Here is a 72,089-nt window from a genome sequence, read left to right as displayed (position 1 = left end):
AGTGGCAAACATCACAGTTCACACACCATCGACTGTATTCTCTCGACCCATCTCTACGACTGCGGCTACTACCTGGTCTTTCCCGGGAAGAAGATACAGTGTTGTGCCGTCTGCGTCTGGGTGTAGCGTTCACCAACGCCTAGTCATTTAAGATAGAGATGGCCGACAACGCCGAGTGCAACGACTGTGCCGTTGAGGAAACGATTGAGCACCTTCTGTGTTACTGCCCGACATACGCAACCGAGAGGCTTCACCTCAGCACTGCACTAAATCAAATGGACGGAAGCGCTTTCACCGTCGCGAAAATATTGGGACCATGGGGCTGCCCATCACAGTTCCGAAAGGCAACGAAAGCGCTGTTGCGTTTTCTCAAGGACACCGGACTGATTCGCCGTTTGTGATGTCAAACGCAGAACTCTTACGCCGGCTGAAAGAGTGACTTTTCTCAACTCCTCTCTATCTTTCCTTCCCCCTCCCCCCTTCCCCAGTGCAGGGTAGCCTACCGGGCTCAGCCCTGGTTAACCTCCCCGCCTTTCTTTTATTCTTATTCTCTCCCTTGAGACGCGCACGACAAAGGGGCCCTTTTCTGTACCCACTCGTGATGAGGAAGAAAAAAAACGAACACCGCGCACACCTTGCATCAGACTCCCCCGTGTGGCAGGAAACGCAGGGGGTCAATCCACGCTCCGCAGTTTAAAAGAAAAAAAAAATATCTAAGAGCATCTGATTCACGCCATCTTGATTAGTAAACTCCGGAGTGTAAATGTTCCTGAGTATACTTGCATGGATACAAAATTTTCTAAGTGGACGCACATTTTATCGCTCGCAGAACGGGTTATCTTCTCAAAAATACAAATAAACAAGGGGAGTTCCTCAAGGGTCAGTTCACTCGCCCATTTTATTCAATATATTACTAAGTTCGATTCCTTCGCGCAACGACGTGCACGTGTATGTATACGCGGATGACATTGCATTCTTTGCATCTTCCAGTGATATACATTCGCTGTACAGCATTCTACAGTCATATTTGAATGAGATTGAAATATGGCTTATTGACCTGAATTTGTCTCTGAATGTTAACAAAAGTGCTCTTCTTGCTTTTCCATTGACTTTTCCCGTGCATATCGCACTTATGTACGGCCAGGCCTTTATTCCACAGGTCGATTCATTAAAATATTTGGGTATAAGATACACGCCTAATCTTAATTGGAGCTCGCACATTGAGTACATTGCAGCTAAAGGTTTACGTGCAACTGGATTATTAAGACGAATCAGCAGCACTTGTTTTGGAATGCGTAGAAAAACATTGTTAATGATCTATTGCATGTATGTCCGCCCAATATGAGAGTTGGGATGCATTTTGTTCTGTGGGGGACCTGCTTATACATTACGCCCTCTTCTAACTATAGAACGTGAGGCGTTACGTTTATATCTCGGACTTCCAAAATTTGTAGCTAATAAGTTACTTTACCATGAAAAAAACCTGCCATGTCTTCAAACTAGGTTTACAATTTTAACAGTTCAAACATTTCTAAACATATATGCCTCCCAACACAGACGCTCCCAATATGTATTTCTTAGAGAGCCGTCCACATTTTTTGAAAGTGAATGGTCTCGACTACACCTCCCTCAAATAATTTTCGTGCAAAAGCTCCTGGAGCCATTACAAGTGCCATTTAGTGAGATAATCTACCCAAACGCACTCAAACACACAGCAGTAATAGAATGTGACGACATATTTCCAAAAAATGCTAAGTTATTGCCCATTAGATATTTAAATGGGTTGTTGGAAGACCACCTTAAAAACGTACGGATAAACTTAGTAATAGCCACAGATGCTTCTGTTACTGATGAGAAGGCAGGGGTGGGAATTTATTCAGCAGCACTAAATTGGTCATTTTCCCTTCGTTTGCCTGACTTCACACCAATATTCCAGGCAGAATTATTCGCAATTATTCTTGCTTTGCGGAAACTCCCAGCACATATCTCTTCAGCAGTTATATAACAGATTCCTTGTCTGTGTGTACGGTATTAGCAGTGCCACAGCCGTCGAGCTGCCACATTACTTTACTCATATATGCCCAATCACGTACGGCACGTCCGGTTCGTTTGGGTACCAGGCCACACAGGACTGATATTAAATGAAGCGGCGGACACTCTGGCGGCAGCATCCCTTAAAGGACCGGTCATAAATGTTCTGAGGCCGTCCTCTAATAACACGATCGCACGATTCCGAAATTTTTGTCTGCAAGAGGAACGTACTAAATCTTCTGTCCTAAACAATACATATTTTCAGCACCTTAGGTTTGCGTGGGATAGCACATGGTGTAATACAAGGCAATTGGAAGTAACGTTAACTAGACTGCGATGTAGAATACCGTCACTAAATTTTTATTTGCACAGGCCTGGTTTCGCTCCTTCCCCTAACTGTAATGATTGTAATCAAGCAGAAACAATATAGCACTACTTCACAGAATGTCGAAAATACCAAGATTTCTAAAACCTCCTTTTCAAAAACTTGGCCTTGAGCTTTCCACGTCGGCATTACTCTCCCTGGGGGCGTCGGCACTAGGGCAATGCCACAGGGGCGTATATGATGCCATATTCATTTATATTAAAGAAACAAAGGGACTGCCATGTTAATATTATAAGTAGAAATATATCATTTCATTCCCTTACTTCAATTTTTGTAATTGCTTATTTATTTATTTCTATTTTTTAACAATCGTTTAATTAACATTTCATTAAAAAAAAAGAAAAAACACCAAATTGCCCAAACATTTTTTCTTTACTATAAATTATCTTTTTCGCATATTCCTTTTACTTTATTTTTTCACAAAGTCTACTACCGCACGCTTCGTGGCCGATCCCCCGTAGTGGGTTGAGCTATTCCCCTAAGGAACCAACCAACCAACCAATCCATTGTTGACACTTGCAGCGCTTTGCTCCAGCACAAAGACGTAACAACTGCGACAGTTGTTAGTTCACGCTTGCCCAGTGCATGCCTGTGCGTTCTTTTCGGGCGTCCTTCTTTGCGCTTCAGCGGCGCGCTGCAAGTATTGAGCTGCTTCTCGTTCTTCGTGTGAGATTCCAATTTCTTGCTATCGCATTCATTGCTTCGCCCTTGCATCGAAACTGTGACTTTTTTTTTTTTTTCGAAAGAGTTTCAAGCACTGGCGTGGCGTTGTGAACACTGTCTTGCCGCGGAGAAGACCTCGGTTTGATTCCTACTTGAACCCAAGTTCTTTTATTTATTTATTTATTTATTTATTTATTTATTTATTTATTTATTTATTTATTTGCATCTATCTCGACTTTTCGCACACGGACAACGCTGACTTTTCGCTCACAACCAACGACGCCGACGCCGAAATTTCTGCGGAACGATCCTTTTAACGCCATCGCGTTAAAAGGATCGTTAAAAGGATCGTATACTGTTTTAACGCCATCGCGTTAAAACAGTATACGTCTGCATGCTCCTGTCCTTGCAGCCGTGCACGATCTGACGCCAGGTGAAACAGCGCAGTGCCAAACCGCGCCCAACGTTGGCGGCGAACAGTTTATAATATAGCGTCACAATGTTGGCTGACGTCGGAGGATATACATATAGCCCCATATAGTAACAAAAAAATTGAGCTGCGGTTTGGCTCCACTAAGCAATTGCGTTGCTTGGTGGAGCAACCCAGTTGCCGTATTGTGAGAAAGCGCACTCCAGAGCCGCTCTGCATGAGCCGGAACGCGATCTCTTCATTCTCTTTACACTGGAGCTGTTTAGGCTGCCAATAAGTTGTGCTCCGTCATGCAAACCTCGTCAGGTGGGTACGCGCCACAGGAATGGGTCAAGCGCCACTACCGAGTGCAGCAGGTGCGAGCGTTAAACGAAAACTCTTCTCGGCGAAGTGGAGCACGTGAAACTCGTTAAAGAAAGAAAGAAAGAAAGAAAGAAAGAAAGAAAGAAAGAAAGAAAGAAAGAAAGAAAGAAAGAAAGAAAGAAAGAAAGAAAGAAAGAAAGAAAGAAAGAAAGAAAGAAAGAAAGAAAGAAAGAAAGAAAGAAAGAGAAAATAGTGAGACAGAAAGAGCGCGAGAGAAACAAAGAGAAAAGAAAAAAAATGGCGAAGCTTGCACTAAGTCGCACAAGGCTTGAAACAGCGAAGTTGGATGATTATGAAGTCTAACAAAACAGCCAGTACCCAAGATACAACCTAACAACCACTAGCTAAAGCCCAGCAAAGACCTAGAAGCAACCTAGAAAACAACATAGCTAAGAGCCTGGCAGCTACCTAGAAGCAAGCTAACATCACCTAGCTAAAAGCCTAGCAACTACCTAGAAACAACCTAGTATCCTCTAGCTAAAGCCTCAAACAGCCTAGAAGTAGCCTAGAAACAACCTAGCATCGACTGTAGCTAAAGCCTGCAAAAAACCTCGCATCCCCTAGCTACAGATTAGCAACAACCTACAGGCCACTTAGAAACAACTTAGCATCCCCTAGCTAAAGTCTAGCAACAACTTAAAAGCAACCTAGAAACAACCTAGCATCACCTAGCTAAAGCCTGGCAACAGCCTAGAAGCAACCTATAAACAACCTAGCATCACCTATATAGGTACAGCAAAAGGAAATGCGAAATAAACTGGAAACTTGAAACTTGAAACTTGAAACCTAGCTAAAGCCTCGCAACAGCCTAGAAGCAAGCTATAAACAATCTAACATCACCTAGCTAAAGCCTAGAAGCAACCTAGAAACAACCTAGCATCACCTAGCTAAAGCCTGGCAACAACCTAGAAGCAACCTAGAAATAACCTAGCACCGCCTAGCTAAAGCCTAGCAACAGCCTAGAAGCAACCTATAAACAACCTAGCATCACCTATATAGGTACAGCAAAAGGAAATGCGAAATAAACTGGAAACTTGAAACTTGAAACTTGAAACCTAGCTAAAGCCTCGCAACAGCCTAGAAGCAAGCTATAAACAATCTAACATCACCTAGCTAAAGCCTAGAAGCAACCTAGAAACAACCTAGCATCACCTAGCTAAAGCCTGGCAACAGCCTAGAAGCAACCTAGAAATAACCTAGCACCGCCTAGCTAAAGCCTAGCAACAGCCTAGAAGCAACCTATAAACAACCTAGCATCACCTATATAGGTACAGCAAAAGGAAATGCGAAATAAACTGGAAACTTGAAACTTGAAACTTGAAACCTAACTAAAGCCTCGCAACAGCCTAGAAGCAAGCTATAAACAATCTAACATCACCTAGCTAAAGCCTAGAAGCAACCTAGAAACAACCTAGCATCACCTAGCTAAAGCCTGGCAACAGCCTAGAAGCAACCTAGAAATAACCTAGCACCGCCTAGCTAAAGCCTAGCAACAGCCTAGAAGCAACCTATAAACAACCTAGCATCACCTATATAGGTACAGCAAAAGGAAATGCGAAATAAACTGGAAACTTGAAACTTGAAACTTGAAACTTGAAACCTAGCTAAAGCCTCGCAACAGCCTAGAAGCAAGCTATAAACAATCTAACATCACCTAGCTAAAGCCTAGAAGCAACCTAGAAACAACCTAGCATCACCTAGCTAAAGCCTGGCAACAGCCTAGAAGCAACCTAGAAATAACCTAGCACCGCCTAGCTAAAGCCTAGCAACAGCCTAGAAGCAACCTATAAACAACCTAGCATCACCTATATAGGTACAGCAAAAGGAAATGCGAAATAAACTGGAAACTTGAAACTTGAAACCTAACTAAAGCCTCGCAACAGCCTAGAAGCAAGCTATAAACAATCTAACATCACCTAGCTAAAGCCTAGAAGCAACCTAGAAACAACCTAGCATCACCTAGCTAAAGCCTGGCAACAGCCTAGAAGCAACCTAGAAATAACCTAGCACCGCCTAGCTAAAGCCTAGCAACAGCCTAGAAGCAACCTATAAACAACCTAGCATCACCTATATTGGTACAGCAAAAGGAAATGCGAAATAAACTTGAAACTTGAAACTTGAAACCTAGCTAAAGCCTCGCAACAGCCTAGAAGCAAGCTATAAACAATCTAACATCACCTATGCCTATATGCCTATATGGTTAGGTAGCGCACTTTCGACGGGGACAAAAGAAACAGAAAGGACACGACACTCGCTACTCTCGCAACTGAATTTATTTCAGGAAAAATACTTCAATATATATGCACCCAAGCACCCCCGAGTGACACAGAAATGAACCACCCCTCAATATCACCTGATTAAAGACAAAATTTTGCACGCTCCTGTGACGCTCCTTTGGTGTACGGAACAACCTGCGTTTTCTTACTTCAGATAAGGAGGGTTGTTTAGTTGTCATACCGGAAGGACTCTTTCAAGAAAAGGCTTTGGTAGCAGTAGAAAATAATTTTGTCCGTATTGACGTTAACGAAAATAAGGTTAAGCAAAAAGCTGTCGCTTTACTAGAGAACAACAATTTTGACCGTCTTGCATCAGCAGTAAAACGCGCAGGCAGCTTGCATCTTGAGTTATTCTTTTCCGCTAAGAGACATAAGATTGGTGTTCCATTCCGGGCCATAGTATCCGAAAGAGATTCGTGGCAGTTATGTGTGTCATCGTACCTTCAGAGTCACCTTAAGATATTAAAAGTGTCAGATCCGTTCGTTCTTCAAAACTCAGAGGCGTTAGTTGCGTATTTAAGCACTCATAACCCGGGTAAATGAAGTTTCTTCAGTATTGATGTGCAGGATATGTATTACAACATTCCGCATGGTCCCCTATTGTCAAGTGTAAGACACTGTATAACAGATGAAAACGATGAGTTAGAGTTCGTGAATAAGTGTGGTGTGTCGGTTGATGCTTTTCTTGAATTGTTATCCTTTTACCTGAGGTCGACATTTCTAATGTGGAACAATAGTTTGTACCGTCAAAAATCGGGCATTACTATAGGCTCGAAAGTAGCCCCGGTTCTGAGCACAATTTATTTAGCTAGCCTAGACAAGACAATAGATTTGAACCTCAACGGACTTGCACTCAGGGTGTTCCGCTTTGTCGATGATTTTTTTGGTATTTGTTAAACCGGGTGGTTTCGAAAATAGAGTAGCAGAAGTGTTAGAAATATTTAGGAACAATAGTCAAGGGCTGGAATTCACGGTTGAGTTACCAAATAGTGACAAGCTGCAGTTTTTGGATGTTGAAATAGCTGCCGCAGCTGGACATGTATGCTGGTCGTACAATCCACGAACGGAAAAACCGTTACTTTGCTATAGTTCGGCTCATTCTAAGGTCGTAAAGAGTGGCATAGCATTTTCATGTCTGAGAGCAGCACTGACGAAGTCGTGCCCAGAAAAGATTAGCGAAAGCTTCAGTCAACAAATTAGCAGGTTAAAAAATGCAGGGTATGAAAAACACGTGCTGTGTAGATCAGCAAACAAGCTGATTAGTTACCTACGAGATAACTCCAGGAACAAAATGACAACAAAAAATGAAAACAGGAAAAAGATGGTGTCTATACCATATGCGCACAAAATTGCACATAACTTAAAAAATGTAGGCAATAGGTTTGACCAAGAAGTAGTGTTCTCGGCGCCCAACAAGCTTGGTAAAATATGTGCAAGATTAGACCGCAAGCTTTCCTCAGCAGAAAAGACTAACAACAACAGATGCACGATAAATCACAAAAGTAGGTTTGTTAGATGTAAATTGTCCGTTGTATATTGTTTACCCCTATCTTGTGGAAAAGTATACATCGGGCAAACGGGTAGGTGTTTGAACACCAGTCTGTCAGGGCATAAGAGGGCCTTGGAAAAAAATGATCATTCCCACATAAAGGGACACTGTTCTCAATGTGGCTGTCTGCCACTGTTTGATGGCACCTCCGTCGTTTTCCATCATGTAAACCAACTAACCAGGGAAATAGTTGAAGCGTTTCTCATTAACAAGCGAAAAGACTGCTGCATTAGTCAACCATCAGTTTCATTAAGTCATCGGGAAGTCACGTTCCTGGAAGGGCCTTAAATTGTAGGATTGCTTCTGTTGCGCCCTCATTCTTGCTCCTATTTCCGTTTTAAGCGAGTGTTGATTTCTTGTTGAAACGTCTTGCAATAACCCTAGATTGTGCATGGCTTTTTATAGTGTACAAGCTGCTCGTGTTTCGTTAACTTTTAGTTTTTGTATCGCTTGAGTGTGCGCAGATAGTTTGGTCCTAGATAGGAATACATTGACTGTCGGTTTATCTTCACACGTGCATAACTTATCCTTTCACAGGAGCGTGCAAAATTTTGTCTTTAATCAGGTGATATTGAGGGTTGGTTCATTTTTGTGTCACTCGGGGGTGCTTGGGTGCATATATATTGAAGTATTTTTCCTGAAATAAATTCAATTGCGAGAGTAGCGAGTGTCGTGTCCTTTCTGTTTCTTTTGTCCCCGTCGAAAGTGCGCTACCTAACCATATAGGCATAATGATCAGTCACCAACTAGCCCAGCTCTCAACCTTATTTAACATCACCTAGCTAAAGCGTAGCAACAGCCTAGAAGCAACCTAGAAATAACCTAGCATCACCTAGCTAAAGCCTAGCAACAGCCTAGAAACAACCTAGAAACAACCTAGCAACAGCCTAGAAGCAACCTAGAAATAACCTAGCATCACCTAGCTACAGCCTAGCAAGAGCCTCGAAGCAACCTAGAAACATCCTAACATCACCTAGCTAAAGCCTAGCAACAGCCTAGAAGCAACCATGAAACAACCTAACATCACCTAGCTAAAGCCTAGCAACAGCCTAGCAACAGCCTAGAAGCAACCTAGAAACAACCTAACATCACCTAGCTAAAGCCTAGCGACAGCCTAGAAGCAACCTAGAAACAACCTAACATCACCTAGCTAAAGCCTAGCAACAGCCTAGAAGCAACCTATAAACAACCTAGCATCACCTAGCTAAAGCCTAGCAACAACCTACAAGAAACCACATTACATTTCAAAATAGTCCAGATTCGCTGTTTCAAGCCTTGCGTGACTAAATGCAAGCGTCGCCATTTTTTAAATTGATTTTCAAATTGCCTTTTTAGAGACATTCCCTTAAGTAATTTCGGCTTGTGTTTGGCGTCACTCACGTCTTTTCTATTTGGCCCACATATTAACGTAATCTGTGGCAACACTCAGGAAAAATTTTAAAATCTGACTGTTATAGACGGCGAGAAAAAAATTCTGAAGTTCGATCACTGTTGAGCAGTGTGGTACATTTCGGTTTTTAAATGCGGAGCATTTTTTAGTCGCACGTGCGGCGTCGGCCGCCGTCCACACCCCCACTGCGCATGCTCGGCTCGTCTCGGGCCGGCAGCAAGCCTCTCCTCTCGCTCCCTCCCTCCCTCCCTCCCTCCCTCCCTCCCTCCCTCCTCTCGATAGAACGCGGGCGGTGTGTATATCAGCGGCGGAGCGCGCGTTCGGAATTCCGTCAAGGGCGTCTTTACTTGGCTTTCGCTTGACTTGACGCTTTGCTTGACTCCAGTAGATGCGATGGAAGCAACAGTACCTTCAATCAGCGCCCCACCATTCGTTGAAGGCAACGTTACCCCACCATCACCGTCGTCGGCGTCAACAGCAGCAAGCAACGCAGAAGACAAGGCTGCGAAGAGACGAGCATACGACGCTGAACGCAAGCGTTTGAAGCGAGCTGCGGACCCGGACCTTCGTGCACGAGAAGCTGCTGCGAGACGGCAACGACGGGCTGCAGATCCTTCACTTGGGGAACGAGAAGCAGCTGCGAAACGGCAACGACGGGCTGTGGATCCTGAACATCGTGCTCGAGAAGCAGCAACCGTTCGGGAACGTCGAGCAGCGAATTCATCACTCGGGCAGCGTGACGCTTCTGCGAAACCCAATTACGCAACATTACGCATTTACTCGAGTTCCCCCCGTGGGAAGATGCGGGCGAAATTTTTCTTAATAATATGGCTCCAAAACTGCAAGTTAACAATATTTTGTAAACGCACGCCATACATAGTGTATACCGCCACCGAGAATCATAAAGCCAATACGGTCGCCATTACTGCTTATTTCTGTTCTTCCTCTCCCTCCCAGAACTGTACCCTGGCGTCTTCTTTTCCGTCTTCTTCCTTACATCCCCCCCCCCTTTTCTTTTCGCCCCTCCTGGGGTGATACCGAAGAACGTTGCTTGTAGCTGCGAATTCTAGTTGTCCATCATTGAGGTAGCCTATGGCCTTTAGCAAATCTTGCTGTACCAATATTTTCACGACTTTGAACCAAGAATTCTTGTGTCGCTACCCGGTAGAACCTTCTGCACAAGCACTAGATCATTCAGTCCAATATCCGGCCTGGTTACTTGGTGCCGCTTGTCGAATTGGAGCCTCATCGCCTTTCGGTACCTGCTTTGTTCCTGCTTGGTTTTCCGGTTTTAAAACAGTTGCAGTTTGTCAATAATCGTAAATTCTTTGTAAACTGGCAATATCGGCACTTCGCCATAAGCAGCAAAATGTGGGCTGCAGCCAAGACTCCTAGTGTTGTTCTGTTGTGGTGAGCCGCAGCCGCGAATTGGTGCGCAACGGCGTAGCGTAATACCACGCCCGTCTGCCCACTGCTGAAGTTTCTTGCTTAAGAATGCGGGTCCCTTGTGTGATACCACAACTTTTAGCTGCGAAAACATTGCTCGGTCAAGGACAGCCGTAATGTTGTTAGCGTCTTCTTGTACAGGACGCGCCGCTACCGTTCTGGTGCACTGATCTATTGTAACCAGGAAAGCCTGTGTCTTGCGAACTCCAGGACTCTTATTTATCAATTCCGCAAAATCCACGTGCACAACCTCAAAGTGTTTGTCTGAGTGATTTTGCAAAACGAGCTCGTCGGGTCGAGGACGGTATTTGGCTTTGTTCCCTTGACACAAGTGGCACGACTCGACATAGCCTTCGATGTCTTTTTTTCATGTTTTTCCATGTGAGTCGTTTGAGAAGCTTGTCATGCGTTCGCCAGAAACCATCATGACCACCCGATTGCGGACTGTCGTGGTACAAGCGAAGCACTTTTAGAATCAGTGTGTCTGGACAACGAACTTGCCATCCTTGAAGTGCAGACTTTCATAACCTTCCCATAATCTCGTCAAGTTTACGGTTCCATGCGGGACCTCGAATGCCAATGGAGACAGGGCAGCAGCACCTGTGAAACGACTACCTGCACGATGGAAGACGTCAAAGTCGTACTGCTGCAGTTCATTGACCCATCCGGCCAATTTCCCTCTAGGCTCTGACATATTCAAAAGGTGCATTAGTGCTTGATGGTCCGTGTACAATGCAAACTTTCTTCCGACGATGTATGATCGGAAGTAGTGGACATCCATTAAAACGACGAGAGCCTCCTTCTCAGTTGTTGAATAATGCTGAGTGTGGTTGGAGGTGTAGGAGTGGTATCCTATCACCCTCAGCTGCTGAGCGGGAGGTAAACAGACTCCTCTTTGGTACAAAACAGCACCCGTGCCGTAATTGGAGGCGTCCGTATTCATCTAAAAAATTACACCATCTCCCGCTAAAGGGGACCATGAGGCGATGCGAAGCCGGAGCACTTGCACGATCGCGTTCCGTTGGCGTTCGTTGCGCATGCTACCGACCTCGGTCAGATTGTTATCGAACGAAAGTCGGTCGCACGCGTTGCAGCTATGCCGAAGCTCCGGTCGAGGAATTCGCGCTGGAACCGGGCGTCGGCACCGTCGAAGCCCGGGCGTTGAAGTTGTCTAGCGAGGCGTTATGAACGGGCGTTGGAATCGCGTCGTCTGTCCGCAGCCGACGCGTTGGCTCGACGCTGACGCTTGGCTTCGTCGTCGGCGTTGCGTACGGCAGGGTTTGCTTGCCGACGCTGCCGTTGCGTTTCGGGATGTCGAGCCCGCGTTTCATCCGTAGCAGTTTCCCGCCGACGTTGCCGTTTGCGCTGGGCTTCCCTAGCCCGGAGCTCGGAGTCCGCTTGCCGATGTTTACGTTGCAGTTCGGCGCGTCGAGCCTTCCGCTGCTCCGCGATCTCGGCAGGCGTTAAGTGTAGAGCGGGAGTGGAGAGGGGGTGTGTGGAGAGGGTCACGAGGAGAGGAGGTGTAGAGAGGAGGAGTGTGCAGAGGGTTTGCGCATACGCAGTAAGGGTGGTCATGCCGCACACCACCACTACAGTGTACTACCACCACCACCGGATTGAACTCCGCCATAAGCTGCTTCGCATCTAAAAGGTAGATCTGCATGGCAAGGTAAGAACAGGGTCCGATGAAATGCGTTGTACAAGTTCTTGATAAGCCCTTTCGCATTCTTTGGTTCAAACAAAAGGCACTTCTTCGTAGTTCTGTCCAGCACTTCGTCATCTTAGAGAAATCTTTAATGAAACCTCCGAATTGGCCTGCGAGTCCTAGAAAAACTCGGAGTGAGTGAACGTCATATGTCTTGGTAAGCTTCGTGATCCTTTGGACACACTCCTGCTTTGTACTCTTGGTAGTTCCGTCGAACACTCTTCCTAGGAAAACAACTTTTGACCTAAAGAATTCACTCTTCTTCTAATTTATCTTGAGGTCCGTGTCACTAAGGGCTTGTAACACTTTTCCGAGGCGTTCCGAGTGCTCCTCTTCTGACCGTGAGTACACGAGGATGTCGTCAGTGTAAACGTTACAGAAGATTCCCAAATGTGGCTTCAAAACACTGTTCATCATCTTCTGAAACCAGGCTGGAGAATTTTTCAGGGCAAATGGGAGCTGATTGTGCTCATACACGCCAAACTGCGTAATGAACGTGGATAACTTCTTTGTTTCTTCTTGCAGAGGCACTTGCCAGAAGCCTGTGCAAAGGTCAAGACGAGAAGTAATGAACATGAGGTAGAACCTCATGTTCATTACTTTATCCCGATCATGTTGCCAAAACTTCCGACCTCACGCGTATTCATAGAAGTCAAGCCAGGCCTGAGCACTCATTGATGATGATCCATCGTAGATCTCTGTCTTAATTAATTATATTGGTGCTTTCAGAGATCTGTCAAGGCCTGTCTGCATTATAATCTCCAACATAAGTTGTTGCCGCTTGCTGTTCTCTTCCTGTAACTTGATTATATCTTGCCAGAATAAAGTATTATTATTAAAGTATTATTATTATTAAAATAACGTTCCTTCTTGAAGCGCTGTTTGTCTCAGTGAAGGCTCTCTCCTCTTTTTTGAGTCTGGCTATGCAGCCCTCTTTCCTATGCAGTATACGCGATGGCTGCTTTAAGTTCGTGGTCACTCATTGCTTTCTTCGAGAATGGGCGATGTTTCGCCGAACAGTCAAAGCTCGCGTGAACAGGTCGACTTGCCACCATAGATGCAGCATGCAATGCTAACCATCTTGACATCGTCCACACGGCTTGCAGCGAAGTCGACGCACATGGTTGTCGCGAAATCGGAGCTGTTCAGGCGCGTAGCACAGGATCCTGCAGTAGACTGCGACAAAATTGTAATGACACCGAGAATCATAAAGACAATGCGGTAGCCATTACTGTTTATTTCAGTTCTTCCTCCTCTCCCTCTCAGAACTGCACCGTGGCGTCTTCTGTTCCGCCTTCTTCCTTACACATAGTAGGTCAATAAAATTTTCAGTCCCAAAGCTGTCATAGTGTTTATTAGAAGAACTTGTTGTTGGGCGAGTTGGTGCATCTTACCGCAAAAAGAAAAACTGCGTAACTTGACAAACAGCTAGAACCAGACAACATGAAGCGCAGCGTTCTTCTAAACTATACAGCTGCGCTTCGTGTTGTCTGCTTCTACGTGTGTGTCAAGTTGCGCAGTTTTGCTTTTTGTGGAATAGTGTTGTTGTTGTTTTTTCGGAGGGGGGGAGGTATTTATTCCAAATCCCATTTTCGCGCAATTCGCGCAACACGATTCTGACTCTTTCGAGACTTGCGAATTTTTTGGTATGTATATAAACAAGCTTTCTTTTTTTTTTGAAATTAAGATGGATGTCGTAGTCCTCGGGACTCGGAGGCATAGGTCGGCAAACTCACTCATGAGTCGACTCACTCAGACTCACTGAGACTCAGATAGGGCCGTGAGTCTGAGTGAGTCCCAGGTGAGTAATATTTTGGTGAGTTTGAGTCCGAGTGAGCCTGGTTGAGGAAAATTTTAGTGAGTGTGAGTACAAATGAGTCCAGTTGTGGAAAATATTGGTGAGTGTGAGTCCGAGTGAGCCCTAAGCGCAAAATATATTTCTTGAGTGAGTCCGAGTGAGCTCCACCTATTCTAGCCGACTTATGGCCCTATCCACTCATCTTCAGCATTACTATCTGTCTTATATCGGCTTACGTTCATACTCAAGTCCATTTACACATATCTCAACACAGTAGTATTCATGCGCCACCTCAATATTTATTGATCAGGGGCGTGAGTTAGGGGAAGGGGTGCCATGACCTACCCCCAAAAACTCTTTCAATTGAAGTTCTTGATAAAAATATCTCGTTTGAGTCGCGTATTTCATAAAAATATCCTCACTGGATCGATATATGATAATGATGATATATGATATGTGATGATAACTCGTATTTGAAGGTACAATATCGAAAGGCGTATCGTATAGCAGTGATTATGTCAGATATTAGCGTTAAAGAGGACTGACACCATATTCGAAAAAGCTGATTTTACGCCAACGGACTCACGAGTCGACTCGCTCAGGCTCACTCAGACTCAGGTGAAGCCGCGAGTCCGAGTCTGAGTGAGTCCGGCTGAGTAATATGTTGGTGAGTTTGAGTCTGAGTAAGTCCGGCTGAGAAAAAGTTTAGTGAGTCTGAGTCCGAGTGAGTCCGGTTGAGGAAAAGTTTGGTGAGTCTGAGTCCGAGTGAGCCCTCAGCGTAAAATGTATTTCTTGAGTGAGGCTGAGTGAGCTCCAATTTTTTTGCCGACCTATGCTCGGAGGACAAGATATATATTTTTAGAGCAATTAAACGGGATCGCCGGACATGCACTGGCTTCTTAACTGAACATATCAAGTAGTAGTAGTAGTAGTAGTAGTAGTAGTAGTAGTAGTAGTAGTAGTAGTAGTAGTAGCAGTAGTAGTAGTTGTTGTTGTTTTTGTTGTTGTTGTTGTTGTTGTTGTTGTTGTTGTTGTTGTTGTAATAGACCAGATGGGTCATTTAGTGACGATAACCAGTAGAGAGCGTGGTGATCGGTCACGACATCAAATGAGCGGCGATATAGGTAAGGTCGAAATTTTGTGATTGCTAGACATTCCTTTCTGGTACCGAATGATCACCTTCAGCTCTGGTGAGAGTGCGGCAGGCGTAAGAAACGACGTACTCGTCGAAGTCAGACCTGCGTTGAGCAAGAACAGCGCCAGGGCCGACTCCACTAGCATCCGTGTGTATTTCAGTATGGGCATCTGGGTTAAAATGACGGAAGGTTGGTGGTGATGTCAGTAGATGACGTAATTTCGTGAATACATCGTCGCAAGCGGAAGGCCACGCCGAAATGCCTAGGCTGTCAGCAAGTAGGCGTGTTAAAGGGGCCATTACGGATACGAAGTTACGGATGAATTGACGAGAATATGAACATAGTCATATGGAGCTCCGGAGTTCCTTCAGCGTTGACGGCTTGGGAAGCTCGGCAACGGCACGGAGCTTTGAAGGGTCGGGTAGAATGCCGTCCTTGCTGACAACATGCCCCTAGATGGTGAGCTTCCAGGCGGCCAAGTGACCCTTCTTCAAATTCAGTTGTAGCCCAGCATGTGTGGGTCATTCCAGGACACTTGTGAGGCGCAGAAGATGAGTATCGAAGTCCTTTGAAAAAACGACCACGTCGCCGAGATAGCAAAGGCACGTCTTCCACTTGAGACATCGGAGTATGTTTTACGTAAGACGCTCGAAGGTGGCAGGGGCGTTGCAAAGGCCGAAGGGCATCACGTTGACCTCGTACAAGCCGTCGGGAGTCACGAACGCAATTTTGGGACGATCAGCTTCATCCATAGGTACCTGCCAGCATAGGCGTGCGCAGAGGCGGGCAGGGGGGCGACCGCCCCCCACAGTCACCTAAGAAGAGTGGGGCGCAGAGTCTGCCCCATAAATTGACTTAATAGGGAGGGTGGGCGCCGCAAGGAACCTCCCCCCCCCCCTCCTTGAAGGGGAACCCTGCGCACGCCTATGCCTGCCAGTACCTCGATCGAAGATCCAGCGAAGAAAAGAACTCCACCCCGTGCAAACAGTCGATAGCGTCGTCTATTCTGGGGAGCGGATAAACATCTTTGCGTGTGATCTTGTTAGGGCGCCTATAATCAACACAGAATCGGATGCTACCGTCCTTCTTTTTTAAAGAGTACCACCTGGGAGGCCCAAGGGCTGTGGGGCGACTGTATGACGCCACGATTAAGTATATCACTCTCCTGGTCGTCAATAACTCGGCTTTCAGCGTGAGACCTGATAAGGACGCTGGCGCAGGGGTGCATGGGTGCCGGTGTCAATATGATTGACGATTGCAGATGTTCGGCCCAAACTGGTTTGCTTGCAGTCGAAAGACGTCCGAAAGCGGTCGAGAAGCTCCAAGAGTTGGTCCGTTGAGCAACAGAAACTTCCGAATCAGTTGATGGAGGGAAGGCGTCTAGGGAGGATGTGTTGGACGTGGTGCCAGGATTAACACTGGCGACGAGGCTTGTCGTGCGATGGCGCAGTTGACTGGCGCAAACAAAATCAACGTCAGCCTATGCATTGTCCGCGGAATAATGTGGCTGGGACCGAAATCAGATTCGTGACATAAAAAAGTTGGCCGCGTATCTGCATGCTTCGCTGCAAATGTCGTCTAAAGACGATAGAAGAGGCGCTGCGTTAGATATGGACGCCATCTGGCAATACGTCGAGTAACATGAGTGCTGTGTTGCGGGCTGGTAGTCCCGGCGCAGCGGCAGGCGAAGACCGGCGGTGACCAACGCGACCGGTGGGGACGCCGGCCAGCCCGAACACGCTGTTTGGCGCGATGCGCCGAAGAAGAAACGCCCGCACTCAACGAGTACTCTCCACAAACTCTCTTACTTACACGTCGCCTGGGTAAAACAGGAATGCCAGAGCGGCGCCCCCTGTCACTCGTACAATGCAATACTGAACCGAAACCGAAACACAACATAAGCTTGTGCAGAGGGCACGGAGGAAGACAAGTTTCAGCGCAGTCGTATTTTCAGCGCACCTTAAGAAACTAGGGTTGTAACATTGTAGGGCGAGTAGGGCCAGAAGGACCGTCACGACGAAAACCTGCCACCTCAGTCGTATTCGCCTGGAACGTTGGTGTGGCTTCGCGTTCCCTCCTCCGCTCCTGGCCTTTCCACAAAGCTACTGCCTAAGTACGAAGGCCCCAGCGCGTCCTACGTCAAGCATCCCCAGTTAACTATATGATTGAGCCTGTTCAATCATCTACGGACCGCCGTCGTCGCGGCCGCGAGGCTGTTCACGTCGATCGACCGAAGCCGCATTATGACCCACCAGTTGTACCTGTTCCTTAGGTCGCCAGGATGGCTCCTTTTCCGCGGGGGAGTGATTTGTAACATGGTAGGGCGCAGACAAGAACGCCTGCGAAAGAAGAAGACGAAGACGGTTGTCGTTGGTGCTCGCGCTTGCTCGGCTTGGACCGCTGATCGCTTCAGCTGTGGCAATCTTTTAATAAACGCGTTACTGTCTCAACGTTAAACGCATACCATCAAGGTCTTTAAAATTGCGTATCTATGTATTTTCTATTGAAGGAACACACCACCTAATACTTACCAAATGGTGTTACGCCTCAGATATGCGTAATATTTACTTTTTGATCGACAACGTTCACAAGTATGAACAGCCGTACCAGTTCAAGATGGGTGGGCGGTAAGCAAGTGGTTCAACTTTGGCCGGTTGGCTGAATCGGGTGACGTGCCGACAAACAGAAAGACAGACAGACAGAAAGACAGACCAAAATTTCTGCGTTTAAGTTCCCCAAGAAAGACTATCGTCTTTAATAGTTGCGCAAGAGTTGACGATCGTGAGGAGAGCAAAGGGAAGACTGCTGATGGCGTGAACATGGCGAAGAGAGCATAGCCGCTGGAGATCGGCACAAGAACAGAAGACAAAAGTGGGATGTACACGGCGACGACAACACTACTACTACTACTGCTACTACTACTACTACTACAACTACTACTACTACAACTACTACTACTGCTGCTGCTCCTAGTAGTAGTCGTAGTAGTAGTAGTAGTAGCAGTAGTTGTAGTAGTAGTAGTAGTAGTAGTAGTAGTAGTAGTGGCAGTAGTGGTATTGGTAGCAGCAGCAGCAGTAGTAGTAGTAGTAGTAGTAGTAGTAGTAGTAGAAGTAGTAGTAGTAGTAGTGGTAGTAGTAGTAGTAGTAGTAGTAGTGGTAATGGCAGCAGCAGCAGCAGCAGTAGTAGTAGTAGTAGTAGTAGTAGCAGTAGTAGTATTAGTAGTAGTAATAGTAGTAGTAGTAGTAGTAGTAGTAGTAGTAGTAGTAGTAGTAGTAGTAGTATTGGTATCGGTAGCAGCAGCAGCTGTAGTAGTGGTGGTAGCAGTAGTAGTATTAGTAGCAGTAGCAGCGCAGTAGTTGTAGTAGTAGTAGTAGTAGTAGTAGTAGTAGTAGTAGTAGTAGTAGTAGTAGTAGTAGCAGTAGTAGCAGCAGCAGTAGTATTAGTAGCAGTATTCATTTCCCGAAGACCATGCGTGCCGTTGTTCATACATTTCGTTTTTTATTTATACATGAAAACACGGGGAGGTAGGCTGCGCTAGAGCCTACTATTCCAACATCATCAAATTGAAAAACACACAAAAACAAAAAAGCAAGAAACATTCAAAAAATCAGTAAGGAAAGAAAAGATAATCAGAAGCACTGTGTACACATACGACCTCTGGCGTGTAAAGAGTACGTCTAGGGGTGTGTGAACGGTGAAATTTCATCTCGAATCGAATTCGAATCGAACAGTGCCGAATAGTGGCCAAAAATATCGAATATCGACTCGAACATCGAATACAAAAGATATTGTTAATAATTGAAAGAGAGAACGAAGAAATGAAATCTGCTCATGTCCTTGAGCACATAACGCGGTGTGTTACTGCTACGGGAAGACTACAAACTGTCGTGCAGAAACACAAATTGCTGCACATGACCTGGCATCAGGCTCTCTCGCCGTGATGTTACGGTGTTTCCTCCAGTTGAAAACATGCACTCATTGGGCACCTCAGTAGGAGGGATGGGAAAGTATCTCAAAGCAATTTTGGCGATTCCTGAATAAAATGCATCCCTATGTTCTTTCCAGAATTCAAAAAGATCGTCCTTTATTGAGATCAGGGGCTCATTGAAGTATTTTTGAACCTCTTGAGTAAAGGTCTGAGCTCAGTGTGCTGGTTATTTTTTTTACGCTAGCAGTTCGACAGTCTCCCTGGCCTTGTTTACTGGTGCCATGACGTGCGAAAATGACGTAATCTTTAAAATACACATGCGATCGCTTTTGAACGAGGACACCGAGAAAAGTTTTAACGGAAAGCCCACTGTAACGACGTTAATAGTTTTAGCCACCCCACCCTAATCAAGTTGCACAATTGGCCTTTGTCGTGGTTTAGATATTCGTCCTGTCGAATTATACGAAATATCGAATACTAGCTATACGAAAGTCGAATCGAATTATTCGATTACGTAATATTCCATTCGAATTCGAATATTCGCACACCGCTAAATACGTCTAAAGCCTGTTTCACATGACAGCCCAAAACCAGTTTCTAGAGCGTCCAAACGTCGCTGCGATCTTCTTCTCTACAGTTGGAAAAATTCGCTCGCGTCAGAGCGTCTGCCCAAGGTCAACCAATAGGGGAGCAGTGACGTGGGGAGCACGTGACTGCAGGGGTGGAGTCGAGGAGCGGGCGCGCGCCGGGAGAAACTCGCTTTCCTAGCTGACGACATCCGCTGCAACGAGCGGGCAGTGTAGAAGCGCCCTTCTTTTCCTTTTGTTTTTCTCAACGGCACTTCCATCAAAGCAGACAAGTTGTTTGCGCGTCTTTTTTTTTCTTTCGCATATTTATCGAATTGTGGCACCAACATAGGCGCGGACAGGGGGACCCTACGACACTCCACATATGTAGTTCGCAGCGCATGTTGCTGTTTTTTCTTGTTCACTACTCTCAGCGAGTTCGAACAGTTTGCCGTTTTCTTCCTTTGAATGGTCACGTACCCCGATGACAACAAATGCCGCCGCCTCTTTAGTGGAATGCCCATAGGCAAAAAGAGACGAGCTCCTTCACAAACCCACAATGTCGTCGACTGGGTCGCTTGCATGCGGTTGCCGGCCCAGACGGCGCACTAGCGCCTTGCGGCATTCGAGAGCAAAAGCCACCGAAAGTCCTGCGAAAGCTTAAAATCACAAACGAAAACTCTTTCTTTTGCTTTTCCATGGCCACGCGTATCAGCGCGCAACAAGACTTACGTGGTGAAAAGAAAGCTGGAACACAAATAAACGTGACTATTGAAGCTGTGTAATTGCACTCTGATACACATCATTCAAGCTTTATACGCGTGAAAATCGAGCACTGAAGTAGAAGGCTGGTGAAACTCACAACCGAAGCGCACTAAAACAAGCGAACTCGGAGAAAGGAAACCCGCGAGCGGGCGCTTTCGACAACCATCGCGGTGCATCGCTGAGGCACTCGCCGCGCAGAAGTGGTGCATGTGACACGAAGCGGCATCCGCGCGTCCTGCAGGACGCGCGGATGCCGATAGAGCGGCACCATGGTGCCGCTCTATCGCCGCGGGCCCCTCTGCTCACTCGCTCGCATGTGAAACAAGCTTAAGAGCAGTCTCCAATATTTCGTGTTCATCGAAAATAAAATTTTGTCGAATGATTGAATGAACAACTTTATTTGTTCCTGTTTGAAGGGAACGGGGCAATAGGACAGAGGGGGGAACTACTTGAAGTGGGCCTCCTCTACCCTCTCAGCCGACTCCAGGATGGCCTCCTGAATGGTGCACCACGTGATGTCGAAGGTCAGCGCTGGTCTTTGCCTTACTGTGCGTCCTTTGTGTGTACACATCGTCTAGTTCGGTATGTGTCAATGAAAATAAAGAAAATCATCGGGCGTAAGACTGCATGCGGCTGTTGTTCTTAATATTCAATGTGTATAAACTTCTGCAAAGCGTATGATCTTTATGTTTAGCTTGAAGAAGTTGTCCCATTGCACTCTGAACTTCGGGACCTCCTTATGCATATTAACATGCTGTAGTCTTTTCAATGATCACAATAAAATTGATTCTGATTTTGATCCTGGTAGGCTGAATGCGCAAGTGAGTTCCCACTGCGCATCTTTCTCGCTTACTGAAGCGAGCGTCAGTTATACAGAGCGAAGCCTGCGCTGCACCGAAGTGTTCGAGCGCGGCCGCTGGTAATTCCCAAGGCCGTGAAAGCGGCCGGCTCTCGCCGAAATAAAACACAAGGGGGAAAAAGTCCGTCGAGGTGAGGGTGCGTCCACAAAGACGGGTAGCGGCGGTGCCGCGTATCGCGTCGTCCTTTTCGAAAGGCGGCTTTCCACGCGTGTCGACCCAGATGTGTCTGGGACGATGCTCACGACTGCTGGCTGCTGCCATCGAAAAGGCGTGCCTGAGTGCGCGTGGTTAGGCTTTCTTTCTTTCTTTCTTTCTTTCTTTCTTTCTTTCTTTCTTTCTTTCTTTCTTTCTTTCTTTCTTTCTTTCTTTCTTTCTTTCTTTGTCGCATGTAAGCATAGGTGTGCGCACGGGGGAGGGGGGCGACAGGCCACCCCTCTAGTCATCTAAAGGGGGGCGCGAATTCTGCCCAATACCTTCACTCAATCGGACCTTTCACGCAGCGTTATGGCTACGCATGTCTTTTATATACTCTAATGGCGACCAAGTACCAGTGATGTTGCATTCAGAGAACTGCAGCAAAAGGGAGAGTTGGTTTGGGTTCATTTTGAAAGAACTGATTACCTCCCCCCTCTGCCGCCGAAAAGCCAGGGGCAAATGGCAGGCCGCTGTGGGAAGCCACGGCCGGACTCGACTCCTCCTCCGCTCTATCAGCAGAGGAGGAGTCGAGTCCGGCCGTGGGGAGGCATAGGCGTGCGCAGGGTTCCCCTTCAGAGGGGGGGGGGGGGAGAGGTTGATCGCGGCGCCCGCGATTCCTATTACTAAGTCAATGTATGGGGGCAGACTTTGCCTCAGTATTCACACGAGGGAGAAATCCCCGGGGGGATACGGAGGGATTGCGGATCACGTGGCCACGACGTCACGGATTAGTGAGTGGGCGCGACACCCTCCCCCCCTCCCCCCGGCTTCTCGGAGGACACGGGGACCTTTTCCCCGACAGGACAAACGATCCCCCGGCGGTGGGGGATATGGCGGAATTTCGGGCTCTTGTTTGGCCGCATTGTTGCACTTGCTCCTGCAGAGAGCGGCAGTGGGTGTCCAGTCTTTAGTACAAGCCACCAGAGTAGTCTGCGATGAAAAAATCCATTAACAGGGGGTGGGTGCTGGAGCCGACGTTTCGACAAGTGGACTTGTCTTCTTCAAGGCTGGAACTGATTTCCTTAGCTCTCGTGTGTATATGCTTCGTGCCCTCTCCACCACAAGGGAGAAGGGGAGGGCAACTGCCAAAGCGGGGGTGGGAGAGAGGCCACCGTGACAAATTGGGTGAGTCACAAGGGAGGGAAAGAAAGGGAACAAAAAACGGGGGGCGGGGGGAGGCTATTCGTTTCGCTGAATGATTGTCAGTGGAAGCACGCGGCACTTAACAGTGGTAGGTTAGAAATTCCTAGAAGAGCTTAACTCTTATTGGTTTTCGTTGTGTATGTACCATACCGAATGGATTCAAGAGCCCCCTTAGAAACGTTAATACCTGCTGGCCGGAGTGTATTGACCTCGTGAATGAAGTATGACTGTATATTTTCTGTCTCTTGGGGACCGGAAGTCTAACTGAAGTATGTAAAGTTTGAGATAGTCGAAGTTGTGACCTGCTACATTAAAATGATGTGCCACTGCTTTGGGTAACTTTTTCGCTGTGTCCGCGCGATGCCCGTTTAATCTAACATTAACAGGCTGTCCCGTTTCGCCAATGAAATCAGTTCCAGCCTTGGAAAGACAAGTCCACTTGTCGAAACGTCGGCTCGAGCACCCATCCTCTGTTTACGGATTTTTTCATCGCAAGCTTCCATCTTCCCCTTCCTGCCGTTTTTCAGAGTAGTCTGGTAACACTGGTAACACTGGTCTCCCCCTGCCTTCGCCTCGTCCGTGTGAGTGGGGGACATTTGTGCGGAATTCTCCTCGCGAGCTGACGTCAGTAGATCCGCCATTATCCCCCGGGGATTTTCCCTTGAGTGAATACCGCTTTAGGTTACTAGGGGTAGTGGCCGCTCCCCTGCCCCGCCTATAGTGGGAAGCACGTCGTCGCTTTATTTTCATTTTTGCATCCATTCCGGAGCTTGTTTCCTTTCGGACTCGACCAGCTGCGATGAAGCTTTGCCCCAGTGGGGGACCCTGTGCACGCCTATGGCTGGGCTCTTCCTTCCTTCCTTCCTTCCTTTCTTTCTTTCCTTGTCACACGTAAGGGCTCTTCGCTGAGTGGGGCATACACAGTTTGTCTCGTGTGAGGCAGACAAATGCGCACGCTTTTTAATTGGGCGAGAAACTTGGCACCGCTTCCCGGTAGTCTTTCGGCTGGCCGTGCGATCGTCGTAATTAACGAGACGACTGCGGCACTTGCGGATACGAATGCGAACGAGTGCGTGCATGCAAAACACACGGATAGCTAGCGCACGTACGCGTACTGCATGCAAATGAGCAGTGCACGTACAGACACACGGAGACGCACAAATAGCAATGGCACGCAGTACAGGCGCACACACTTGTGCAAGCGCGCGTTACGTAGCTAAGGACGTAATGCTCGTTGTGCTCTCACGAACGGTGAACAAGAATCGCTCTTGCCTTCGAGCTGTAATTTATGAGGTTTTTCTTTTCTTTTTTTTTTCCGTCTCTGACGGAAAAATACTTCTACAGAAATCCGAGAATTCGAGAGTAGTGCATCTAACAAGTGAAGAAGATTTATCGCTAATAGTATGAGTGTTCTTTTTTTTTTCCATAACTTATACCATATTCCTTAACAATGGCTTATACAATAAAAAAGTTGACAATCATTGTAGAGCAAAGTCTACATAAGTTTTTCATTGCAACATTCAAAATATTAATAAAAATGGGGACTTGCTTTCTGCTTTCCTGTCGCAGCATGCGCATTCGTTCAATGTGATTGCAACAACTGAGACGTGGTTGCGAAAAGGTGAAACATTCAATTTTCCTGGTTACAGAACAGAATCAAATGCGCGCGACTCACGTTCACGTGGGGGTGGCGTCGCATTGTTTGTAAAAGATAACATAACCTATCGCAAAATGAAACGGCCACATATAGTTGCAATTACATTGAATCCCTTTTCATTCGCCTTGAATATGACGTCATTATTGGTGCACTTTATCGCCTCCCGAGCAGTAGTATCACAGGCTTTCTTGATAAACTGGAATCAATTTTCTGCGTTTTGTCGGGGCACCAAAATAAACCAGGTTATGGCGCTCGACTGCTGACCCGAAGGTCGCGGGATCGAATCCCGGCCGCGGCGGCTGCATTTTCGATGGAGGCGAAAATGTTCGAGGCCCGTGTGCACGTTAAAGAACCCCAGGTGGTCGAAATTTCCGGAGCCCTCCACTACGGCGTCTCTCATAATCATATCGTGGTTTTGGGACGTTAAACCCCAGATATTATTATTATTATTATTATTAAAATAAACCAGTGATTATAGTAGGCGACATGAACATGCTGAAGCAATTGCTGGAGGGACAAAACAAACTAGCCGCTGACATTTCCGCCCTCAGAAATCAACGAAATGGTTTGCAAAGCATGCTCGAAGAATTCAATCAACGCTTCACAGAACTGGAAAGGAGAACTCTTTGTGTCGATGAGCTTCAACAAAATGTGAATTTTCTTCGAGAAAAAGTTAGAGACTTAGAGGACAGGAGTCGGCGATCCAACTTAATTGTCTTTGGCGTACCAGAAAATGCTAATGAAACTGAACAAGATCTGAAACAAAAAATTATAACTGAGCTCTTTTGCGAGAAGCTTGACACTCCTTGTAGTTCAGTGGGTAGAATTCACCGTCTCGGCAAACCTGGTAAATCTAGGCCTGTGATAATATATTTCCAGGATTACAACGAAAAACAGAACATTCTAAAAAATGCATACAAGCTCAAGGGAACGAAGTTATCAATTCAGAATGATTACTCACCAGATACACTAAAAAAAAGAAAACTTCTCTGGAATAGCGCAAAAAATGAAAAGCAACAGGGCAAGAAAGTTATTCTTCTGCATGACAAGCTGAGCGTCGACGGTGAGCTCTTTACCTGGGATGAAATTAGCAACTCGAGAATCAAAACGCACAGTCATCAAAGGAGAGCTAATAAAGAATGATGCCACCCGCTGTGTAATAAGGATCTATGAATCATTAACATAAATGTGCGTAGCATTCTAAATAAAACCGCAGAACTTGAAGCTGTACTTTTAAGTCACTCCCCCCACATTGTCGTGATTACAGAAACTTGGTTGCACGATGCCATTGATGACGAAGACATTTCTCCACCATCGTATAATGTATTCCGTCGTGATAGGCCGTCACGTGGAGGGGGAGTAGCTGTTCTGGTGAAAAATACTATATCTGCCTTTTTAACCCGCCAAATCGATAATCATGAAAGCGTCACATTAAAAGTGTCATGTTGGGAGCGATCTTTTATGCTTTTTGCTGTGTATCGTGCACCCGACTCGCCTCCTGTTTTTTTGCGTCAGCTATGCGAACACGTGGCTTCATTTACTAATGGAAACTATATTTTGGCTGGGGACTTCAATCTACCAGGTGTTGACTGGAATCAGCCGTTTTCTAACCATGAAATGAGCTCACATGTCGCATACCTGACTGATATAATGCTCACGGCTGACGTCCAACAAGTAGTTGATCAGCCTACCCGCATTCAAGGCAACTGCGCTTCGACGCTTGACCTTATTTTTATCAGCCGTTGTATTAAAGATTACGCTGTGTCTGTGCAGCCTGGTCTATCTGACCATGAAATGGTGCTTTTTTCGTGTTCTCTTGGAGCGTGCAAAACCCAGCCTCTTGTTTCAATAATGATCAAAGACTTTTCGCGGGCAAACGATGAAAGTGTCCTTGACTTTCTTGATTTGCACATCGGTAGCTTTCAAGGCACAGATGCTACTGACCTTTGGGAACGGTTTAAACATTTGTGCAGATACTGCCTTGAAAACTTCGTTCCAAGCAAAACTAAGAAAACACACCGTAAAAACCCTTGGATTACAAGACGTATATTGCAGCTAAAAAGAAAAATTAAAAGACTTAAACGACAATGCGCCAACAAGAGCACAGTACAGAATAATCAGACAATCCTAAACCAAGCTATCAGTAGCGCAAAGCAGCATTACTTTAATCACACGCTGCCTAGTTTTATTTCTGGTTCACCACAAAAGTTCTGGCAATTTCTTTCGAAAAGTAAGAAGTCGATCGACCGCATTGTACAGGATGACGTTGTCATCGTTGATAAGCAAGACATTGCTGAAAAGTTCAATGCCTATTTTTACGGTGTCTTTTCCAACCCTACTGAACCCTTACACCAGAATCATGTCACTTGTGCCGAAACAAATCTTGTATCATTATCCGGTGTTATATCAATGTTACTAAACCTTAAGGCAAAAGCATCGCCTGGCCCTGACGATATACCCAATCTTTTCCTTCGCCGATATGCTGAGATGCTCGCTCCATATCTAGTAGTCATTTTTAACAAATCATTGACGACAGCTATTATTCCTGAGGACTGGAGGACGGCAAGAATTGTGCCAGTGCTAAAGAAGGGCGACTCCGCATTTCTAACAAATTATAGACCGATATCTTTAACCGCATCTTGCTGTAAGCTCCTTGAACATATTATCGCTACTTATATTACAAAATTTCTTAATGATAACAGTGTACTGTCTCCATTTCAGCATGGTTTTAGGAAAGGCCTTTCCACAGTAACTCAACTAACCACAGTCATCCATAAGTTTGCCTCTATTCTAGATAAATCAGGCCAGGTAGACGTATTATTTTTAGATTTTAGAAAGGCTTTCGATCTTGTTTGTCATACAAAACTAATTTTAAAGTTAAGAACCATAGGGCTACCGGAGTTCATCGTTGCTTGGGTTTCCGCATACCTTACAAACCGCACACAGTTTGTAAGTATTGACAATCATTTTTCACGACATTTGCCTGTTAACTCAGGAGTCCCACAAGGAAGCGTACTAGGCCCGCTTTTATTTCTTATATACATCAACGACATCGTCCAGGTCATTAATGAACCAGTTCAAATTAGACTTTTCGCAGATGATTGCTTGCTTTTAATGAAGTTAAATGTCCGGATGATCAAGCCTTGCTGAATACTAACCTGCAAAACATACATATGTGGTGTCAAGAGTGGGAAATGCAACTTAACGCTGACAAAACGGTTTTCATGAATATGAGTAGAAAGAAAAGCATTTTACCTTTTCCGTAAAGTCTCCCTTCAGAGCAGCTAACGAAGGTCCCTCTCTACAAATACCTCGGCGTCACAATAACTAGTACACTCAGTTGGAACACCCATATTTCGAACATTTGCACATCCGCCTTCCGTAAGCTATGCTTTTTGCGACATAAGTTAAAACACACACCACCTGATGTCAAACTACTCGCATACTCATCCATTATAAGGCCCAAGCTGGAATACGCATCCATTGTCTGGGACCCTCATACGAAAAAGAATATCGATGCATTGGAGATGATCCAACGAAAATCAGTTAGATTTATTTATTCTAAATACCGCCAATCAGACTCTCCGACTCAACTAATGAATCTTTATGGCATAAAATCATTGCAATTACGAAGAAAAATTGACAGAATAAAATTTCTGTTTCACTTGAAGAATCGTCAATTGCTACTTCCCCCTGAGCCATACGTGACATCATTGGCGTCACGAACTACAAGGCATCGACATGAAGAATCACTAACCCCACACAGCACCAAAACTAACCTATTCAAGTTCTCATTTTTCCCGCGCACAATTAACGACTGGAACTCGCTGCCAATATCATCAGTGCAAAGTATAAAAATAATTGAAAGTCTTCAGGATTGATGTTAGGTTATTTTAATTATGTTCCTTTATTGTGTGAATATTGCGTTTTTTTTCTTTTCCTCATACTTTTTGAGATGTTCAAGGTGTTATTACTTGCGTGCTTTGCTGTACAAATTAGACACTGTCTTTCTTTTGTTTTTGATTTTCCTTTCAATGCACTGTGTGTAAATGTGTCTATGTATTGCCTTTACGAGTACACTTTTGCCCCTCCTGCTAGGGCCCAAGACGGGCCTGCAGTATCTTGTAAATAAATAAATAAAATAAATAAACACATATATTATGAAAGACAGTGACTATAGCTATTTGTTGCAGTCCTACAACTACCGTAACTTAATTACGTCACCAATGCGTATAACTGAGGTATCGACGTCCTTAATTGACCATGCACTGACAAATCTGGACACGGGGGTCACCGGAGGCGTCTACCTGGAGCCAATCTCTGATCACCTACCTATATTTGCCGCTTTAGATTCCCCAACGAGTACCCGAAAACGAAAAATAAAATCGTAACAAAAATAGATTACAAGATATTATGAGAAGAAATTCGCGGTATTAAATTCAATGAAATATACAATGAGGATATCGACATCGAAATTGATAACCTAATTAAATATCTAAAAATCGCTGTAGAAAGGAGTAATCGCAAGGTCAAAGGCTAAAGGCTAAACATACAAGGCTAAAGAATACTGGCATGACAAATGGCGCCATAACAAAGACAATCCCTACTACTTACAGCAATTTAAAGTACAGCGGAATAAATCTGTCGCTATGATTCGATCACGCAAAAGGGAGTATTATACTCAACTAATTAGACAGACCGCTGGCAACACGAAAAAACTGTGGGAGATAATGAACGAAATCATAGGTAAACAACGTAAGCTAACTGTGCTTCCCGAAACCATTGATGAAGACGTTGTAGAAAGTTTCAACGCATATTTCGCAGGTATTGGTCCATCCCTGGCTGAAAAATTTAATGACTCGGACAACCCTTCTATATCGCAGAGTCCTGTGCTTAACACCTTCGTTATGTATAACATTGAGCCTGAAGACGTGATAGCAACAGTTAATAAAATGTCTACCTTCAAAGCTTCCGGATTACATGGTATTCCTATTCGTATGATTAAAGAGAATATAGATATACTAGGACCAGTATTGTGCCACTTGTTCAATCACTCCGTCAGCTGCTCCAGATACCCATCTCAGCTGAAGATTGCTAAGGTTGTCCCTATCTACAAAGACGGAGACCGCAGTGACCCTGCTAATTACAGGCCAATATCCTTGCCCAGTACCATTAATATTATATTTGAAAAAATTCTGACCAATCGGTTCCACAAATTCACTGAAAAATATCAGGTTATGTGCCCGCAGCAACATGGCTTTCGTCCGAATCATTCAACCTCGTCAGCAGTGTTAACGTTAACTCAAAAAATTAATGTAGCTCTGCAAAATAGTATACTTGTGTGTGTCATATTTTTAGACCTGAAAAAAGCCTTCGATACAGTTGATCACAACATACTTTTACATAAACTAAAACATTATGGTTGTCGCGGCAGCCCATTGGATCTGCTTACTAGCTACCTTCATGAGCGAGTGCAGGTGGCAAGAATGATCAATATTACGTCATTACCAAAGAATATGCGCACTGGAGTTCCTCAAGGATCCGTCCTCGGGCCACTTTTATTTTCATTATATATTAATGACCTCCCACAATCTTTAGACACTAGTGAAGTTCTTATGTACGCCGATGACACTTGTATTGTTATAACAGCTGACAACATTTGTGATCTGGATACTAAAGCAAACAAAGAATTGAAAAAAGCAAGTGAACGGTTTGTAATGAACAAACTTACTATAAACGTCAAAAAAAACTAAATATGTGGTGTTTCGAACGCGCAACAATATCATGCCTCCTAAATCACTAGATTCACGAATAAACGAATTTCCACTTGACGAAGCCAGCTCATTTAAATATCTTGGCGTAGTATTCGATAACAATCTGCACTGGCAAGAGCAAATAAATGCAGTTTGTACAAAGCTTTCCTCGGGATGCTACGCACTCTCACAAGCGCGTCATCATCTCGATACTAATACTCTGCGTATATTATATTTCTCACTCATCCACAGCCATATCTCCTACTGTAATGAATCATGGGGTGCGACATACAAAACTTATCTTGAACCTGTACGCAAACTTCAGAAACGAGCCCTGAGAATAATTACCCATTCAGGCTACAACGAGCCTAGTCTGCCTTTGTTTATAAAAATGAATATTTTGCCCTATGATAAGGTACACGAATTAAAAATTGCCGCGTGTGTTTTCAATGTTGTCAAAAACAACCTGCCTTTTCATGTTTCTTTATTTTGCACATCCTCTCGTGTGACCAGAAATCAAGTATATAGAAACTTTAATCTTCCCCCAACAAAGAATGCTTACGGACAACGTTTGCTACAGTTTTCAGGGCCAAAAATTTGGAATAAACTACCAGCAAAACTAAAACAAGCAAATAATTTTCCATCAGTGCTAAAAAAGTACTTACTTGCTCTGAACAGTGTTTATCAATGTGAACAATCATGATGTCATTTTGGTGTGTGTGTGTGTCAGTAACTTGCTGAAACCTGTTAAAAAAGACCATTCTCAACCAGTGATTTGCTTTTGGGGGGATTAGCCATGTATGTTTAACCTTTCTAAAAATGTAAGAATTTGCCTTGCTTACACGTGTTTCGTAAGTTTAGCTAGAGCTGTTAAATACAATTGTGCACTTACCCAAACTTTCGCTTTCCCTTTGTTCGCTCGTGCAAATTAAGGATGTATGATTGCTATCTATAGGTATGTATTATATCTTTCTTTTGTACATGGAATTTTTATTTATTCATCTTTTTGGACCCGCAACTAGCCTTTGGCTATGGGTCCAACCAGTTTTGATATTTCTGTATGTTTCACGTCTGCAAATAAAAAATTGAATTGAAAATTGAATTGAATTGAATTCTGTGGAGCTATTCTTAGCTATTTATTCTACGTTGTTGCTAGGCTTCAGCAAGGTGACACTTGCTGACGTTGCTGCCACGAGTGCTACTTGAGCGTTATGTTTTTTTTTATATATACAAGTTAATGTAGAGATGTGAAATGTCACTTGCGCCAAGTTTTATTTTGTGACTGTGTTTTCTGTCTCCTGCTGAATTGTTGTCCTATATTGCTAAGCTTGAAATGACCAGTGAAATGAATCCATGTAGCTTACACGATGTTGCAAAGGCCATGGCTGAAAAGCAACCAGGAAGCATAAAAGAGGTTGTTAAAGTATTGACTGAGTTGGTAACTAAGTTAGATTCATTCTCGTCAGGCATTAAATCTGACGTTGCTCGCATCACTACCTCGAATGGAGAAATTCGGTCGGAAATCGCTGGTCTTCAAAAATCTGTACAATTCCTGAGTGATGGTTTTCAAAAATTTAAGCTTGATGTTCAGGCTATCATTAGGGTCGAAATCAAGCACTGCCGCGATGAGAACGAACTCCTAAAAAAGAGCTGAAGCAGGCTAGGAGTGAAATAACTGAGCTTAAACAATACTCAAGAAATATGAATGTGGAAATTCAGGGGCTTCCAGTTTTGCCAGAGGAGAATCTTCTGAGAGAAGTTGGAAAACTTGCGGGATGTCTAAAGGCCGACATAACTGACAAAGACATAGACGTTGTACATCGTCTGCAATCTAAAGATAAGAGTAAGCCGCATGTGATCGTGAGGTTTCGTTCGAGAGCCGCCTGAGACAGAATGCTTTCGGCGACAAAGAAAAGAAAACTGAATGCAAGAGATTTAGGGTTAGACATAGATGGATTCATCTACGTCAATGAGCACCTCTGCCGCGAAAACAAAATTCTGCTAGCTAAAGCGAGGCAAGCGAGGAAAGAAAGGAAATGGAAATTCATCTGGGTGTCACAGGGAAAGATTCTGATGCGGAAGTTAGAGAACACAGCAGTTCTGTGCATAACCTGTGAGGAGGACTTGGTGCGGGTAGTGTAACAGTCGTTATAATGATCTTCTTAGTTGTGATTCTGTATACTATTTTTCTTTGGATCTTTCATTTTTTTTTTACTAAACACGAAAATGTGATCCTAATGCCTTTTCATAGAGTTTTTGCATGGTACACGGCATCTTGTGTAGCCACTGCCTCTATTTTTAATTGGTACTACACAACTGGATACTTGTTTTATACTTGTAATATTAACGCGACAGCGTTAAAGAGCTCGTATGGCAGAAATTCCGCCGTCGGCGTCGGCACCGTTGGTTGTGAGCGAAAAATCATCATCTTGTCCGTGACCGAAAAATCGAAAAAGCTGCAAATAAAATAAATAATAAAAATGTTGGGTCCGAGTGAGGATCGAACCCAGGCCGTCTGCGTGGCAAGCAAGTGTTCTGCCACACAGCCACTCTTTTTCTTTTCTTTCTTTATTGCCTATGTGTGGCTGTATGTATGTACATGTGCCACACAGCCACTCCTTTGCTTGGAGCTGCACTGAAAGTAACTTTCATGCTTCCCAAAAATACGCGTCCTGTATACAGGTGTCACAGTACGAGATGTAATATCGCAGTAATATTGCGTGGTACAAGCGTACATTGCCATCGGGCGTCACACCATGTCAATATCATAACGACTCGGTGGTTTAAAGACAGCCACCCATTACAAAAGGCACACACATTACTGCGCGTATTCCCTTAAGACCACGTAGTGGGTGCATCGCAATTTCGAAAAAGTTTCTCGCGCATAATTGCTCCTGGTTTAAAGCATGCTACCCATTACATAAGGCACACACCTTAGTGCGCGCATTCTGTTAAACACTCGTAGTGTTCGAAGTGCGCACTAGGGGCAGGAGATCGCTATCGCGTTCAACTCTTAAAGGCGAAGCTTAAGCGTCCCCCAATTTTTTTGCTGCAAGTTCAAATAATGCTATTTCTCTAAATATTATGCCTCGCTTGTTTGTTATCTATGATTGGTTATCAAGCGTTGTGGAACCAAAGTGTGGTACTGTAAATAATGACAAACCATCATTATTACGTATTTTCATTTACCTTACTTATGCATCCTGTTCAAGAGCTGCTACTTTGTTATACTCGCTGCTACTTGTTATACTCCTATTCAAGAGCTGCTACTTTGTTATACTTACTGCCTGTTTGTATGTATTTATCACCATTACCTGCAAATGGACACTAATATGATGGCTTCTACTCCCTGTCAAGTAAACACACTTTTTGATAATCTGGGCGGGTCGCCCCTAGCTGTACTTCATAATAATATGCAGTCCGCACGTTGTAAAGACGACGACCTCTTTGCTCTTCTTGATCAGTTTAAATTGAATTTTTCCGTAGCAATGCTTACAGAAACGTGGTATCGTGATGACTTGGATGTTATCACCATCGAAGATTACAATCCAGTGTACTTAAATAGAAAAACAAGAGCAGGAGGTGGTGTATGTATGTACCTTAGACATGAAATGAGTAAGGTGACTTGTTGGGCGAGTTGGTTCATTCTTACGGTAGAATAGCGCAAATACGAAGACGAGAGAAGATGGGAGACGAACAAGCGCAAACTATCAACTGATTTTATTCGTAAAGCACACACATATATAAACGAGCAAGGTCATAGTCACGAGTGCCCTTAGCAAACAATAAACTCGATTAGTGGCAGGCGTTCAAGTAATCTACCTCTGTGGAATGCGACATGAAATGAGATGTGAACGGTTAAATGAATGGTGTCAATGCTCGGATGATTGTGAAATTGTATCTGTTAAAGTGGACAACTGTGTATTTGTGGCAGTGTACAGACCTCCCGATGGCAACATTAACAACTTTATGCAGTTCTTAGATCAGATAATTATAGCATTGTATTGGGAGGCGACCTGAATGTAGGTATGTTAGCAAACACAAAAAAGCAAAAGGATCTTTCCACACTTCTTGATTCCCACTTTTTATCAAATGTCATTGTCACTCCTTCTCGTATTACACAATCGAGTGCAACATTTTTAGACCTGTTCGTAACAAACTTTTCCTCAGGTTCCATACTTTCAGGCACAATATCTACCGCGATTAGTGACCACCTTCCTGTATATTTTATTGCGCCCCAATACCGTTATCAGCCCAGACAGTCCGCTTCTGGTATATTTTATAGACCGGTGAATTTAAAATCTCTTTCGAACTTTCGGGTCGAAACTGAGCGAACAAAGTGGGACAAGTTGTTTTCCTTGTCCTCGGCTGAATTAGATTAGGACTATTTCATGCAAACGTTCATTCCACTTTACAATAAATGGTTTCCTCTTAGGGCTTTGAAAAAGCCAAAGCGTGCTCGCAAACCTTGGATGACTACTGAGATACTAAAAATGATGAAGCAAAAAGACAAATTATTTCACGTATTTCTAGTTACCCGAAATCCAGATGATTTGAAGGCGTTTAAGGGATACAGAACCATCAGAACCATCAGGGATACAGAAATTCAGTTACTAAAGTACAACGGCAAGCAAAACGAAATTATTATCATTCTATGTTTGAGGGCGTCTCCGACAGCAAGCAAATGTGGAATAAGTTAAACTCTATCATATCTCCAGGCAGAGCTACAAATTGTTTAGAACTTGTAATTGATAATGAGGTTATTAAAGGCAAAGAGTTAGCGGATAAATTTAATGAATACTTCACATCTATAACTGAAAGCTCGCATCAAACAAGTGCTTTTGAGTACTTACCAGCGCCGCTCAAGGAATCAATATTTTTTTGTCCAACGGATGAAGATGAGGTAATAAGAGTGTTTAAAAGTTTTAAGATGCCTAAGAGTGAGGATTTAAATGGTCTAAAAATAGAAGCGATAAAACATGTTATTCATCTACTTAGTCCATGTCTGACACACATTTACAACGTCTCCTTAAAAAGCGGCATTTTTCCACAGAATATGAAGGATGCTAAGGTGACGGTGATCCACAAAAATGGAGATAAAAACACTTTAACTAATTACAGGCCAATTTCAATTCTCCCGCTTTTTTCCAAAGTACTTGAAAAAATTATTCATGCTAGACTATCGAAATTTTTCGACAAACATTCCGTTATAACTCAATCACAGTATGGTTTTAGATCAGGCTTCTCAACCGAAAGAGCTCTATTGTTTCAAAAGGAATTGATTCTCAAAAATAGCGAGGCCAAAAAATTCACACTGGGGATATTTTTAGATATGTCGAAAGCATTTGACAAAATAAACCACAAGACATTATTAGGAAAACTGCAGTTTTATGGAATTCGTGGTGTAGCCCTAAATCTGATCGAAAGCTACCTAACCTAATGCTTTAGCTACCTAATGCTTTCGTCTGTGCACACTGTATCTATAAACAGGGAAATTTCGTCTGTGCACAATGTTAAAGATGGTGTTCCCCAAGGCAGCATATTGGGTCCCCTTTTGTTCATCATATTTATAAACGCTATTGTACATGTTGACCCTTCAGCCCAATACATAATCGACGCAGACGACACAAGCTTATTTTTTTCAGGAACGAATGTTAGTCATCTCGTAAATACAGCTAACTCAACATTACAAAAGATACACAGCTGGACCCTTAAAAATTATTTACTTATATATTGTTCCAAAACAAAAGCTGTTCTTTTTCGCTCCAAATCCCCCCTTAATGAAGTCACTGAATCCTACAATCTCATGTTAAATAACAGCATAATCGAATTCTCCTCCATCGCGAAGTCTTTGGGCGTTGTTTTCCATGAGCACATGAAATGGGATTATCATACAGAATTTTTATACAACAAGCTTTGCAAAGTCTTAGGTGTCTTGAGAAAATGTCAGGGTCTATTGCCAGTTCCTCAAAAATATCTGATATTTAATGCGCTCTTTACATCACATCTGATTTATTGCAACTTAATTTGGGGTAATGGAACAAAGCAATCTATTAGTAATCTTATTATCTTACAGAAAAAAGCGCTACGTTCTGTTGCTAACCTCCCTTTTAATGCCCATACTTCACAAATATTCGTTAAATATAAAATAATCAAATTAAACCTGCTCTACGAATATTCCTTAGTAATCTCTTTTAGATCTGATACCATAAAAGGTCGCGGCTATATACGTAGTTTAGCTAACTTACAATTAAATCCTTCGACGCGCCTAAACCGACATTCCGAACATTGGCATGTGCCGAGACCGCGCACAAATTATGGTTTTGAGACATTGCATTATTGCTTGCCGAATACACTAAATAAATTAGGAATTAATTGTGAAAATGTTCGTACGCTCTCTAATACTTCTATTTTAAATATGCTTTATTAGTTCATGTGTGTAGTATTATTTGCTGTTTTGTATACTTCTTTCTTCCGATGTATAGGATGTGCGTTGTTGGGTTGTATAAGTTTGTATAACTTCTTTGTTCCGATGCAAAGCATGTGCATTGCTGGTTTAAACTGTCTTGTGGTTTACTTTGCTTTTGCCGTTTTGTTGTCACAGTGAACATGGGGATGTGGGGCTTTGTCAAGCTGTTTTTATACAGCTTTTTTCCCCTGTCCCTGCCACTTACTGTACAACTGTACGTGGTAAATAAACTCAACTCAACTCAACTCACTAGATAGTAAGTTTAGTTAGGTGATGCTAGGTTGTTCCTAGGTAGTTGCTTGGCTTTCAGAGAGGTCATGCTAGGTTGCTTCTATGTAGCTTCGAGGCTCTTAGCTATGTTTTCTAGGTAGCTGCGAGGCTCTTAGCTATGATCTTTTCTAGGTCGCTTCTAGGTCGTTGCTGGGCTTTAGCTCGTGGTTTCTATGTTGTATCTTGGTTATTGGCTGTTTTGTTAGACTTCATAATCATCCAACTTCGCTGTTTCAAGCCTTGTGCGACTTAGTGCAAGCTTCGCCATTTTTTGTTTCTTTCCTTTTGCTTCTATCGCTCTCTTTCTGCCTCACTATTTTCTCTTTCTATCTCTTTCTCTCTCTCTCTCTCTCTCTCTCTCTCTCTCTCTCTCTCTCTCTCTCTCTCTCTCTCTCTCTCTCTCTCTTTCACGTGTTCCACGTGCTCCACCTCGGCGAGCAGAGTTTTCGTTTAACGCTCGCACCTGCTGTACTCGGTGGTGGGGCTTGCCCCATTCCTGTGGCGCGTGCCCACATGAGGAGTTTTGCACGACGGAGCACAAGTTACCGATAGCTTAAGCAGCTTCACTCTAAAGAGAATGAAGAATAAAAATAATGAAGAACAAAAAGAATGAAGAGATCCCGTGCCGGTCATGATGATGGCAGTTTTTTGTACACATTGTGCATACCAAAGACCTTACGGCCGGCTTAAATAGCTTCTCTGTTGGAGACATGTGTAGCCCATAAACCCTGCGCATTAAACAATGACCTGGAAGGACCGACTGATTAAAGGTGTGGCGCTATGGGGCAGAATATGCGCCCCGCTTTAGATGATTAAGGGGGCAGCGGCACCCCCCTCCCCCGTTCGCACACTTATTCTTATATGCGTCAGAACTTCACGGGAAGATGGAGACTTGAAGAGATGAAAGAATCCGTGAACAAGGGGCGTCGCTGGAGCCAATGTTTCAACATGTGGACTCGTCTTTTCGAAGGCAGCAAGGGGTGTCGCTGGAGTCGTCGGACTGTAGCCTGCCTGGGTACCTCGGCATCATCGGCGGGCGTGTTTACCTTTATGTTAGCTCCGGTTCCGTACGTTAAGCCAGAGAGCGGTGCCAAGTGCTCGTGCGTGGTCGTACTACGCCGAGCCGCACTTGCCGGAGGCCCACGCGTACGGAGGTTTGCCCTAGCTCTCGCGACCAGGTCCAGTGGTCATCGCGAGAGTGCGCAGCATAGCCGCGAGCGACCTTTTCTCGAGCGGCGTGTCAAAGCTCGCCATTGCCAGCTGCGACGTGCTCGCGCTTCTGCTTGGTGTACCGTCCGCGCGGGGAGCCCTTTGCTTCCCCGTGTCCCGGGAGCGGACGTCGTGCTGTGTGTTGGGGTGCCGCCAAAGGCAAATAAAGTTTTTGTGTTTGTTTGTTAGATCAAACACTGTCTGCTTTGCCGTGCGGCGCTCAACGCATTTGCTAGTTCAGACCGGGGCGCTACACGTGAGCAGGAGACGGCCAACGTGGCCCTGTGGCTCGCTAAACCTGAACCCGCGGTGGTCCTCGACTCCGGTGAGTATCGAGGCTACCACACTGGTATCCCCTTGCTGCCTTCAAAAAGACAAGGCCACTTCTCGACACATTGACTCCAGCCAATAAATAAATCTCACTTAGTGCTTGGTCCGCGTCGCCTCTTTTTGTCCGCTCGTTTCTTTTTCCCGCGCCTTAAATCTTCTTGTGCAATGGAGTACCAACTCGGCCTAACTTTCACGTTAATGAAACGTTTCATAGTCTTGTTTTCGTATTTTGGCTACATTGGTTCTCTAAAATTTCCCCGAAATTGAAATGTTAATCCTCTGGCGCCCTCACATGACAATGCACTTCGTTTTCACTTATAAATAAGTATACCACACACCATCAAAAACTACTACGACGTCACGGCGAAGGAGCTTCATCTAGGCCCAGTTGCCAATTCTGCTTTTTTTTTTCGCGCCTATTCGGCCCACGAAGCGTCTTCTCGTGACCAGAGCGGTGATATTGGTATTGTCAAAGAGTAGTATACCAATACGATAAAAATTGGCATCTTTTTCTTTACAGTGTAGAGTCGCTTTAAGCCTTTGCTTTCTTGTAGCGCTATCATGTATCGCCTTTAGTTGGACAAGGACGGGAATACGGCTGCATTAGCCACTGTGATTACCAGAAAGTTTAGATACAAGCAAGCGCGAAATGAAAATTCCCAGTAAACAAGTGGCGCATCACAATTGATTGTTTACGTGTTTGCCTCAGAGTGATCGAGTTATTAAATTGTAGTGATTGTGCTATTCCTGTCGTTTTTACATTAGTTGAAATTAATATTTGTTTTCTCTCTTTGATTCCCATAGTCTCACTGTAGGTTTCAATGACTCTTTGCAGTAAAGGCTCCTTCAATTACTCGCGCAAAACACACAGGGTCAAGAAGAGACTTAAGAGGACAGGCGCAAACTAATAACTCCTCGTAAGTCTCTTCTTGTCCCTGTGTGTTTTGCGCGAGTAAATGAAGGATGAATTTGTTCCAACTAGGCCGAATCGCAGTTTCGCTTCAGTAAAGGCTCACATGTGCGCCTCCTGTATACTGCCATACCCCAATGCGTTTTTTTATTTTTATTTAACTTTTCTGTGTGGCGGGTCCAGTGAAGCTGCGAAACGTAGCCAATCTATCGCATTGCACCTCGAAATTTTCGAAGATGCACGTTCGTGCACCTGCCATGCGCTTAAATTCACTCAACTGCGTGGTGTTTCGTGGCACAATTTATGTTCACCAGCGGCTGTGTCCCATAGAGCGCGGGCTGCGGCCCGTAACGCGAAGGTCCTCAACCAAAGTCGCAGCGAAGCAGGGGTCGAAAGTTGGACTGCAGCGGGGCGTCGGTCGGTCACCGCAGCGTCGTCGCTGCCTATTCTTGGCCCATGCGCTGCTTCCACTCGCTCTCGAAGCCACCGAGCTCTTCGTACGCGATGTTGACCAGATGCTCGCTCTTCTCCTCCTCGCCCGTGAACTCGTTGCGACTCTTCTCGCTCAGATGAGACCTGCCACGTAAACAAAGTGTGTCTTGTGATCATCGTCATCACCATAATAAAATTGGGCCAGCTACGCATCTGTGGTGCGAAGACCGAGGAAACAGGAGCTGGTGGCCTTCCCCTCCTCCTCATCCTCACTTTCCTCTCCCTCCCCCTGGCTATGCTGTAGTATACATGGGAATAGTTTGAAATCTGAGCAAGTGTGCGGTGTCAATGAAAATGCATTTTTTTTCAACTTTGCCTGCTGTAACGCCTCGAGGCAAAGCGGTGGTATGTAAGAATATAAAGAATAAAGAGAAAGTGTTGTAGTTTTGAAATGCTCAGTGATTTGTAATGCGCATGCCCTAGGTCACGTGCTTCAGTGTATATATATGTGACGCTTCTCTTTTTCTAATAAACCAGTTGAAAGTTGCGCAGTGTGTGTCCTGTCTCTTCCCTCTCCGCGTCTTCAAAGCGTACCCAAATCGCCGACACGCAAAATATACACATTCACGTTTTATTCGTGCTTTTTTTTACCATGTAATCTACATATTTTTGTGAGAAATTTACGTGCGTGTGCGTGCGTGTTTGTGCGTGCATGTGTGTGTGTGCGTGCGTGTAACCTTCTGTGAAATAATAAATTTTTCTAAACACAGAAAATCTTTTGTTTGGCTCAGACCGGGACAGCTTATTGCTCTGCCGTAATAGAGTGCATATAGTACTCTAAAGCGCTCCCAATTTCTTCTGAACACAGTAGCTATTCTTATTTACCGAAAATCTTGCAGAACTAACTGTTTGCAATGCTTGCAAGTTTGTTTTGTATGCGCAAGAAGAAATAACATTTAAGTAAATATGGAAATGTAGAAAAAATTAGAGCAAAACATAAAGCGAGAGAACTAGCTCAGTCTAAAACTAACAAAGCATTGCATGCAGCGGATATTGCAAACGCGAAAACCACGAAACAAACTTGTGGGTGGATATTTTAACGACGCTTTGTCAACCATTTGTCAACCAATAATCTTTCTTCAATTTTCGCATGCATTACACGGCTACCAGGGTTGCGAGGTCTAAAACCTTAAAGATAGCCAGAAAATTGAGAAAACTAGTCAGAAAGTAGGAAACTTGAGCCAAAGAAAGCCAAAGTAGCCAAAGTAGCCACGCGCGTTTGGAAACAACCTAAACATTTTAATTTAAATGACTAAATGCAAAATCCTTTCGGTGGAAATGTTAATAAGCAGACCACAAACCATTCAAAATCAAACTTGCTGAGATGAAAGCATAAATTGCTGACTTTAGCAATAATTCTGTGCGGCATGACGAAGTTTCTTGCGCTGTTGCAAGAAACTTCACGCGTCTTGCATATTTTCTTAAACGGACAAGATGACGACAATAACGATGAGTGTGCTCAAAGTCGCAGTTGCTGGGATGGAAGCATCAGCTGTAGTCACTTTCGCAAAAACTCATTCGCCTATGACGACTCGAAGGCGACATTTTCTTCTCAGTCGATGTGTTGAATCTCCCTTGCGCCCCTCCGAAAGCTCTCTGCACCTAACGTGCCTGCCTGCACTGCATCCGTCATCGGGCCACCTTTGACCAAGCTGCGATGTCGTGTGATGCCCCGGCAGCAGTGTTGTACACGTTCCTCTAAAAGAGGAAGGACAGCTCGTTCCTCGTTCCTCTCCGACCTTGGAACGAGTTCCCGTTACAAGTTCCTTTAATGCGAAAGGAACTCGTTCCAGTTACATTTCAAAAATTAGAACGTGTCGTTACATTAGCGTTACATTTGCAATTTTATTCAAAATGTAGTGCTGTATGATCATGAGGCGAACTAAAGTGTAAATTGAAAGCTCTCATCAAGCTACATATATTTTACCAATTATACATCACCGGCAGCAGGTTATATATAGATGAAAGAAATCTAAAGAAACGCACCTAGACGAATTTTTTTATAGACCACCGGTACTACAGACATAGCTAACCACAATTTTCGTGCTTGTCTATTACAAGTGCAACACCTGTGGCACTTTACACGTCAGTCTTGAAATGCGCAGTCAGCACACTGCGCTTCAGATATTCAAGTAGAAATTTCCACACAGTCCAATATAATTAAGTTTCTTGCTCAGGAAACCACATCCAAAAGAACAATACATAGACGTTTAATGAGTGTTGATTCAGTATTGCAGTCTAGTGGAAAAAAACGTTCAGGATAGATATTCGCAGCTTAGTAAAGTCCCTTGTTCGCACTCATCAAGAGTTGCATCTCGATGTCTGTGTGAGTAACTCAGGGGACGAATTGCAACTCATGATTACTAAATTGGGCAAGGAAAGCAGAGCGGTAGATCTGAAAATAACACGGAGAAAACTAAAGTAATGCACAACAGTCTCGGAAGAGAACAGCGGTTTGCGATAGGTAGCGAGGCTTAAGTTGTAAAGGAATACGTCTACTTAAAACAGGTAGTGATCACGAAGCCGAACCATGAGAATGAACTAGAAGAATAAAAATGGGATGGAGCACATTTGGCAAGCATTCTCAAATCATGAATGGTAGTTTACCACTATCTCTCAAGAGGAAGGTATGTAACAGCTGCATCTTACCAGTACTTACCAACGGAGCAGAAACCTGGAGGCTTACGAAGAGTGCTAAACTGAAATTGAGGACTACGCAGCGGGCAGTGGAAAGGAAAATGATTGGTGTAACCTTAAGGGACAAGAAGAGAGCAGACTGGGTCATGGAACACACCGGTGTTAAGGACATCTTAGTCGAAATCAAGAAGAAGAAATGGACATGGGCAGGGCATTTAGCGCGTAGGCATGATAACCGCTGGTCATTAGGAGCAACTGACTGGATTCCAAGAGAAGGCAAGCGCGCAAGGGTGAGAAAGGAAGTTAGGTGGGCAGATGAGATTAAGAATTTTGAGGGTATAATGTGGCAGCAGCAAGCACAGGACCGGTTGATTGGCGGAACATGGGAGAGGCCTTTGCCCTGCAGTGGACGTAGTCAGGTTGGTGATGATGATGACGACGATGATGATGGTGATGGTATCTGAGAGCCGAACCTGTTTTCTCGTCAGCACTTCATTGGCAATGTTGAAGAGCCGCTCCATCAAGCGCTTGAGGGTATACTGCCGTGTTGTATACAAGCAGGAACAAAGTCAACCGAAGTCGGCGAGGGCAGGTTCAGCGGGCGCAACAAGAATGTAGCGCTGGATGTACGCGTATCATTTATTGCATGACAGACGTTATCGGTACGGCGGCTGTCGAAATAAACTACAATAAAAATTATAGACCGATAGACACGGGGATAACTCGCATGTTGAAGGAATGCCTGCCCAAACGCAAACATAGAAGGCACCGGACAGGCGCCACTGCGGCACCTGCGTCCCCTGCGCTTTGGTCCCCTTCACCGCTATCCACGCAACCGGGTGACAGAAGACATCTTTCCCGCGCACCCGGCGGACGCCTTATTAAAGTGAAAGGCGAGCTGTAGATCCTTGTGCCTCACACTGTAACCCATCCGACCTGTTCTGCATAATGTGCTGCCTGCGTGCGCCTGTTCAATGCCGAGGAACGTTTACAGAAGGAACGCCGTTCCTTCTGCCGTTCCTACGTAAATGTAACGAGTTACCGTTACAGTTCCACCGATCCTCAATGAAACGGTGGCGTTCCCCCGTCCCTCCAAAAAGAATAAACTGGTTCCGGGAACGTCGTTCCTTGGAACGCCGTTCCGTAAAACAGTGCCCGGCAGTAACTGCGTACTTTGAACGTCCGGGAGCGGCCATGCCCGCCCTATTTGACAAGGGTAATAAAATGGGGCATGCCTTTGTGGGAACAGGCAGACAGATGTCGATGCTGAGACCACGAAAGATATATTTCGTCTGGAACCATGGGCGTCGGCAGGGGGGTGCGAAAGGGGCACTTGCACCCTCCAAGCCACACCAGCTTCCCCCCTCCTGTCCCGCCCCCGCCTTCTCCAGCGCGATGCAACATGGGTTTCACCTCCCCCCCTCAAGACAAAATCCTAGCGACGCACATGTCTGGAACCACTTTACACAGACGCGAACAAGAACTCGCGCGACCGCCTCGTGCTGGTAGCTTCGTCGTCGTCTTTTAAAGACGATAGTCTTTCTTGGGGAACTTTGGTCTGCAGAAATTTTGGTCTGTCTGTCTTTCTGTTTGTCGGCACGTCCTTCAATTCAGCCACCCGGCCAAAGTTGAACCACTTGCCCAAGGGCCAGCCATCTTGAACGGCTTACTAGGTTCATACTTGTGTACATTGTTGATCAAAAAGCAAACATTACTCATATCTGAGGCGCAACATCTCTAGGTAAGTGTTAGGTGGTGTGTTCCTTTAATAGAAAATACATAGACACGTAATTCTAGAGACACTAGTTTCTTAAGCTGCGCTGAAAATGCGACTGCGCTGAAACTTGCCTTCATCCGTGCCCTCTGCGCGAGCTCATTGTTGTGTTTCGGTTTCGCTTCAGTATTGCACTGTACGAATGCCATGGGGCGCCGCTCTGGCATTCCTGTTTTAAAAACCCAGGCGACGTGTAAATAAAAGAGTGTGTGGAGAGTACTCGAGTGCAGACGTTTCTTCTGCTTCGGCGCTTCGCGCCAAACCGCGTGTTCTGGCTGGCTGGCGTCCCCGCCGGTCGCGTTGGTCACCGCCGGTCTTCGCCTGCCGCTGCGCCGGGACTACCAGCCCGCAACACAGCACTCATGCTTCCCGACGTATTGCCAGATGGCGTCCATATCTCACGAAGCGCCTCTTCTATCGTCATTAGACGACATTTGCAGCGAAGCACGCAGATACGCGGTCATTTTTTCTGGTCGGATTCTTGTAGCCCGCGCTAGTGCGCTACACCTTTGTACGTCCTGTGTCCTCACGATTCAGTCCGCGATAAAGAGCACGCAGGTCGTTTCGCTCGCTAACGCCAGCGTTCTGTTGAGCAACGCCAAGTCGGATACCGAAGGCGTCGGCTGCTTGCCTTACTTCGTATAACATTCCGATTTGTCGCCATCGCATTCATTGTTTCGAGCTTGCAGCGAAACTGCGACATTTAATATATACGATCGCTAGTGCGCTTCTTAGCTGCTTGCTGCGGTCAGAACAGCGCCAGCACACTCGGTGCTGTGCCTAAAAACCAACCAACTCGGTGCAGTATAGCTTCCACGGCGCGTCGTGTGTGCTGAATGTCAAACGATTTTTGGCATGCCTAAATAACCGCGATAACCAAATGCAAGCACGCGTAGTCTCATGACGAGGTCGCGAGTATCGCTACTGGTCGGACATCCCAGGTTGGCCACGATCAGCCAAGAGGTGAGGTCGAGGGTGAGAACTATGCGCAGAAAATGAGCCCAGGAAGAGCAGGAGTTCAGTGCCATGGGCGTCGGCAGGATTTTGCCGTGGGGGTGTCAAACCCGTGTTGCATCGCGACTGGGGGAGCCCTGGTGCAGCTGGTGTATGGGGCAAGTGCTGCTCTGGCTTGAGGGGGGCAAGTGCACCCCCCTGCCGACGCAACGGATAGCGCCTGTCTGTGGGCAAGGTGAGGCAGAGCCTGAGATTCGGCACAAACGCTACCTCATGATGGTTTTTATGTCCAAATCCCAACTCGCCCAAAAGTCAACTCTTTTAAAGGTAATAGAGAGTTTTAGCCCGCTCGTCGAAATGTCTCGGCTGAGATATCCCGTTAGCAACTTGTCAGGGGTCGCGCGCGCCGCGTCTTATACAGGAACACGGCCGCTGGATGGAAGCGCACAAGCGGCCGTGACAGGGATCGGCAGACAGCTAATACCTTTGTACATGTTGCGCTCTCACTGCTCGACTTGCGATGAAGTGACAGACAGCACGAAGGTCGCGTCGCTCGCTGCAGCAGCCTCGTTTCCTTACGGCAGCGTTTTGTCGAGTTACGCAAGGTCGCTTGCTAAAAGAGTGAGCCTCGCTTCGCCTTATTTCATTGATTCGCCCTTGCCGCGGAACTGACTTCATCACTGGAATCGTCACGTGGTTTCTAGAAATGCTGGCGTCATGAGTAACACGAGTGCACGGGTTGAACTACATAGAACCAAAAATGCATTAAAGAAAGCTCAACCCAGTTCCACGAAGCGAAATCTGAAGAAACAGCAAAGCTGTGGTCGTTCCTTGTGTGTTTTTCTGTGTTTTGCCGTGATTCTCGGTGTTTTCTGTTTTTTTTTCTTCTGTGGTTCTCGGTGTTTTTTTTTTTTCTGGGACGGGGGGGGGGGGATGTTCAACCACCCCTTATGTATGTTCGTGCATGCGTTTGTGTGAGTCGTGTACATGTGAAAAATTGAGAAATTTAGGGGGGGGGGGGAGTTTCACCCTCCTGGCTACGTCAATGATTCAAAGTTTCGCGCTGCAAATAAGGGCAGTTGCTGTCGTACGCATGCGCATACCTGTCCCCGATGTGACGGCCGACACTGAGCTGCCGAATCCCGCTGCGGCTGTCCTCGTACGTGTTGATAGTTGCCCCGGCGCCGTTGGACATCTCGTGCAAGAACGCCGTGGTTCGTACAACCTGCGTGCGTGGAAGCGTTCTATAAGGTTGCTTTGGGCGTACGTACGTACCATACGTGCTTCCGGACACTCTTTTTCTGCCTGTTGGCGTCACGTAGCACGTGACGCCAACAGGCAGAAAAAGAGTGTGCCACACTCACCGCCATGGCTGCGATCGGCGCTGACTAACACTCCTAGGTTTAAATCCACATATATACCCCACAAAGTGGACGGGAGGATGACCGCCACCGTAAGTGGTAGAGCATTGGACGCGTTATTCGAAGGTCGCAGGTTCGGTCCCTGCCGGCGGCAAGTTATCTTTTCGTCCACTTTACTTTCTTCACATTTATATTCTAATTACTACAAATAACAACCCCCTTTACTTTCCTTGGCATTGTTGTCTGTTAGTCTATCAGGTTGTCGTAACTAACGAAAATTCGAGCTCTCAATTTCTCGTAATAAGGCGAGAGAGCAAGACTCGGGGAGCTCAGTTCGCGGCCACCAAGATACGACTGTGACGTGGCTATGAGAGATGCCGTATAGTGGAGGGCTCCAGGCTAATTTTCACCACCTGGGGCTCTCGCAGTGACGTCGTAGACATTACACGGACCTTTAGCATCTGGCCTCCGTCGAAATGCGGTGATCGAAACCGCGTCTTTTGAGTCAACAGCTGTGTTGGTTGTATGCCTCTTTTTTTTTCGCTATCGCGATGCTTCGACTGTAGTATAGGTGACTTCGCGTTGGCTTCGATGACTATTTATATGGTAACCTTGTTATGGTTGCATTCCAGCAGCGCAATGAATTCCGCGTTCGGGTTATTCAGGCTCAAGATGCATGCAGCTGCTTCTGTCTCCATGACAGCTAATTCTACATCATGAGCGTTTCGACTCGCTGCGTCCTTTTACTCGGAATGACTCAGAACTGTCGCCGTGGTGCGGTAGTTTAATCATATATTGTTTATTGTCATTCTAGGAAACGTACTGTAGAGGTGTCGCAATTGAAATCTTGACCAACACAAATGAGGCTTTTACTTCGAACTACATGGTTAGGGGGTCCGAGAGGCGGAAAGGGATCCTATCGTGCCAGAGGGCCGTAGGAGATACAGCAGCTTCATAAAAGTACAATTACATGCTGAAAGATCGCTAATGCGAATACACATCGAGTAAAAAATAGAAACAATGCATAGGAACGCGACAATTTACATTAGAAAGCTGCGTCATAAGAAATGCGCTGCTAAACAACAGCGACTGTTCTTGGAGTTTGTGTAACCTTGCCGAAATGCTGACGACCCTTAATAGTTCTGCCTATTGCACGAACAAAAGCTACGAAAACATCTCAAATACTCTGCTGCAAAGTAGCGTGACCAGCCGAATATGCCGAGCCGAGAAGCACGCACCTCTGGGTGTCTGGCGGTGCTCCTGTGTTGCACCACGGACCGCGTGCCCTTCTCCGAGATGCAGGTCACCGCCGTCTTGGTACTGCACGAGCTCTCCACCTGCACATTCGTTTCGTCTACTCATGAATGGCGATCCTGGTCTGACAAATATGGGGAACTGCCAACAATGTATGTGGAGACGTGGATCATAGAGTTCCTCACAATAATACTTAGAGGAAAAACTGGCGAATGTCTTAAAGGGCGCTGTGCCGTCAAGGGAATTCGTAACGTATTGAATTGTACAGCGCAGAATACACGACGAAAGACGAGGAAGCACATAAGGACGGCGCTGACTCTCATCTGAAGGTTTATTGCATGCGCTACAGGCGTGAACTTGTACCCGCATATAAGTAAAAGAATGACGGCATATTAAGGGCATGACTGTATATCTGTTTGCGAGGCTTGTGTTGACTGGCGTCGAGCGAGGCTTGGGCTAAAAAGTGGATGCGACTGCGCAAAATAAATAAACATCATTATGAAGAAAACACCAAAATTATAGATATGCCCAGACTGGCCACATTGGGGAGGGGTAACTTGCCATAATAAAACATGTTCTGCCTGACGTCCGCTTTGTACGTGTATTCTTAGTCGGTGTCAATCCAACCCATCCAGCGCGGTCCGGAGCGCTACGGAATCACGCATAACCCAGCGGGCCATACGGGCTGTATAGTGCCGCTCGCACCTTGCTCTTAATGGTGATGGACTGCCGGAGGCGGTGGTCACCGCTGCGGCACACTGTCGCGCTGCCCTGCATCCGGGAGTCCGGCGGGTCCCCGCTGGCGGGTGACTTGGCACGCTGCGCCAGCCGGACGCCCGCCGACGTGCACTCCTTCGCGCCGCTCATGGCCGACCAATTTGGGCTGCCGCGTAAACTCCGGCCCGAGCTCTGCCGGCTACAGTGCGGCTGGTTTTGTTTAGTTTTGTCGCCTAATGGAGGCTGGCTCATACCCACGAGGGGGATTGGCCACACTGTCGATTATAAAGGGAAATGTAAACTCTATGAAACATCAAAAAAGAGAGAAGAATGAAACGCGATGTAAGTAAAAAGTGAAAGAGGTAAGCAATTCAAAAAGTCGTAGGATAAAGATTGATGGTTTTGTTTGGTTACCTTCTGCTGATGTCACATATCCACTACGCGACTCTGTCGATATTGATGAGAAATGGTAGATCAGGGAATGTCCCTTGAACCAACGTTTCGGCAAGAGGACCCTCGCCTGACGAAGGCAAGTCCGCTGCAACCCACAACTCAAACGCACAAATCCACTTACGTGTTTCCACTATGATGGTCAAAGGCGCAAAGTGTAGAGAAACGCGTGGCTTGTGCTCGATATCTGCAGACGCACCAGGATAATATTTTGTATCAGCGCCGCGGAACTTCTACAACGAGGGGGACTTAAAAGCTATTCTGTTAAAGGGACACTAAAGAAAATCAATGAATTCAGTTTCATTGATAAATCATTCTATGAAAACCATAGGCACGGAGGGGAGGGGGGGAGGTCTCAGAGGACAATGCACTTCATTTTTATCGGTCAAGAGCTCCTATTAGACAGCGTCAGCAGGAATGGGAACTTCAAGGTCGTGGGCACCTGCATTTCCTTTTTTGCGCGTTTTCTTGCTTACCAAGCATCTCCTCGCGAGAGGACCGGCACTTTTGGTATCGTGAAAGGTTAATTTACTAATACAATAAAAATTGTATTAGACAGGTGACTGAAAACACAGTTTACAGTCACTTGTCTGAAAACAGTGTTCCGGTGCGAGAAGCGGAAAATGCGCATTTGGCGTTGTTCGCCCGATCTGAACATGCATTGCAGCCATCTGTCGATGTCACAGTGCGGCTTTCTGCGTCCTCTGCTGCTATTAAGGTGGACCTAATGAGCAAAACTCCAACATGGGCTACGACATTCTAACGCAGGTGCGCAGATGGCACGAAGGACAAAGAGAACTGGTTGCGCACTACTTGTCTCTTTGTCGTTAGTCCTTCGTGCCTTTAGAGGGACCAAATTATTTGTTCGTCCATCAGAGTAAAATAAGAAACACATGCTCTCAGTTCAAAACTACAGACAGCGTTTTTTTAGCACGGAGCTGTTACGCTTTTCGTTATGCCGTGTGTCGACACCATAAAGCTATCATCATCATGAACGGGCACGTGCTGTCTTCGTTCTGTTCTTCATCTTCTGCTTCGCTCCCAGAACACGTGCGCCAATTTGTCCGGCGTGGGATGAAATGGAAACGTGGGGCACCTACAAGTGGCGCAACAGTGCACCGTGTGCTAGAGTTACTGTATATGCTACCTTTAAGTAGCAGAGTTGCGCATAGGTCTGGCTAGTAACCACAGCTATGCGGTGAAGTCGCACTCCGTTTTTGCAGGCGACATGCCTACCGTGTTGCCGATTAACATGTCTGGTGTATCGATACCGCCTATAAACATTGACTGTCGATGACTAGCGTTAATAGAGGTCGCTGAGCGGCGGCGTCGAAAAATACAGAAATTGGCCCGAGCGTCAGCTTCTCCGCAAAGCATGGTTGCTAGCGGCGTTTGGAAGACAGATAACTCTGCTACCTAGAGGTAGCATATACAGTAACTCTACCGTGTGCCAGCGCACCGCCAGCGCCACGATGGTGACTTCAGTTTTCACCTGCGTGGTACGAATTGTCGTCTCCCCGTCTGCTACGCACACGTTGTACGCATATCGGTAGGCAAAAAATGTCGAGCTCACTCAGACTCACTTAAGAAATATATTTTGCGCTGAGGGCTCACTCAGACATAGACTCACCAAAATATTACTCAGCTGCACTCACGCAGACTCAGACTCCCGGCTTGATCTGAGCCTGATTGAGTCTGAGTCGACTCATGAGTGCGATAGCGTATAATTAGGTTTTTCGACCATGCCGTCACTGCCCTTTAACACACATATATATATATATATATATATATATATATATATATATATATATATATATATATATATATATATATATATATATATATATCATAATCGGTGCTCTACGTGGCGCTTTTGATCTCGTACCTTGAAATACGAGTTATGTGTGGCTGCAATCCTGTAAGGACATTTTTATTGAAAGACACGACTCACACGAGATATTTTCATCAAGAACTTCCCGTAAAAGAGCATGGGGGGAGAGGGGACATCAAGGCAACCCCCCTTACCCCCCCCCCCCCCCCCAGTGGAATAGGCAAAAAAAATATTTCTTGGGGGCGGGGGGCTTGATCCGACGTGGGGTCCGGGCAGGTAAGTGTGGTCGAGTGTCATTTTTTGCTCTGTATCCCATGGCAGAAAAACATCTCGGGGGGCGGGGGGGGGGGGTGAGGGGGGCACAGGCCCGGTGTGCCACCGTCTGGCTACGCCGCTGCCCCCACTCCCGCCTCAGTAACGCATGCCTCTCATCAATAAGTACTGAACTCGCGTATGGCCCGTTGAAGTATGTGCGAGTAGACGCAGGGTATAAACGTGCGCCGACATCAGGCTGATATTAAGTCCGTATGTAAGCGCGTGTGCGACAAGTGTGATAAAACGGGTAGGAATTCAGAAAGTTAATAGTGCAGGACTTTTTGGGGCCTCAAAGAAAGAGAAAGAACGTAAATTATACCTAAGCAGTCATGTTTTAGACGCGACAGGAGAAAGCACGGACCTATCACAGTGTATTAAAATGGCAATATGCGCGACAGGCCATCTTAAACCTGCAAGCATACACCATCGTGGTTTGTATACATTATTTTTTATCGTTTTGCCTGCATATTAACGAGTAAACGATGACGTTTGCGTTCATCGTGTGCTGTAGCGTGATCTTAAAAGTCTTGGACAACTTAAAAAACGGCAGGAAGTGGAAGATGGAAGCTGCGATGAAAAAATCCGTAAAACAGGGGGTGGATTCTCGAGCCAACGTTTCGACAAGTGGACTTGTCTTCTTCAAGGCTGGAGGTTCCAGCCTTGAAGAATGACATCAGCAATAACATTTCATCTACAGTTCGATTATTCGCAGATGACTGCGTAATTTATAGACGAATAACTACCACCTCTGATAGTGACGCTTTGCAATCTGACCTTGCGAAAATTGCAGATTGGTGTGAACAGTGGCAAATGGAGATAAATACTTCGAAAACTAAGGCTGTAGCCTTCACTAGAGCGTCTAATCCTAAGCTTACTCATTATTTGATAAGTGACACAGTCATTGCGCGTGCGCATACAATAAAATACTTGGGAGTTCATTTATCTTCTAACATTTCATGGAGTGACCACATCGAAGCAATCTGTAGCAGTGCATGCAAAACCCTTGGTTTTATCAGGCGTAACCTTTACTTGGCAAACAAGTCTACTAAATTATTGGCCTATGCGACGTTGGTTCGCGCAAAACTAGAATATGCATCTTTTATTTGGAACCCGCACCAGTCTTATCTCATCAACAAACTCGAAGCAATTCAAAATAAAGCAACCCGCTTCATTACCAAAGATTATTCACGAACATCAAGCATAACTAACCTAAAAAAATCTCTGAATCTAAGCACCCTAGAGAATAGAAGAATCATAGCACTTCTATCTCATTTCCACAAACTTTATCACTCATCATCGTCGTTCCGCGCACGCCACATCACGGCCGCCCATCGTATCTTTCCGCGCCTGGATCACCCCTTTAAAGTACAACCCGTTTTTGCTCGAACAAACTTCTTAAGTAAATCCCCCCTCTTTCTCGCAATATATCACTGGAACAAGCTACCTGCCGACGTCGTTTCTTCTCAAAATCATGAAGATTTCATGAATAAACTTAAAAGTTATTTTAATGAAAGTTAATATTGTTCTTGTGCATATCTGTTTTGTTGTACTTGTTGTCGTTGTTCTTTGTACGCGGAATTTCAATGAACGGGAATTATCCTTTCTTTGCATCCTTTTGTTGTTTTGAACACTGCGAAAATTTTCCTTAGAGTTTTTGTTGTCCTGTTCTTTTCTTTTTGTTTCTTTTTAGTAGTACTTTCTTTATTTTCTCCACGTAGCATCTCTGTTCTGTTAAGTAATAATCTCTACATATGTATAGCGTATGTGCATATTTATATATATTTGTATCAATCGTTTGTATTTGTTATTCAATTTGTACACTGTAATTTTAACAGCTTTATTGTGTTATAACTCCCCTATGTAATGCCTACCCAGGCCTTTAGGGTACTTGAATAAAAAAAAGACAAGTCCACTTGTCGAAACGTTGGCTTGGACAACTTAGTGCGATAGGCGCAAGAAAAACGTGCGATCGCCGAACCGTGTTGCAATTAGTGATGCCGTATAGCAGTCGCGCGAAGTTTTCTTTCCTGTTGTTTAGTTCCGTTTCTGGACGTTACTCGGGCTGCGTGAGTGGCTGAATAATTCTGTTACGTGCCACCTTTGCATGTGATATCTTAGCTGTCCCGTGGCACTATGAATGGCGTGAGGTGCGGCTTCTCTTGCACGCGCAGTGCTGTCACGGGGCAAAGGCAGTTTGGGTGGAGTAAATGTTAAAATTCGTAGTCCCCAATGGGGGGGGGTGCCACACATCCGGGGCTTGTTGCTTACTGTTCCTGTTTAAGGACCGGGGCAGCACAGTTCATTGAAATAGAGTATGCCATCGGAAAAAGAGCAGGATCATACGAGGGATACAGACAGACAGAAAAACATTAAAGTCTGTTTGGACCCCGAGTATCTGGACCACCGCGTGGTCCACGCCTACATGGCCATGCCTCTTTTTGTAATGACATTGGCAGCCTTAGTCACCACAGAAAGCTGCAATGTTGGGTCCGCAGACGAGAGCAGGACCTCCGAGCGTGAGATGCCCGGCTGTCCTTGCGGGGGAGGATCCGCATGGCAGCCGCAAAGGATATGGGAAAGTGTGCCGTGAGGTTTGCCGCATATAGGGAACATACAGGGGAAGTCACCACAGTAGTGGGACAGCAGCTGAGGGGAAGACAGAGTGCGGGTCTGGAAACGTCTCGATAGGATTTATTGGGAGCGGGTAAGGGGTTTGGAGGAGGGTAAGTCCGACGGTTCAAACGGGGTATTGGCGTGAGCTCTACGAAAGTGCGGAAGAAGCTGGATCCGTGAATGGCTTTCCGCGGACGAAATGCAAACTCGAGGTCACTTTGCCAGCTGCCACGTGGTTCCGTCAGCACTGTAAAAGCATCAGCTAACTTGCATGGAGCGTAAGTTCACAGCGAACTAGCTACAGCATGTACTTCATAAACATGCTCGGGATCACTTGCTTCACACGTCGTCCGCTGCGAATCTTGCGTTCCCGCTGGCCTCTAAAGCAGTGTCGCGCTGGAAAGCTGGAAAAAGTCCATTCCAGGTGTGCAGTTCTCATAGCTATAAGCATAGTCTACGACGCAGTACTCCATATTGCCGCGAACAGTGCCTTCTGGTTTGTTATTTTGTTTATTTAGTTGCCAGCGTCTGGCAGCCGGAGTCATACCCAGGAATTCGGGACATCGCTTTTAGTTCACCTTTTTTCACACCACGTGGCGTACGGACCTTCAACGTTCAAAATTCGCGCGATGACGCTTGCCGTAGTCGCGCGAATTGAGAAAACCACAATACATAAAAAAAAGCAGGACGACGATATCCGCTACAAGCAGCGAGCGCGAACCTAAATCGACGACTGATAACCGCAGCGCATGCAACGAGCGGCCGGTTGGGCTGCTCGACCGTGAATCAGCAGTTCTGTTGCGATGAAAGGAGGCTTACATGTCGCATGGCTGCGCTTGATAACGACGAACTCTCGAAAGAGCGTGCTGCCCTTCTTCTCATCCCCTGCCTCTTCAATATATTTCGTCCGATTATATTGCTGTTGGCTCCCGCGGGTTTCTTAAATGTTTTAAAGCAAGAACGTCCTTTAGCGCTGCTGTTTTTGTAGTGTGAAAAAAGCTAACTTCCAGAAAATAATACATGCTTGTGAGGCGGTGATGACGATCGCGGGTTTCAAAATGTGTAAACAGACGCTTGCCGTCCCTAATTTCAGTTGGCCTCAATTTATTAATTCAGTATTTCGCGTTTTTACAAGACGCCTTGCCGCGTTATATTCGCTGCCCACAGACATTTTTCTTTAAAGCTCAATTACCAGCAGAGGTAAAGCAACATTACCTTTGCATGCACAATATTGTTCAATGATCATCTTAAAAAGAATCATTTTAATAAAGTCACCTTAGTTTCAACAGCACCCCTAACAAGCTCTCACGGCTATGCGCCCGTGTGTCTGAGAAAAACAATAAGGGCGCCTGTGACATACAGCATGTAAAACCGTATTGCCCATGCGTAGTTGGGGTGGTTTACGAAATACCCGTCAGTTGTGGTAGCACATACATCGGCCACACTGGTCGATGTTTAAATATCCGATTAATGGAACATGAAGCCTCCCTTAACAATGTATCTGGTTAACACTTGCCTTGGCACTGAAAGTCCTGCGCATGCGCGCCCCGGTTTTTCGAAAGCAGGGTGTTTGGGAAAATTCGAAACCAGGTGGCCAGAGAATTGTTGGAGGCTTTTTGCATAAATAGGAAGGGTGCCCAATGTGTTAGTGTGCCTTCCTTGAATCTATATCGCAACGAATTGCACTTTTTAGACAAGTCTTGATAACTCAAAGTAGGTTGTCATTCTGTTACCGTGATTGTCAATGTGACTCGCCCATGCGCGTGAAGCTACCTGGAATGCAATGTTCTTTCCAATAAAACAGTTGTTAGTTTGGCACCAGTCCTGTCATTTCTTGTCCTCGTTCCTTTGTGCCTCCAAATTTTTGTCAGACCATGCACCAACTAGCTCAAGAACGCATTTTAGTCGATAACTAAAGACACCGGAAAGCACCGACTTCATTATGCTCATGACATGCTACCCAGGCCGCGTTGTCCTCTCCGCTAAGTGTTGGTGAAAGAGGGATGAGACAGATTAGACTGATATAAGGTATCGTGAAACCCGCCTTCTTGTTTGACTGCCTATGCTGATCTGCAACCCTTCAGGGTGGTCTAGTGAATAAGGTGCTCGACTGCTGACCCGCAGGTCGCGGGATCGAATACCGGCCGCGGCGGCCATATTTTCGATGGAGACAAAAACGTTAGAGGCCCGTGTACTTAGATTTCGGTGTATGTTAAAGAACCCCAGGTGGTCGAAATTTCCGGAGCCCTCCACTACGGCGTCTCTCATAATCATATCGGGGTTTTGGCACGCTAAACCCCAACAATTATTATTATTACGTTATGTTGCTCTGTAGAATTGCAGGAGGTCGCGGCTTGAAACCCGGTTCTTGCAGCCAGTTTTATTCTGGACAAAATAGCTTGTTTCTATTTTTACATGGTAAAGTTCGTTAAAAAGTCTCTCGTCAGGACCCATTTAATATTTTCATTACGAGTTGAAATCTTTTGCTTATGTTCGCAAGTGACGTGGAAGGTTCTCGAAAAGCCGTTTTATGTTTATTCTCTGTGTAGTGCCTTTGTTTACCGATAGACAACGTGGCACCTCACGAGGCGATGTTTCTCAAATAGTGGATTACACTGAAAGTTGTTGAAGGCAAGCTGAGCAACCTTCCACGAATATCTTTCTTATTTTTAGTCAAGCAGTTCACTGTTGAGCGTGAAAAAGCGCGTCGAGAGGGGACAGAAAACGAAAAGAAGCACACATACACATCGCTAGTGTGTGTGCAACTCTTACGATAGCGGGGTGTACCCACAATTATAACAGTTGCAATGCATTGAACTGCCCTGTTACCGTACTGCCAGAAGGTAAACATTGCTGTCAACGCAGGCCTTGTCCGCCTCGGTGGAACAGTAATTATGGTGCTCGGTTGCTAACCGGCAGGTCGCCAGTTCGATCCTGGCCGCGGCGGTCGCATTTCGATGAATGCGAAAGGCTAGGGGCCCGTGTACTGTGCGATGTTAGTACACGTTAAAGAACACCGGATGGTCAAGATTTCCGGAGCCCTCCACTACGGCGTCTCTCATAGTCATATCGTGGTTTTGGGACGTTAAATCCCGGAGATTATTAACGAAGGCCTTACCTATACCACGGCGATGGTCTGCAGGCGGAGTTCTTTCCCTGCATTTCGTTACGTACCGTAGGCAATGTACATACTCTGTTTTTCTTACGTGATGAGCCCCACTTTTTTTCTGTGTTGTTCCGTGGCGCTTCTAGAGTGGCCGCATTGAGCTTCTTGCAATAGGAGCTTAACTGAAGCCACGTGCTTCAGTCAATGACGCTGAAATCAGTGTGTTGCAGTGCGCGACTCACATCTCGCACAAGGTGTGACCTCCCTCTTAAAGGCATGGCCTAATTTTTTATTCTTTTCATACTTAGTAGACACGATATTCGCCTGCTAAGTGACGAACCGAAATTGTCAGAAATCTTACGTGATGAAATTCTTCGGTTTCCTCCCATCACTCATTACCATCGTCTCAATCCTACAGTAATGCCAATAAACACTAGATGGTGCTAAGTAATATCAATAATTGAGAGGACAGTGTTGTATAGCTTGGAATTTCAAAGCTCCTAGTGACCCGGCGAGCTTGGAAGCGTGGGGTCGTGCCATGCCAAGGAAAAATCGAAAGCGCACGCCTCGTGACTACGTTTGCGAGAAGTACTTCTCGTAGACTAAGGCCTATCATTTGTATAAAAAAACGCACTGGGCCCCTTATGCATTAGACTAAGACTACTCGAAGGTGAAAGTTTTCTTCCTGTCGTCATTCGATGTGTCTTTTCTGCCCCACCTTCGTGCAAAAGCTTTCTGCACCTAACGTGGTTTTGCACTGCCTCCGTGATTGGCCAACCGATCACAGAGGCAGTGCAATGCGATAATGTCATGTGATGAAGTCACGTTATGTGACGTCATCATGCCGTCATAATTGCGTGTTTTTGGAATGTGTGACGTCATAATAACGTCCCATCGTGATGTCATCACCTGATGATTTTTTGTTGACACCGCCAACGCCGTGGAAGCAATTGGCTGATAAAGTGCGGCGCTGCTAAGTAGCGAGGTCGCGTGTTCTATTCCCCGCCACGGCGGTCGTATTCCGGTGGGGACGAAATGCAAGAACACATGCTTACTTAGGTCTGTTAGGTACACGTTCTAGACCCCCGGGTGTTTAAACCTATCACAGAATCTCCCACTGCGGCTTGGCGATAATGACAATGGGGTTATGGCACGTAAAGACCCTTAACTTATTGTTTACGTAGGCCGCTTGGGGGCAACAAAAATAATGCATGAAAAACAACCTCGTACACACGCGTCATCATTAATGCAGGAGTGTCACGCACATAGTTCTGCCTAAATTTATATTCTGCATGTTCCATCACAAGCATCTGCTTATCAATAATTCGGAAGTATCCATGTGAATGCGCACATGGATACTTCGGAATTATGCATGCTCTTGCCGCAGGATAAAAATAAACGAGATATAAAGGGAGAAGGCTATGATATTCGCTAGGCCATCTTCTGGGGCTGCTGTCGCATCCGAAAAGCTACAGCGCAGTGTGTCCGTATTTTGGCGGTGTCTGTATTTTGGCGGTGTACAAGTAAAGAAATGGCTTCTCCTGGTCTCTGTATATATATATATTTTGCAGTGAGATTGCAAGTTATGATATCCACAACCCGACTAGACGATATACGAGTGCGGTTTAAACCGATGCACCGTGGAGAAAACAATAAAACAGGTTGAATATAAATGCTTCAAGCTTTCATTTGTGGTAATTCAATTTACATAAACCAGCACTCTACCAGTTTCACGCCTTAGTAATACTACTACTACTGCTACTACTACTACTACTACTACTACTACTACTACTACTACTACTACTACTACTACTACTACTACTACTAATAATAATAATAATAATAATAATAATAATAATAATAATAATAATTGTTATTATTGTTTTTAGGAGTAGTAGTACTAGTGACGTTTAATGTCCCAAAACCACGATATGATTATGTGGAACGCCGTATTGGAGTGCTGCAGAAATATTGGACACTTAGGGTTCTTTAACGTGCACCTAAATCTAAGATTTCTTCCAGTATTTTTATATACGGTTCGTCGACGCCCTGATTCCGTTGTGCCTAAATGACTGCTGCCATCTCGACCGAATCAAATACCTTCTCGTAATCTCTGACGGCTATATATAGGGGTTGGTTATATTCCGCGCATTTCTCTATCACTTGATTGATCGTGTGAATGTGTTTATTGTCGAGTAGCCTGTACGGAATCTTGCTATATTTTTAAATCGCTTGTAGACAATGGACAGTAAGCAGATCGGCATGTAATATTTCAAGCCCTCGACGTCGTCTTTGTTATGAATTAAGGTGATTTTAAAATTATTCCAAGATTCTCGTACCTTCATCGTCAAGAGACACTTTCTATACATGGTGGCCAGTTTTTCTAAAACAATATGTCCACCGTCTTTCAAGAGATCTGATGTTACCTGATCCTAACCAGCAGCAATTACCTCTTTGCGTTCCCTCTAAGGATTTCTTTACTTCCCATGTCGTTACTGGTGGGTTGTCCGACTCCTCTGGCCTACTAATATACTTCTTACGTTATCGTCCTCGTTGTCCGGGCTACTCTACAGATATTTGTAAAGCTCCTCAGCTATTTTAACTTTCCTATCCATATTGACAGCGACTTTGCCTTCCTCATCCCTTAGTGCATATGTCCGGTTTTTGCCTGTGCGCAGTTTCCTCTTGACCCCTTTGAGGCTTCGTCCGTTATAGAGATGGCCGATAAAAGGATGGGACGAAGTCAGTCACGTGCGAGTCACGTTTGAGACCCCAGCCCTGCAGCAAAAATTAAATAAAACGATACAGCGTGGCTTCCTAGATGAAGTCCAGGAGCGGTCTATACAATTCGCGCATCCACTTGGAATCAACGTCCATCGGTACTGTCGACGAGCGCAAGGTAAGTTTGTGATATTTACAGAGTACTCGAGAGACTGATTAGACCGCGTGCGCGTCGCTCGCACCGCATATACATGTATATAACAAATGATAAGATTCTAGCGCCCTTCGTTGATACTAACTGCAGTTGTTGCATATTAGAAACGCTGGTTGTACTTTCACGTGTTTGCTCGCAGGTGAATGCATGCCGTAGATATGTGTAGTCGTGCGCAAGACGAGTCTCTAACACTGAAATTCTCTTTGAAATACGCCATAACGGCCAAACGCTGTGAGCAAGCGCAAAAGTGTTCATGACACCAAATGCTGAGGCGGAAAATTCTATGGCATTTCAATACGACACATTCGCATTAGTACCTTCCAAGTATTCATACACCAAACATGAATTAGGTGTTCCGCTCACATTATTGACAAACGAACGTCGTGACGGCATCGGCACGCGATAACGTACATATCGATTAACTGCTACGTCCGATATACATACGCTCGGCAATACCTACACTGACTGTGTTATTCCTTTCACATTTCATGCGTAGATATACAGGCAGATGCGTTTGGATAAGTGTAGTCTTTTACGATGTAAGAATATTCAACAAGCTGCGACGTGTACGTTCCTTTCGTTTCGTGCTCCCACGGCACCAACGAGCCGCGGGCGACCGAACGGCCGGCTCGCTCGAAGTACAAATTTTTGCCATAGTGCGCCACGCTCCCGCGGGGCTTTCTGGGATTCCTGGAAAGGGTCATTAGCAAGAATCTCGCAATGCATTCACCGTCTCTCTTTAGACTATCATCTGATGCTTTGAAATCATATGCCTCAATTTATATTTATCATATATCTGCACTTAATTATTAATTCCCTAAAACTATCAGTAGATTTAATTACTCCTTTCAATTGCAGAGGGGTGTCTGGAAGGGTCAGTTGGTACATGTTACAGCGTTTCAAACAGCGCAAAAACGAGGCGAAGGCTTAGGAACAAACAAAAGAAGCGCTGTTCCTTTGTTCGTTAGCCTTCCTGCCGTTTTCGCGCGGTTTTGAGTGCAGTAACACGCAGCAGCTGGCCCTTGAAGACACCCTTCTGCAATTTGTTTCTCTTACATCAGGCTCTTTTGCACCCAGTGTTTTGCATAACTCATCAATGTGCGAGCGCTTGTGTTGTTTTTCCTTAGCCTTCGTCCAATTTTCGCGCCGTTTTCAACGCAGTACTCCTTTAAATCGTCATCTCTCGTAAACGTTTCCCTTGACACTTGTCGGTGAGAGATGGTATCTATATTAAACGAATAATTATAATTGATTACGAATTATATTTATGACTGCTAATAATGAATGATATTCTACTACTTCCCACCATTGTTACTGTAACTGTATAGATTGAGATCTATAGCTGCATAGATTAGATACTATCTATTTTACTGATGTCCTACACTGACAGCTTTCACCCCTAAATTGAACATATGTTGAATTCATTGTCACCATTCATTAGTAATGCACTGTGTACCAAGGTGCGAATGTAGATCAACATTATAGTAAGATACTCTTACCGTGAATTCTGCTTAGCTGACCTAATTTTAAAAAATTTGCGCATCTTGCACTCAGTCGCGCAAACCTGGGCTAGAGCAGAGCTGGTCGGCACTTGGCTGGTCTTGGCTTGACTAGACACACGTGCATTCACACGCCGATGCACGATAATAATAATAATATCTGGGGTTTAACGTCCCAAAACCACGATATGATTATGAGAGACGCCGTAGTGGAGGGCTCCGGAGATTTCGACCACCTGGGGTTCTTTAACGTGCACCTAAATCTAAGTACACGGGCCTCAAACATTTTCGCCTCCATCGAAAATGCAGCCGCCGCGGCCGGGATTCGATCCCGCGACCTTCGGGTCAGCAGTCGAGCGCCATAACCACTAGACCACCGTGGCGGGGCACACGCCGATGCACGAAGTGTTCACGGGGTCACATTGGTAATCACAAGTATAGACTAGGCATTGATCGGGTTCGATTGGGTATTGCTCGGCAGTCACAACACCAAATACGTTAATTAGATTAATCAGATTAATTGTAATAATTAGCGTAATAGGTCTAATTTGCACATTTGAAACTTGGTCTAGCTTAACTTGCATCCCTAGTCAAGCTAGCATAATTATATCTAATTAGCCTAATTACGCTAATGAGCTTAATTAGTATAATCTACACACTCGAGCCTTCATCTCGACGAGCTTTCACCACAAGTCAATCTAGACCTAATGAGTTAATTAACGTAATTAATACTAATTAGAGTCATTCATGATTAATATATCGGTATCGCTCGGCGTCTCTTGCCGAGCTCGGTGTGACTACGCAGACTATAGATGTCAACTCGGCCTAATTAGGGTTAATTAGCGTTCTGGCTGTATTATGCTTGGCTAATTAGTTTTCATCGTGCTCAACTAACCTTAATTACAATTGGCTATGATTAACATGGCTTAACTAGGCACAGCTATGCTCAGTGCGCCGGCATAATGATGATTGTGTTTTGTCTATATCGCGAGTAGTACAAAGCGTGAGCATAACTCTGCTGTAAAAAAATATTATTAATTTCTCTGCAGAGCCCTGAAATGCCAAATATCAAACATTCCAAATGTATTCAGCCTCTTCCTATATGCTTTCATTTGATGCATTACTATGTTGTCGACCTATAAATTTAATGACCATATACCCGCACTTGGCAACTGCCTAAAATGATCACTAATAAACTATAATCGTCATCTTTGGCATATCTTTTATTTGATACCTTTAATTGCTAGGTTCCATAGATTTTCCCAAAATTATCCCTGATTACTAATTATCGATAAGTATCACTAAAGATAATTGCATGTGACTATCTATCTCGGATGGTAATTTCATACATTGAATACCCTATATATATCATGTACATATCCTTCTATACTGAAAGATTTCTATTATAACCTTAAAATTGGTGAATTCATTACAAGTGATTACTTATATTGTCACGGTGCAAATGGGCATAGTGTTGCCGAGTAAATCTCACTCGGTGTGAATTCCTGGGGGCCCTTGTCAACTCTTAATTTTCCATAGTAATTAAGCTAAAAGACCCCTAATCACTAATTAGCAACCTAAGATTCTTATATGTTTGATCCTCTTCGTCTCCACTTCCATGTGATACATTACAACGCAATCCTCCGATTAGTTGATTCTTATTTACCCCTTTTCTATTTACCTCAAAGTGTAAGTATTAATAATGACAGAGTACAATTACCATATCTCTTATACTTTTGATTACTAATTAGCTATAACAGTATCTACTGCTACTTACTTGCATGCGACAGCCATCTAATATTAATGGCGTGCATTGCAATAATATATCTATATATATCTATATATATATATATATATATATATATATATATATATATATATATATATATAATATACATGTCCTTCTATACTAACCGCTTTCACCAATAAGTATTAAGTAAATTGCTAAATTCATTAGTACCCTTGATTACTTCCACCCAGTGGAGCGAAATTCGTATCCGTGTCAATATATATTGTCAATTCTTACTTACTTTGAATTACGAGGAGCTATTCTCATTTTTGACCATCTGCTCTAACTAACCTAAGACTTCACATTGCTAATTAAGAACTTAAGACCTCCACAGTATTCATACCCTTCATATCTTTAGCAGCTTCAAGAAAAACAAGCTTATGTAAAAACACTGACGTTTTCACCTGTTTTAGGGCAACCGCAAGCACTATGAAGCGTATGCACCCCTTTAAGGTGGTTTCGCTGCAATGCACCTTAGACAAAAGTTCCCGTCGAACCTCAGAAACTTCGCCGACATCCGCCAAACTTCACAGGTACGAATATTGAATCATCGAGATTGGGTCCCTTCAGTGATTTAAGCAGGTGAGGGCGCATTGTTTTTATATAAATTTTTAAATTATCTCCTATGGAGTTTCACATAGCACATAAAAGTGGCTCTCGAACCCAGGAAGTTAATGGGAATAAAGCAAAACTTCTCGCACTGTGGCATAATGACTCCCATATTATATGGGCGAAGTGATTTAAGCGTATATTGATGCGTTACACTACAATAAATGTTTAAAGGTCGTTTCCCATTGAGTGACGCTGCCACTTAGCAGCCAACACAAAAGATGGCGCTAGTTGTCGATGTCCCGAATTCCTGGACATGTCTTATCTATGTTCGAAGGGAAGCCCGTGTGTTTCGCTCTCTCCCTCTCTCTCTCTCTCTTGTATGCCGCACAGGGTGTCTGATTTGATAGAGATAGTGCCTCGCCCTATCGTAACTAGCGCAGTGTCATCTCTATAATTTGATGGTCTCATAAAGAATTACGCCGAGGAACGAAAGGCCTGCTGCAGAAACGGCATTCTTTTCCCGCCGACGCTCGCCTGTGTACGTCGTCATTTTGTTGGCTGCTTCTTCGCCGCTTTCATTTTCCTTGAGTTTACTGCGGAGCACAAGCTCGCACCGATGAACCTCGTTTTCCGAAAGAATATTGCATCGTTCTTGGCTACGTGACATCTGGTGGAGGTGCGGAGTACATGAACCCTAAGCCATCTGCAAGTCAACAGGCAAGTCTAACTCGTACCGGCCGCCGGCAGCAACGTCTTCAGTCGGAGTTTGGGCTGCTTCCTAAGAAAGTGAAGAAAGAAGACGCCGTGGCCACAGCCATGAACAACGCTGCCACCAAGACCACCATGACTACCAATCCTCCCGTAGTTCTTCAGCAACCGAGGGAGCCGCCCCCATTTCATTGGTTCCCCTCGGAGGATCCCGAAGATTGGTTGGAGCAAGTTGAACGGGTCAAGCTGTTCAACCGCTGGGACGACAAGGAGACACTGAGGCACGTGTTTTTCTACCTCGCAGACTCAGCTCGGACTTGGTTCGAAAACTGTGAGAGCTCCATAAATTCCTGGCAGGGATTTAGGACGCAATTTTTAGCGACGTTCACCACGGTTGTGCGGAAGGAGCGGGCCGAGGTCTTACTGCAGACGTGCACGCAACACCCCAACGAAGGTTTAGTTGTGTTCGTCGAAGAGAAGAAAAGGCTCTTTAGGCGGGCCGACCCTGAAATGGCCGAAGAAAAGAAGCGCTACGCCTCTTAATGCGTAGCGTCAAGGAAGAACTGTTTGCCGGGCTTGTCCGTAATCCGCCCAAAACCGTTGCCGAATTCTCGGCCGAAGCCAGTACAATTGAAAAGGCCCTCGAAATGCGTCCCAAGCAGTATAACCGTCGCTGCGTTGACACGGCCAACCTCAGCTACGTTAACGGGACCCAGTTTCCGAGGGATATATACTTCGCGAGACCATTCGCGCAGTAGTAAGGGAGGAGCTGCGTAGACCTCCCAACGGCGCCGCAACCCCAAGTTGCTTGCCTAAGCGACGTGATCCGTGAAGAGGTGCAACAAGCACTGGAAACTTCTACGCTGATGGAACCACCCCGTGAGCCGCAGGCTAAGGCCTACGCCGCGTCTATTCGTGCCCCTCGCCCGCCCGTATACCTCGTCGCCAGGAGCCTCCATACCGCCGTTCTTCGTCGCATGCCCGACGACCTGTGATGGAATACGCGACGCCAAGGAAGACCGACATGTCGCGAACCCCCAACCGTCGTCTGCTGTATTACCACTGCGGAGAAGCCGGGCACATCTACCGTCGCTGCTCCTACAGACAACTCGGCCTGCGAGATTTCTCCGTCGATGCACTGCGCCCCTTGCTCGGCCAGCGACCCAGCCAGATCGACGAGTACCTGGCTCACACCAGCCGTGGACCAGCGCGCTTCAGCAGTTCACCGTCGCCACATCCTTATGGATCAACGAGCTATGACTTCGCACGCAGAAGGTCCCCCAGCCCAGGAAGTGGAAACTAAAAGCAGCAGCTTGTAGAGGTGAAGTTGCACTACGGCGAAAACAAAAATCCTCCAACGACGCACCACCGCACCAAAGACCAAGATTCACGACGCGCCCGCACTCCGACGCTCTGATCTAACGCCGATGTGATCCCCCAACGCGACGACAGCCTCAAGCGCGGCGCCTACCCGCAGGGGCGTAGCCAGAAATTTTTTTCGGGGGGGGTTCAACCATACTTTATGTATGTTCGTGCGTGCGTTTGTATGTGTGCGTGTATATATACGCAAGCAAAACTGAAAAATTTCGGGTTGGGGGGGGGGGGGTTCAACCCCCCCAACCCCCCCCCTTGGCTACGCCCCTGCCTACCCGACGTAATCAAGCGCGCAGTTAACAAGACGACGACGACGTCTAGCCGCCGACCATCAACGCGAACCAGCCATGATACGACGCCCCGCCAAACCCGAAACTCGAAAACGACTTCTTCTGACGTACAGCTGTGCATCGACGGCCTTGACGTTGTCGCACTAATCGACACGGGCGCCGGCTATTCAGTGATGAGTGGACCATTCCCGTCGAAACTAAAAAAGTTACGACAAGTTGGGACGGTCCGCACATACGCACTGCAGGAGGCCACCTCGTCACGCCTAGTGGAACCTGTACGCGCGACGTAATACTGGACATGGACTTTTTGACAAACAACGGTGCCATTATTGATCTGCAGGCCAAGTCATCAGTTTCTCTGCCGAGTACGCCTTGACGCCGGAACAAAGCACCAAGCAACGTACTTCTCTAAGGATTGCCGATGACCACGTCGCCCTGCCTCCCCGTGCAAGCCTGATAATCGCCGTCTGCTCTCAGGATGCTGCTCCGGACAGCGACGCAGTCGTGGAAAATGACCACAGCTTGCTCCTGGACCGCGCAATGTCTCCATCGCGAGGGGTATTGTGTTTGAATCAAGGAAAATCTCACGTTCTGATCACGAATTTCACCGAGGAATATCACAACCTAAACAAGAGCGCTTTCATTTGGTTCCTCGAGGAAATTCAAGAAGAAAGTGACGTGATCGCCTTCGCCGACTTTCAGCGCGAATCGGACGACGCCTTCAAGTCTGCTCACTTCTTCGACGTTAATCTGGCTCTACCGCAAGGCTGCGCCGCTACAGCGAGTGTTTCACATCGACTTCGAAATTACGTCAGACACCCAGGACTTAAAGTCTCCCGTCATTAGAGGGGGCGGAGGGGGGCCCTCATAGGGCGGCGACACACACACACAGATATATATATATATATATATATATATATATATATATATATATATATATATATATATATATATATATATATATATATATATATATTATGTGTGTGTGTGTGTGTGTGTGTGTGTGTGTGTGTGTGTGTGTGTGTGTGTGTGTGTGTGTGTGTGTGTGTGTGTGTGTGTGCGCGCGCGCGCTAGTAAATAAGTCACAATGCCAAACGCTTGGCGTGAGAAGACACGCAAAATACGGGTGGCGACGCCACCTTCCAATTTCCGCACCAAACGTTGTGACGTCATAAAGTTTAACGGCATCTACTAGGTCCTACGTAGTCCTAATCAGTAAAAATGAAGTACATTGTCCTCTCGGAGGGCCATAAACTTAGCATGCCAAGTTTCAAGAAAGTTCGTTTAGCCAACGTTGCCAAAATATTAAAATTACATATTTAAAATCAAGCTATGACTTCAATTTTCTTCTCCATTAATAAACATGATGGTGAATTTAACAACGTTAAAGATCTCAGAGTACAATTTGTCAATCTTAACTGATTCAATGTTTTAAGAGATGTGATTGGGACGATCACTGTATAGTGAAGACTAGAATTCGACAAATACTTGTGAAGGTTATACGAATATATATATATATATATATATATATATATATATATATACATATATATATATATATATATATATACATATATATATATATATATATATATATATATATATATATATATATATATATATATATATATGTCGCTGCCCTCTGAGGGGCCCGTATTCTGAAAAGCTCCTTACCTCAGTGAGGGGGCCTTAACTGCTTGAGGACGCCTTATCACGTATTCTGGAACGCTCCTTACTAAGGTTCCCTCACTGAGGCCCTCCTTGGTGCTCCCTCAAGTTAAGGTAGCTCTAGGGCTACCTTCAGGCCCTTGCTACTTGCACTGAAAGGGCGCTTCTCCGCAGTTCTTTGTAAGCAACAGTGTGCCCGATTTCTTATTTTTGATCTATGCCTTGCACTTCTGCACAAGCTCGCTCTAATTGTATCCTCGTCGTTGTTAAAATTGCTTGCCAGGCGTGTTTTCGAGCGTGCGGCCGAACGGCTGTCAACATTTTTCGTTAAGATTGCGCAGCTCGAAGAGAACAAGGCATTTTATAGGAACAGAGAAAAAAAGAACAGACTCAAGGAATGCGAAACGGTAGCCCCCCCCCCCCTCATCGCCCACCGTTCGTGCTGCCGTCTTCCAGGAATGACAGTTCTTGTTTGGATTAGGCTAACAATGGCATTCTTCACATGCCATGCGGGCTGCTTCCACAATGAGGCAGGTGTGGTCTTCCGGGTAAGAGAAAATCACATTGGTCTTAGCAAACACAGGGGCGCAGCCGCACGCGCTACAATGTATGCCCAGGAAACCCTCCTTTCCTTTTCTGCGAATTATCTCAGCCACTGAGATTAGTAATCCGTCGTGATACAGGCGAGTGACCTGTGCCTGAAAGCTGGCGCCTACTCTGTGGCAGCACGACTATTTTAAGCAAGCCCGAACAATAACCCTCTTGACAATCTTACTGTGCGGAGTTGAGCTTGTACGTGCCTGGTTCATATGTCCAGCAAACATGATCACGGGTGAAATCGAGCTTAAAGTCAAGGAACCCGACAGAATCCTAGAAGGGCATATCACGTCTTATGACGGGCGATATACATTCTTCAAATATTCCGACCATTTGTGACAACTCAGAATGCAACTCCGAGGCATCACACTATAATAAGACTACTAATAAATCGTGCACATATATCTGAATACATTCAGGACTTGGGTTCCTGGGAACCGCTGCTGTAAGATTTTCTCGTTTAGCAAAAAAAAAAAAAAGAAAGGTAAATCCACGAAGGCGCGATGCACGACCCGATAGACGCGCCCTTGTTTGGAACGTAAACATAATAATTTACTTGGACATAAGTACATTCGAGTCAAATTTGCACCAAAGTGAGGAGATTTCACAAGCTAACACTACTACACTAACACTACTCGGTTATGAAAATCAATCTCACCCACGTTGTCAACTCTTGAAACAATCTTTATTACTCGCTCCCACATAACAGGCCGTTGAAATCATGGTTGAAATGCATCAATGAACGTAATGAGCTCCAAGGTTGCTCGATCATATTGTTTTTGTCTGCTGCAACAGGCGAAATTTAAGTAAACGGGAAAGACTGTGCACCCATATCACGAAAAAACAGTGTACACATTATTATTCATCCTTATGCACAAAAAATATTCCTTTATTCTTGCTTGAAAACGGACGTTTAGTCAGTAGTTCACACGTAAAGCAGTGTACACGTTTCGTTATGACTACAAAATATTCTTTATTCTTGCTTGAAAACGGACGTTTAGTCCGTATTTCACACGTACTCTCGATCCCAGACTTGTGAAACGCGCGTTACCTTACTGAGGCGGCCCTTAGGAAAGGAAGGTTGCAGGAAGCTTTCAAAGGGCTCCTCACGTAAGGTAAGGAAATGGTCTGAGGTAAGGAGCGTTTCAGAATACGTGGTCAAAGAACAGATTTATTCCTAAGCGGGGGATGCGACTTTCGTATCGCGAAAAATAACACAAAAAAATTGATTTTCGAAAATCACATTTTCAGTTTCTGTAGCCCTTTTTCCGATTCTAAAATATCGTCACTGAAAACTACGTAGAAGTGCGGTAAAAAATTTCTTGTGCTTGCCGAGGTGGCGAAAATTATTGGGAAAATCGCAAAAAAAGCACTGCGTTAAAAAAATTATAGCTCCGCAACGGCGCAACCGGGCGCCGCCATCTTGGTCCCATCGGAACGAGCATTTCTCAGTTTCTCAGTCTTCAAATTTCCCGCTTCAACTATGTCCTCCATTCAGAAAAAAGCGTACAAAAACTAAATGTTTAAAGTTTGTTTCGAGGCTTTTGATTGGCTGCGACCGCCATGTTGCTCCAGCGCACCTCGCCATTGGTCTGATCCTCTCACCGGGAGAGCGGCGTCTGCTGCTTGCACGTCGCGAGGTCACAGCTGTCTAAAATCGCACTACTTAGTGACGCGTTCGCACTCGTTCTGTGTTCGCATGTCGACGATCATTTAGAATGTAACTATACGCGTTAGTTTGCCAGCAGCAAGCGGTAGCTCAAGCATCAGATTACGATAGTGCGCCGCGCTCGTCGCGAACATCGCAGACGTGCGTCTCGGACAAACTGTTCTGCTTATCTGCATTTCGCACCTCGTGACGAAGACCATCGCGGGACGTCTCTTCGTACTCGCGATCGAGCATGACGTACTTTGAAACATCGGAACCCCCCCCCCCCCCAAAAAAAAATTTTTCGATTTTGCTTGCCTGTATATACATGCACACCAGGGGCGTAGCCAATTGGGGGGGGTGGGGGGTTCCACCCCCCCCCTGAAGTTTGACAGTTTTGCTTGCGCATATACGCACGCACACATACAAACGCACGCACGAGCATACGTAAAGTATGGTTGAACCCCCCCCCCCCGAAAAGTTTCTGGCTACGCCCCTGACGCACACATAGAAACACACGCAGACATACATAAAGTATGCTTGAACCCCCCCCCCCCCCCCCCCCGAAAAAAATTTCTGGCTACGCCCCTGACGAGACGAATCCGAACTTTGCGGGCAAGAACATCGCGCTAGCGGACACGCGAAAGCGAAGAAGCCGCAATGTGTTTCGTCGCAAGAAACGAATCGCATCGTCCGCTGGCTCCTCGTGGATGGCCATTTTACGCATCGGCAGCGGCCCCCCGGAGCACCGGTGGAAGCGGCTAGCAGTTTCGCTGTTTCGCACGTCGGCGCCCCAAATTTACGCAAGACCAAGCACGCTGCATGCAGATCCATCGCCTTTACAAGGGCGTCCGCAGAAATTTTTCCAGGGGGGTGCATCCATGGGGGGGGGGGGGTGGTTCACTGTTCACTATATATACCGTGACTTGACCGGCAAGGTTATTCAATAATATGTAATAACGTGCAAAGTTGGCTGGCAATCCTGAAGGCCGTTTCACACGGATATGCGGACCTTTTGTGTGCTAACGAACGCGTGTGCAGCTTATTGCTACTGCATAGAAAGATATTATCCGAAATTCCGGGGGGGGGAGGGGGGCAGCCGCCCCCCTTGCACCCCCCTCCGGACGCCCATGCGTCTTTATACTTATTTTCCGTTATTATAAACCGTTACATTTATTTTCCGGAAGTTCGAATACTTCGAATAGTAAAATTTCGGTGCGAAAGCTCGAATATTCACACACTTAATACTAATTAATTTCCGTGGGGTTTTTACCTGCCATAACCACGATTTGAATTACAAAGCACGCCGAGGAACTGCGGATCATTTTGATCCAAGTGCACGGGTATTCTTCTTGTCCTCAATATCGCTGCCACACTGACACCAAGGCCATTACCGGCCTACTCGTAGTTTCCTTCTGATTAGGGCACAGTATAGAAGTACAGATTCTTCCATGGCAGCTTCATCGAACCCTTAACTCCGTGAATTTCGGTTTCGGTTTGGTGGCGCGCCAGTCGTTTTTTTTTTTTTTTTGTAAATGTTTGTACGCCGCTCATCGCGCCATGTCCCCATCGTTACGCCACAATAACAACAAAACATCCGCAAGTTTAATGCTTCCTCCACGCCCACAGAACCAACTAGTGTGCCACGGCGAGGGACAGAACGGATTTTCGCTTAGATCTGCGAAGTTAGATATTCTGCTGTTGTCAGTCTGTGTTTGGAAGTTACTTTAGGTTTGTGGAGGGACTTTCGAACAGAAACAATCGGTGATTCCTTTTGTGACACGCCTTTGTGGACACGCGCTAGTTGTTTTCGTGGACAAAACGTTTGAAAAGTGACGTGCGCTTAACGTCCAGCGTTTTTCGTTATTGACGGGCGCGTGTGTCGTGTAGTCCCCATATTTTGGACGGACGATTTCGTTCAATCGGCAAGTCAAAATGATCTTATCTGCAGCCATCGACTTCGGCATGCGAGAGTTGGCGTTTTGTGTCCTGTTCGTGATCGCCATCGTTTACTCGTAAGCTTCTACTGCAGAGACGCGGTTTGTACTTTGGCTTTTCGTTCTATGTGACGTCCAAACCTTTTGACATCTGAATGTGATGTTGTGTCATCAGCATTCAAGTTTGGACATGCAGTGAAGTTTCCAACATGTGTTAGTAAAGGCATGCACTCTGCAACTATCGCCATCTGGTGTTTGGGGAGCAACTTTCGTCAAATGTAACAAAAGAAAAAAAAATGACGTCACATCCGGAAGTAAAAGTAATGTAATAAGTTCATTGGCGCGAAATTTTATATCTATA

The 72,089-nt window shown here is 45.4% G+C and overlaps 1 protein-coding gene across 1 annotated transcript; it reads right to left on the bottom strand.

Annotated features, from left to right (window-relative positions):
* Positions 1 to 39,670: 39,670 nt before the first annotated feature.
* LOC119406659 (myeloid leukemia factor 2) lies at positions 39,671 to 48,566 on the bottom strand. Its single transcript, XM_037673390.2, has 4 exons — positions 48,405 to 48,566; positions 47,684 to 47,782; positions 46,188 to 46,309; positions 39,671 to 39,803 (listed from the first exon to the last, which is right to left on the bottom strand). Exons 1-4 carry the CDS (start codon positions 48,564 to 48,566, stop codon positions 39,671 to 39,673), a joined length of 516 nt encoding a protein of 171 aa, XP_037529318.1.
* Positions 48,567 to 72,089: the final 23,523 nt, after the last annotated feature.

The sequence above is a fragment of the Rhipicephalus sanguineus genome, chromosome 10 (genome assembly GCF_013339695.2).
Source record: "Rhipicephalus sanguineus isolate Rsan-2018 chromosome 10, BIME_Rsan_1.4, whole genome shotgun sequence".
Taxonomy (NCBI): Eukaryota; Metazoa; Arthropoda; class Arachnida; order Ixodida; family Ixodidae; genus Rhipicephalus; species Rhipicephalus sanguineus.
Note: the sequence above shows the minus strand (reverse complement) of the source record. Positions and strands in the feature narration are given on the sequence as shown.

Bases quoted from the DNA above. Each gene is read 5' to 3' on its own strand.
- LOC119406659 (XM_037673390.2), bottom strand. From the start codon at position 48,566: ATGAGCGGCGCGAAGGAGTGCACGTCGGCGGGCGTCCGGCTGGCGCAG. The intron at 47,783-48,404 runs GTGCGAGCGGCA...ACGAATGTGCAG, and splicing joins CCATCACCATTAAGAGCAAG to GTGGAGAGCTCGTGCAGTAC. The intron at 39,804-46,187 runs GTATGCGCATGC...TTTACGTGGCAG, and splicing joins GGCCGTCACATCGGGGACAG to GTCTCATCTGAGCGAGAAGA.